The 72,089-nt window shown below is 41.4% G+C and overlaps 2 pseudogenes; both read left to right on the plus strand.

Annotated features, from left to right (window-relative positions):
• The first annotated feature begins 23,852 nt into the window (after window positions 1-23,852).
• Window positions 23,853-26,142, plus strand: LOC113890930 (annotated as a pseudogene).
• Window positions 26,143-45,762: 19,620 nt separating this feature from the next.
• Window positions 45,763-48,671, plus strand: LOC113890932 (annotated as a pseudogene).
• The last annotated feature ends 23,418 nt before the right edge of the window (window positions 48,672-72,089 follow it).

The following is a 72,089-nucleotide window of genomic DNA, read 5'->3' on the forward strand; positions in this document are numbered from 1 at the left end:
TGGTTAGGACTCCATGCTTTTGCTGCTGAGGGAGCGGGTTCAATACCTGGCTAGGGAACTAAGATCCCTCAAACAATGCATTATAGCCAAAAAAATAGTGTAAAAATTAAAAAAAAAGTAGTTAAGATGGTAAATAATATTTTATTTTACTGCAATTAAAAACAAAATCAAATGGCTTTCTCCTTCACTTCAATTTATATATTGATTTATCCATTATTCAACTTCAACAATTAACAAGTCATGATAAGATTAGCAGTTTATTCCTATTTACTCTTTATTTCTACCTACTTCTGCATTACTTTATTATTTTGATGTAATATAATTTCAGACATAAATCTGAGTATGTATGTCCGAAAGGTAAGAATTACTAAAACTTAATAATTTTTAAATTTATCTGTTCAGTTCAGTTTAGTCGCTCAGGCATATCTGACTCTCTGTGACCCCATGAACTGCAGCACGCCAGGCCTCCCTGTCCATCACCAGCTCCCGGAGTTCACTCAACTCACGTCCGTTGAATTGGTGATGCCATCCAACCATCTCATCCTCTGTTGACCCTTTCTCCTCCTGCCCTCAATCTTTTCCCAGCATGAGGGTCTTTTTCAATGAGTTAGCTCTTTGCATGAGGTGGCCAAAGTATTGGAGTTTCAGCTTTAACATCAGTCCTTCCAATGAACATTCAGGACTGATTTCATTTAGGATGGACTGGTGTATCTCCTTGGAGTCCAAGGGACTCTCAAGACTCTTCTCCAACACCACAGTTCAAAAGCATCAATTCTTCAGCACTCAGCTTTCCTTATAGTCCAACGCTCACATCCATACATGACTACTGGAAAAACCATAGCCTTGACTAGACAGACCTTTGTTGGCAAAGTAATGTCTCTGCTTTTGAATATGCTGTCTAGGTTGGTCATAACTTTCCTTCCAAGGAGTAAGCGTCTTTTAATTTCATGGCTGCAGTCACAATCTGCAGGGATTTTGGAGCCCAGAAAAATAAAGTCAGCCACTGTTTCCACATCTATTTGCCATGAAGTGATGGGACCAGATGCCATGATCTTTGTGTTCTGAATGTTGAGCTTTAAGCCAACTTTTTCACTCTCCTCTTTCACTTTCATCAAGAGGCTCTTTAGTTCTTCTTCTCTTTCTGCCATCAGGGTGGTGTCATCTTCCTGTCTGAGGTTATTGATATTTCTCCCAGCAATCTTGATGCCAGCTTGTGCTTCATCCAGCCCAGTGTTTCTCATGATGTACTCTGCGTATAAATTAAATAAGCAGGGTGGCAATATACAGCCTTAACATATTCCTTTTCCTATTTGGAACGACTCTGTTGTTCCTTGTCCAGTTCTAACTGTTGCTGACCTGCATACAGATTTTTCAAGAGGCAGGTCAGGTGGTCTGGTATTCCCATCTCTTTCAAATTCTCCACAGTTTATTGTGATCCACACAGTCAAAGGCTTTGGCATAGTCAATAAAGCAGAAATAGATGTTTTTCTGGAGCTCTCTTGCTTTTTTGATAACCCAGTGGATGTTGGCAATTTGATCTCTGGTTCCTCTGCCTTTTCTAAAAGGAGCTTGAACGTTTGGAAGTTCAAGGTTCACATATTGCTGAAGCCTGGCTTGGAGAATTTTGAGCATTACTTTACTAGCATGTGAGATGAGTACAATTGTGTGGTAGTTTGAGCATTCTTTGGCATTGCCTTTCTTTGGGATTGGAATGAACACTGACCTTTTCCAGTCCTGGGACCACTGCTGATTTTTCCAAATTTGCTGGCATATTGAATGCAGCTCTTTAAGAGCATCATCTTTTAGGATTTGAAATAGCTCAACTGGAATTCCATCACCTCCACTAGCTTTTTCCGTAGTGATGCTTCCTAAGGCCCACTTGACTTCACATTCCAGGATGTCTGGCTCTAGGTGAGTGATCACACCATCGTGATTATCTGGGTCATGAAGATCTTTTTTGTACAGTTCTGTGTATTTCTGTCACCTGTTCTTAATATCTGCTGCTTCTGTTAGGTCCATACTATTTCTGTCCTTTATTGAACCCATCTTTGCATGAAATGTTCCCTTGGTACCTCTAATTTTCTTGACGAGGTTTCTAGTCTTTCCCATTCTATTATTTCCCTCTATTTCTTTGCGTTGATCACTGAGGAAGGCTTTCTTATCTCTCCCTGCCATTCTTTGGAACTCTGCATTCAAATGGGTATATTTTTCCTTTTCTCCTTTGCCTTTCACTTCTCTTCCTTTCACAGCTATTTGTAAGGCCTCCTCAGACAGCCATTTTCCTTTTTTGCATTTCTTTTTCTTGGGGATGGTCTTGCTCCTTGTCTGCTGTACAATGTCACAAACCTCCATCCATAGTTCATCAGGCACTCTGTCTATCAGATTTAGTCCCTTAAATCTATTTCTCACTTCCACTGTATAATCATAAGGGATTTGATTTAGGTCATACCTGAATGGTCTAGTGGCTTTCCCTACTTTCTTCAATTTAAGTCTGAAATTGGCAATAAGGAGTTCATGATCTGAGCCACAGTCAGCTCCCGGTCTTGTTTTTGCTGACTGTGTAGAGCTTCTCCATCTTTGGCTGCAAGGAATATAATCAGTCTGATTTCAGTGTTGGTCGTCTGGTGATGTCCATATGTAGAGTCTTCTCTTGTGTTGTTGGAAGAGGGTGTTTGCTATGATCAGTGCGTTCTCTTGGCAAAACTCTGTTAGTCTTTGCCCTGCTTCATTCCATATTCCAAGGCCAAATTTGCCTGTTACTCCAGGTGTTTCTTGACTTGCTACTTTTGCATTCCAGTCCCCTATAATGAAAAGGACATCTTTTTTGGGTGTTAATTCTAAAAGGTCTTATAGGTCTTCATAGAACCGTTCAACTTCAGCTTCTTCAGCATTACTGGTCTGGGCATAGACTTGGATTACTGTAATATTGAGTGGTTTGCCTTGGAAACGAACAGAGATCAGTCTGTCGTTTTTGAGACTGCATCCAGTTTATCTATTGAATTTATCTATTGAATCCTCTCAAAACCATCGTACGTAAGAAATTAGTGATTTCTGGTTGATGTGCCTAAGTGTAGTCATATTTTTCTTATCCTGCTTAGAATTCATGGCGTTCTTAATTCTATATCTTGATGTATTTTTCAGTCTGGAAAATAATCAGACATTATCTCTTCAGACTTTTTTTCTGCCCTGTTCATTCTCTCCTTCTGCTCTTGGATTCCGGTTATATGGATGTTAGACCTTATCACTGTGTCACTTATGTCTCCATCTTGGTTTATAGTCGACTTATCATAAAAAAAAAACCCCACAGAAAAACCTGTTTTGGAGTTCCTCTGAAATATATTTGGCAGGATAATTTATTGACGTAATTTAAAATTTTTTCCACAATCCCCAGAAGTTGGTATGTACTGATTCTGGGCTTCTTAGCTTCAGGATGTTGTAAACAGCCCTTAGTATAGAAGGTCTGAAAAGAAGAACATGGGTAAAGATAGGAGTTTCTTGATACCTAGAATAAAACCCCACTACCCAAGTTTTTGTTTTGGGAATAGAGACGTAGGAAGAGAGTACAATGGGAACATGAAGTCTGAGTGTTTGCTAAGGAGAACTAGGGGTACAGAACTGGCAAGAGTGGGATTCACTTTTAGAGACTGGGGTGGGGTGCCCATCTAGGTGACAGCTTTATGAGTAGATGGAGCCTGTGTACTTTACACTTGAAGTGAGATCTTCTGATGGGAAGTTGAGGTGGGACTTGTTGATGCTGTGGACAGGGAGCACTTAAAATGGTCTCTGAAGCTGACTTAATAGATCCTGACACAGTGAATGGTGTGGCCTGTCTTTGGACAGGTGGGCTTAAGCGTTGACCATCATGTGTGACCATGATGAACTGAGGGTCAGAAGAAGAGATTTACCCTGTCCTCAGGGTTGCATTGGGGGTGTTGAGGGGGTGAAGGCAGTCTCTCAAATGTGAATTGGAATATCTTGATACCTTTGACTGCTAGAAGGCTAAGCTAGATTTTTTTTCCTACATCCAACATATCCATTTATTGTTATCTAGCTTGCGCTTGAATGTTGTAGAACACATTCATACCTTGTTTTGTCCCCCAGATCTACTGTTATCATCCAGGTGTACTTTTGTCTTTCTCAGGTTAGTCTGAGTTAACAACAATGAAAAAGATGTGGAAAGTAAATTCAGGAGAGCTCTTTTATTTCCCAACTTCCTTTGTTAACAGCTATAACCATCTTTAGGAAACTTCAAAAGGACACACAGGAACAAAGGAGAAAAGCTGAGACTGCTATTTCATGGTGCAGTAGACTTAGGTGGGTGGAGAAGGCAATGGCACCCCACTCCAGCACTCTTGCCTGGAAAATCCCATGGATGGAGGAGCCTGGTGGGCTGCAGTCCATGAGGTCGCCCGGAGTCGGACACGACTGAGCGACTTCACTTTCACTTTTCACTTTCCTGCATTGGAGAAGGAAATGGCAATCTACTCCAGTGTTCTTGCCTGGAGAATCCCAGGGACGGGGGAGCCTGGTGGGCTGCCGTCTATGGGGTCGCACAGAGTTGGACACGACTGAAGTGAATTAGCAGCAGCAGCAGTAGCAGCAGCAGCAGACTTAGGTGGAAGAGAGAAACCTTGATAGAAGCAACAGGTAATAGCAATTGAAGGTGAATCAGACAGAGTAATTCTCAGAAAGAAAAGCATGATGGTTCACAAGTTAGATCAGGAGAGTGGCCTGAAGTGTATGCTGGCGAGAGACTTCTGTCTAGCCTTAATTAGACACTGTCCTACACCTTCACCCCTCAATCCGAGTCTCTGACTTCACCTACCTGTGTGATCCTTCTACCGTGGTGGCTCCAAACAATAGTGGCCAACGTTGTTGTTGTGGTTCAGTCTCTAAGTGGTGTCCGACTCTTTGCGACCCCACAGACTGCAGCACGCCAGGCTTCCCTGTCCCGCACTATCTCCTGGAGTTTGCTCAAGCTCTTGTCCATGGAGTCAGTGGTGCTATCCAACCATCTCCTCCTCTGTTGCCCCCTTCTCCTGCCCTCAGTCTTTCCCGGCCAACATTGGTGTCTTGTATTCAGGGCAAGGAAGTCCAACTCCTATTGCTCAATAGGGAGTGAGTCTGCCAGAAGAACTGAAGAGGGTATTACAAGACGCTGTGTCACAGGCATAAAAACTTGGAGCTCTCAATGAATTTTCTTTTTTAAAAATTTTGTTGTTTATTTATTTATGTTTGGCATCGCTGAGTCATCTTTGCTTGCATAGGCCTTCGCTATTTGTGGTGAGCCAGGGCTACTCTTTCTCGCCTTGTAGGGCTTCTCATTGCAGTTGCTTCTCTTGTTGCGGAGCACAGGTTCAGTAGTTGTGGTACACAGACTTAGTTGCTCTGTGGCATGTGGGATCTTTCCAGACCAGGGATCGAACTCATGTCCCCTGCATTAGCAGGCGGGTTCCTACTTAGACTGCACTACCAGGGCAGTCCCAATGAAATTTCTCATAAAAACTCTGTGCACAGTTGTATGGTATTATTTAGCACAGGTGCATTTGGTACTATTAAACTATTAGCACAGCTATGTCGGGTTATACAGGATTCCTAAGAGACCTGACCAGCGAGTATAACATTGTTTCTATAGTAAAATGACCGACAAAAGAACCTTTGGATACAGTCTGTAAATTGGATTGGCCTGACTAGGTTATAAGGCCCATCCTGCTCCCCAGCTTTAACGTCTGCCCCTGTGCAAAGAAGGTAAGGTCTTTTATACTGACAGATAAGCCACACTCCCTGATTTTAAATAAAGATAAATATTGGCTCCTTGTCAGAGAGCTTGTCTGATTTAGGCCATACTTAATGAAATATGGCATTAAATGGACCTTTTAAACAAGGCAGTTTGTACCAAGTTCTCTACCGTTATCAGAGCATCTGTGTTTACTTTTGTGTGAAAGTAAAAGTTTCAATCTTATTTTTGATCAAAAATGGCATTGCTCATTGTGATAATGAGTGTGAATATCACTCAGTAAAAAGTAAATAAAAATGGGGGTTTTATTTTTTTATTGGTTGCCATTTTCCATGGAGAATGAGTTAAATATGTGGAGTTGAAAGAAAGGTAAAGAGAGGTGGTTGACCAGTTTAGTCATGTTTTATGTAATACTTGTTTTTCTTTTACATGAACGCATTTTACCATCCATAAGGACAAATTAATATGTCTTGGGCCTTTAAAAACTGTAAAAAAATAATTTTAATGGTTCCAATAACAGCTCCAGATGAATGCTGGAAAACAGATATTCCAGACTGTCAAATAGCGTATGTATTGCTTGGCTCTGTTGTAACTGCAAGTAAATGCTGCTTTTGTACGAGGTCTCCTTGACTGCCAGTGGAAGAACTGTAGCACATTTATTGCAAACAAAATTGGAATGGGAATGTGACATGTTACAACAGAATGGTACCTAATCCTTTCTCACCAATTGGATTGAATTAAAATAATAAATCATTAGGACAATAAAGCATTCTTGGTTATAGGATGGTATAATTTAATTAAAGAGCTTTTTAAAAATGGCAGGTTCAGGGACTTCCCTGATGGTTCAGTGGCTAAGACTCCACATTCTCAATGCAGAGACCCTGAGTTCGATCCCTGGTTGGGAAACTGGATCCACAGACCACAACTTAAGATCCTGCATGCTGCCACTAACATCTGGTGCAGCCAAAAAAAAAAAAAAAAAAAAAGTGGCAGGTTCATACTTGCATTGCTTATGATACAGAGATTTTATTTAAAAATATGGTTTCTTATCATCTGGAGAAATAGACTTAGATCCCATGTAGTTATTTGTGTTAAATGGGAAAAATATCAGGCAAGCTTCAGAGGTGAATTGAACTGTGGAATGAAAAGTGTTTACAACAAAGGCCAGTTCCTACTCTGTTTACTGCAAGTAAGGAGCTTCAGGATGTTGTCCTGTGTTTGAAAGGGGTGACTCATGCCATCATTTATTGAGGTTAATTGCTTGTGTTTGTGAAGATCACGGTATGTTGCAAAGCAGGGCTGAGTAATCCACGGTGACCTTTTGTGCTATCAAAGCTTTATCAATTAGAAGCCCCTTATTGTAAATTCAGAGAACACCCATTGAGTGCCATCAAAGAAAGATCTTGGCTACTTAAGCAATCCAGTTTTTTTTTTTTTTTCCTTTTTGGGCTCTTTTCCTTCCAACTGAATCCTCTCTAGGGTAGTGTTTCCATATCTGCAAAATTAAGCATATTGAAAATGTTTTCTGACTTTCAAGAAGTGTTGTGTTTTTCCTAAGCAATAGCAGGAATTTCAGAAAACTAAAAAAAAAATTCAGAATTTTTTTTCCTTGCTACATGCCTTTCTTCTTGAGGCCCCCAAACTGGCTGGCTGGCTAACTTCTGGTCACTTTCTTTTCCATCTGCTTCACTCTGTTGATACTTGGCCTGAGAGACGTTTTGCAAACTTTGTTAAATGTTTCAAAATTGTAAATTAAAACCGTTATTATTACTATAATTTGCTTTTGAATCAGTCTTAAAATATTTGTTTATTCTCATTCACTTATCTCAAGATATGATTTTTCATTTCTTATTTTCTTTCATGTTGTTGCAGTTTCTGACATTGTTTAGTGCCCTGCACCCCCAGCTTTTGACATTGTTGAATTCTGTCTTCTCATCCCTTCTTGAAATTCTCTGCTCTAATGTATTTTATGACACTGCATTGTCCTGGATCTTCTTTTATAAACTTCGCCTTCTTCTGTTTCTTTTCTTTCTCCTTCCTCCTCTTTCTCTTCCTCTTCTAAAATTGCGCTGCTACTGCTGCTGCTAAGTTGCTTCAGTCGTGTCTGACGCTGTGCAACCCATAGACGGCAGCCCACCAGGCTTCCCGTCCCTGGGATTCTCCAGGCAAGAATACTGGAGTGGGTTGCCATTTCCTTCTCCAATGCGTGAAAGTGAAAAGTGAAAGTGAAGTCACTCAGTCGTGTCCGACTCCTAGCGACCCCATGGACTGCAGCCCACCAGGCTCCTCTGTCTCTTTTCTATGTTCTTTAGTTTGGTTATTAACCAAGGCTTAGCTTCCCCCCCGCCCCCACCTTCTACTCTCTTGGCACGCTCATATACTCTATTTCTCAAGTTCCAGGTCTACATTTCCAACTGCTGTGGAACGTTGCTACCATTTCCATCAAGAACAAACTCCAAAAATCAAACTCAAAATCTCCTTCTGCCCAGATTCAGGATTCCTAATGACTAACATAGTATCTGACACATATTAGAGACTCAAATATCTGTTGAATTATGCAGTAACTTGAGAGAGACATACTGGGTTAGGGGACTAAACTGTTTCTGGGCACGGTCAGAGCTGAAGGTCAGACTTAAAAACCCAAAACTTGTGGCCAAAAGTCAAAATATAGTATCCAAAAGAGAGTAATTGACTCAGGTCCAGTCTCGACTGTTGTCTAAGGGGTTTGCTCTGATAAATAAAGAAAAGGCAGTAGAAGTCTGTGGGACAGTGGGATAATGCTGTCACTTTTACTCATAAGGGATACTAATAGGGGATATGCAATTGGTAACATCCTCAGTGACCTACTTGAAAATGCTTTAAGTTGTTACTGGCCCTCAGTCAGTGTCTGGGGGAATGGACTGTGATATAAAAGAAAAATAGATAAATTGGACCACATCAAAATTGAAATCTTTTGCTTTTCAAAAGATGCTATTAAAAAAATGAAAAGGAAAGCCTTGGACTGGGAAAAAATATTTTCAAAACATATTTAATAAAGGACTTGTATCAGAATATATAGAGAAACTTACAACTCATTAATAAGATGTTAAGGAACCCAATACAAAATGGGCAAAAGAAATCAATAGGTACTTTACTAAAGAAGATATATAATGGCAAGGAAATTACACTCAACATCCTCAGTCATTAGAGAAATGCAAATCAAAACCACTTGAATTTCAAAGTGGCAGTAGAGTTTCAAAACCATGTGAAACCACTGTATACCTGCTTGCGAGGCTAAAATTTAAATGACTGATGATTCAAAGTGTTGACAAGAAGATAGAGCAACTAGGACTGTCAATATACTGGTGGAAATGCAAACTGAAAAACCACTTTGGAAAGCAATTTGACAGTTTCTTATAAAGTTAAACATATACTTATTGTATGATCCAGCAAGCCTACTTGGAGGTCTTTGCCTTGGGAAAATGAAAATAAATGTCCAGACAAAGGCTTGTAGGTAAATATTAATAGCAGCTTTATTTCTAATAACTCCAAACTGGAAACAAGCATTTTGGAAAAAACAAGTGAATGGATAACCAAACTGGTGCAATCATGTAATGGAATGCTATATGGCAACTTGAATAAAAAAAACATGAGTGTGGAGAGGTAGACTGGGCAAGATAAGGACTTTTAAAGTCATATTAAGTTTAGACTTCATCCTAAGAGTGACTGACAGGTTTTAAGCCCTTTTTAATCATGTGATATTGAGAGCTGACTCATTGGAAAAGACCCTGGTGCTGGGAAGGATTGAAGGCAAAAGGAGAAGAGGGCAGCAGAGGATGAGATGGTTGGATGGCATCACTGCCTCAGTGGACATGAGTTTGAGCAAACTCTGGGAAATAGTGGAGGACAGGGAAGCCCAGTGTGCTGCAGTCCATGGGGTTGCAAGGAGTCACATATGACTTAGTGACTGAACAGCAGCAGCAAATCATGTGATGTGATTTCTAATGTATGTCTGTGGCTGCTGTGTGGAGAATGGGTTGAATGGAAAGATCTTTACCAAGAGGGCGTCAGACGATAGTGCTATGAGTTGGGAGAGTTGCTGGAGGAAATAGAGAGAGATGGGTGGATTTCAGAGATATTTGGGAAAAGTAGAATTTCTTGTGGGAATTGATAAGGAAGGAGAAATTGAGAATAGTTTCTGAGTTTCTGGTTTGGGTAACTGGGTGTATGGTGGCACTTTTCACAGAGATAAAGAATAAAGAATGAAAGCTTATGGACAAGGTGATGACTTTAGTTTTATACATGCTGCTTTTGAGGTGCCTGAGAGGCATTCATATTGTGTTTAGAGACAGTTGGATATATCAGTCTGTTGCTTGAAAACAGGCCTAGGCTGCAGAAACATGTCAGTTCCATGTAGGTAGTAGTTGAAACCGTGCAATTGATCACTGATGAGTAGGATGAGGAAAGAAGAGGCTTATAGCAAAACCCTGAGAAACTCTTATGCTCTATGGAGAGGTAGGAGGAAAATTAGAAGAGTACTGTATTATGGAAGCCACTAGAAATGGTGAATGATCAATAGTATCAAGTGGAATTATGTCATTGAAGAATATGATTTTTATTCTTAGTTAATACATGTTGTAGGATATTTGAGAGGTGCTCTTACAGTAGAAGATGAATCACTGTTACACAATTAAAAAGAAAAGTCAACTGTTTGATATCTTGTAAAAAAGCCAGCACTTTTTTTTTTTTTTTAACATTTTTAATATAGATGGAAGAACTCAGAGTTTTCTGTTATTTTGTTTTGTTTTTTCCCCTCCTTGGGCTTTCCTCCTTCATTAGAGACTTTAGAAGCACTAAACATTAAAGAACTTACAGAAATCCACTTACATACATTGTGGGTGGAGAAGCTTGTACTAGATATTCCCTTATTTACAAACCTCTGAGCAAGAACATACTTTTTGCAATGTTTGTTTAATAAATGCTATTCACCTTAATTCCCCCTTTCCCTTTGGTCTCTTTCATGCCTGAATGGGTGTGACTAGCTTGAAGAGATCAATGGCAAAAGGTTTTTGATCCCCCTACTTTAAGCAAGAAGTGTTTGTCGAGTGGGCAAGAGGATCTGTCAGTGATGGATAGAGAAGTTTTTAACTGAAATACCAGTTGTTTTCAAATTGATCTTATTGCCATGGTCAGCTTTGGTTGTTTGTGGCAGGATGCTGAAATGAATGTCTACACCCCCCCACCCAAGATGCCATCTTTCCCTTTCCTTTTTTCTAATTGCCTTCTCCCAAAAATGGAAGAAAAAGAAAGCTTTTAAAGAGCTAGAATTTTACTTTAGAGTGATAAGTAGGAGAGTATTTTTAAGGAATTGAAGATGACAGTTACAAGAACGCAGCCTGGAAAATGGCTGTAGGCGCTTACTAAACCATAGTTCCAGTCAGTGGCAGTTTTCTACTCTGGGAGGCGAGGAGGCTCCCAAGCTCTGTGTCCCAGTCATCAATTGATGCCTTTCAGCTCCGCATACCTGTCTGGGGTAACGGACTGGGCTCTGAGCATTTCTCGGTCACAGCGAGCACAGTTTTAAGCTTTGTCAGTAGAGGTTGCTGGAGGGATGCTGCCTGAAGGGGAGGGCTTCTCTCCCTGTTCCGTCTGCTACATTTTGCTTTTCCTTGCTCCTGCTTTGGGGTCTGTCAGTGGTGTGTGTGTGTGTGTGTGTATAGTGGGGGGCATCTACTGGTGCTCTACCTGACATGTGCTCCAGAATGGGCAGTCCATTGGTGACGTCACAGATCTGTTCTGAATCTTGCTTCAGCCCTCCCAGGGTGACATTGGTATACCTCAAGTCTCATGCTGGCAGTGGCACCCTTATTTCTTCTTCGGGTGTGCCCACCAGTCTTGCTTGCGTGTGCTCAGAAGGTTCCCTATAATGGTCCTGCCATGGACGCCTGTGCCCCAGGCTTCATGCCAGTGGTAGTGCTCTGCTTCCTTCTGTGTGCTCACTCAAGAGCCTCTGTTCGCCTACTCCCTGGAGGGTTATCTCTTGCTCTCCTGTTACTGTGGACCAACTCTGGCCGTCAGACCAGGAAACATCCCCACTATCCAGTGGGCTGCAACCATAGCTTCTTCAATGAGATCTTTACGCATGCCTTGAGGAGGAGACCATCCATCCAGATTTCTTCTTCCTTGTGTACTGTTCAAGGCATGTGCCTTCCTCTATCACAGGTTAAATAATTTTCTAATGCTTAGCTTCTGCAAATTACTGTGTGGTTTCTGTCTCCTGAGTGCACCCAGAATGATGCACTCTCTTGCCTTTAATCTATTATGTATACATCTGCCAGATTACTCTTCTTGCAGCTCACCTCTGATTTAAAACACAAACCAAAAAACGACACCCCCGCCCCAGCCCAAAACAACAGTGATCCTTGAGTGATTTGGCATTGAGACCATTTGAGACCCTCCATGATCTGGTCCTTGCTTTCCTTTTCAGTCTTATTTTCTACTCTACCTAAAATGACCAAGGCAAGCAGCACTGCTCAGTATTAAAAGTCCAGTCCCAGGTTTGACTTCTAGCTTTATCACTTATCACTAAGCACACAAGGCCTTGTCCTTTGGCTCCTCTGAATTTCAGTTTGCTCATCTGGAAAACGGGGATACTAACAGCTTGTCTGCTCACACCACAGGGTTGTTGTGAGGTTCAATTAAATAATGTATGTGAAAACGAAGAATTCTAAGACTCTGTCTACCTGTAATGTGTGGCCGTACATGTCGTGTTCTTTTTTTTTGTTTTTTGTTTTGCTTTTTAAGGAAGGTGCTCCCATGTGAAAAATAATTGCTGCCAATCATTTGTCTAGTATTTATGGAAGGGATCAAGGGGATATCTCTTTTTAGAACTCAAAATTATGTCTTATTTTTCTATTTCATGATTTAGCTTGTTTCAAGATGGGTGAAGTAAGACATTAAAAGTATCTTGATTGTTTCTCTTTTCTTTGCCATCAAAAACACAAAATACAATGGCTTTAAAATTTGGGGGTAAGGTAGAACATTTATGTCTTTTGTTACTTGGTCCTGAGGCTATCCATTGATTACTTGGGCAGACAGATCATTTCATACATATGTGTGAATTCATTAAAGTAGTACTCCTCTACCATATACTTTGGTTGTACATGTGCTAAATAAAATATACAGAAAAGTGAAAGTGTGAAAATGTTAGTCACTCAGTTGTGTCCGACTCTTTGCAACCACATGGACTGTAGCCCACGAGGCTCTTCTGTCCATGACACTTTCCAGGCAAGAATACTGGGTTGACATTCTCTTCTCCAGGGGATCTTCCCCACCCAGGGATCGAAATCTGTGTCTCCTGTATTGCAGGCAGATGCTTTACTATCTGAGCCACCAGGGCTTTTTGTAAACTGTAAAAGAGAAATAAATGAATTATTTTTAGAAAATAAACCAGAAATGGAGAAGCTCCTAAGTTGGTGAGAAATTCAGCCTATTCAAAATTCAAATCCCTTGGGAGAGGTATTCCTCTTCCATGAGAATGTGATAAAGTGTTTTTGGGCCTTAAGCCTGTGCTACAAGATGAGAGACCCAGCTGTTCGTGTAGAAAGAGGAAGGTTTCTCTAGTTGCTTATGGATTGGATTCATCTTTGTTGGGCATCAGGCCAGCCTATGAATGTTTTCATAAGCAGGTGGTTCTTCTGAATTCTTCATTATCTTGGTTGGATATATAATGCTGGAGGAAAAAAGCCTATTCCCGTAGAACTGAAAACATGAATATAAAAGGCATTTAAAAACTGTTAAAAAAAAAACAAAAAACAAAACTTCCTTAGGGAGGAAATACAAGATTCCTTCTTTTGTAGCCTGACAAAAAGGTGAGTTCAACAGAGGGTAAAAATGAAGAGAAGTAGCCATTCCAGTCTTGCTTAGACAAAACCTGTATTATCTAACCTTTCTATAGTTCTTTGTATTTTCCAAAGACCTTTACAAATGCATTTTTCTCTCATGTAACAATCCTCCGATCAAAGCAGGTTAGCATTCATGTTTCCATTTTCTAGATGGGAAAAAAGAGTTCCAGAGAAGTGAAGTCACCTTCATAGGTCCTAGGGTGAGTCAAAGGTAGAATGGGCTTTTGTACCTTTGACACATAGTTTTTGGCTTAATTACTCTGCAACATGTTGTTTCCTGTCTTGACTAAAGCTCTACAAATTGGTTGAAAAGAATCCCTAATCTAAGAAGCCATGTCTGGAATTCTAAGTAGAGGATACTCTGTGGGAAGGCTTTTGGTTTTATTAAAACGGAGATCCCTTTGGGCTACCTTGCTTAGAGGGTTGTGGAGAAGAGCTGATGTGGTTCATAGACTTGGAGAAGGAAGTCCTAGACTTCAGAGGATGTGCTCCTGCAGGTCTCCTGGGGATTGTGGTTATACCTCTTTATAAAAGAAATCTGAAAATGATGTTTGTAGGATTGGCATCTGAGAAAGTGGTTTAGCTCAGCCACTGAGATTTGTGTTCAGCTCTTATGCACCCAGTGAGCTTTCCATGTATTTGAATTATTTTTTTCCCAGAGGAGAACCCAGTCAGTCTCCAATTCTTGAAACTCTAATTTAAAATATGTATTTCTTTGCAGTGTGAATCTATTTGAGGTTTGATGTCTGATCAAATAACTAGATCACTGACTAGTACGTTGCCAAATACCCAATAGGCACCTCAATAAATATTTATTAATGTTAATCATGAGAACGATCTTTTTCAACATCAATGTTTGAAATATGTGCTTTACCAATACTGCAACAGGGAAAACTTACAGGATAATTACATTTTGCACTTATATTCAGTGATTTATTTCCTAGAACCTCAATATATGATTATTATATTTTTCTCACTCTTAAAGATATTGGCAAATGTTAGTTATTGGCAAATGTTAGTCCTATACTATGGAGAAGGCAATGGCACCCCACTCCAGTACTCTTGCCTGGGAAATCCCACGGATGGAGGAGCCTGGTAGGCTGCAGTCCATGGGGTCGCTAAGAGTCGGACAGAGCTGAGCGACTTCACTTGCACTTTTCACCTTCATGCATTGGGGAAGGAAATGGCAACCCACTCCAGTGTTCTTGCCTGGAGAATCCCAGGGACGGGGGAGCCTGGTGGGCTGCCATCTATGGGGTTGCACAGGGTTGGACACGACTGAAGTGACTTAGCAGTCCTATACTATAGATGAGGAATGTAAAAAGGAAATAGAAATGATTTGCTAAAACACAGAGGATTGAAATGAAGTAGGGAATGAAAATTTAGGTCTTTGTCCCCAAATTTTGCTAAAAATAGTCTATTAGTACTCCTGGGAACTAAACTAATGGTCAAGAAATTGTAGTGGAGCATGGTAAGTTTGGGCTTCCCTGGTAGCTCAGCTGGTAAAGATTCTGCCTGCAATGCAGGAGACCCCTGTTCAATTCCTGGGTTGGGAAGATCCCCTGGAGAAGGGCATGGCAGCCCACTCCAGTATTCTTGCCTGGAGAAGCCCATGGACAGAGGAGTCTGGAGGGCTACATTCTATGGCATCGAAAAGAGTTGGACACGACTGAGTGACTAAGCACAGCACAGCACATGGTGAATTCACATATGTGGAACTGTTCTTCCAACTACAATATAATGTTGAAAAATGAATTTTTGTTTTGGCTCTCACTGTGGGATTACAGTATCTACTGGCAGTTGAAGGCAGTTGTTTTTCCTTTTGAATTTAAACTGTGATTATTTATTCCTGATGATTCAGGTAGTAATATGACCTATTTATTACTACTGTCTATTTTTTTCAAATCAGCCTGAATAATATAAAAGTTGATCCAATATATTTATGTATGCTGCTAAGTCACTTCAGTCGTGTCCGACTCTGTGTGACCCAGTAGATGGCAGCCCACCAGGCTCCACCATCCCTGGGATTCTCCAGGCAAGAACACTGGAGTGGGTTGCCATTTCCTTCTCCAATGCATGAAAGTGAAAAGTGAAAGGGAAGTCGCTCAGTCGTGTCCGACTCTTGGCGACCCCATGGACTGCAGCCCACCAGGCTCCTCTGCCCATGGGATTTTCCAGGCAAGAGTACTGGAGTGGGGTTCCATTGCCTTATATCGGTTCAAAATTTTTAAAAATTGCAATTGAAGTTAGAATAGTTAATACTTTTCATAATTAAAGTGAAAAGTGACTTAGCTGTTTAGTTATTTTAGATTTCAGTAGCTATTTTAGAAATATACTCTCTAGTTATTTTTATAACTTAATATGAAGTAACTTTTATATCTTTAAAGGTATTAAAATTCCTTTTGTAGCATTATTATTAAAATTTTGTGAAACATCTCAGTGTTAATGACTTTTATCATCTGTTTGAAATAGGGTTTCTCAACATGTGATTTATAATTCACCTGCATTGGAGTCACCTGGGATATTTATTAAAATTCAGAGCCCAGGGTCTTAACCCAAATCTGCTGAAGGTGACTCTGAAGACTAGTGTTCAGAAATCTGCACTTTACATCTGGTTTCCAGCTGACTGTGCAAGCTGCAGGTTATGCAGCATTGTTTCAGTGTGGGAGGACGGGGCCGAGGTTACTGTGTCCAGGGAGATGAGCAAGGACGTAAAGGGCACGGCACACTGTGACATTTGGCTCTCCTGGAGCTAACAGAGGTTGAAGGTGGGCAGCATCATGAGTTAACTGCATTCTTTTGAGTTACTTTTATAAAATCTTTTAGAGAGTTAATCCCGCTGTCAAGAAAGATAGTGTGTGTTAGTTGCTCAGGGTGTCCAACTCTTTGCGACCCCACGGACTGTATAGCCCACCAGGCTCCTCCATCCATGGGATTACCCAGGCAGGAACATTGGAGTGGGTTGCCATTCCCTTCTCCAGTCAAGAAAGACAGGTGAGGCTAAATGCATATAAGACTGCATTCTTATATAAGATTATGTGGAAGGGTATTTATTCCTCACTATTCTGGAATTACTGAGGAAAACTCAGCAGTGGCCGCCACAGGACTGGAAAAGGTTAGTTTTCATTCCAATCCCAAAGAAAGGCAATGCCAAAGAATGCTCAAACTACCGCACAATTGCACTCATCTCACACACTAGTAATGCTCAAAATTCTCCAAGCCAGGCTTCAGCAATACGTGAACCGTGAACTTCCAGATGTTCAAGCTGGTTTTAGAAAAGGCAGAGGAACCAGAGATCAAATTGCCAACATCTGCTGGATCATCGAAGAAGCAAGAGAGTTCCAGAAAAACATCTATTTCTGCTTTATTGACTATGCCAAAAGCCGTTGACTGTGTGGATCACAAAAAACTGTGGAAAATTCTTAAAGAGATGGGAATACCAGATCACCTGACCTGCCTCTTGAGAAATGTGTATGCAGGTCAGGAAGCAACAGTTAGAACTGGACATGGAACAACAGACTGGTTCCAAATAGGAAAAGGGTATGTCAAGGCTGTATATTGTCACCCTGCTTATTTAACTTATATGCAGAGTACATCATGAGAAACTCTAGGCTGGATGAAGCACAAGCTGGAATCAAGATTGCCGGGAGAAATATCAATAACCTCAGATATGCAGATGACACCACCCTTATGGCAGAAAGTGAAGAGGAACTCAAAAGCCTCTGGATGAAAGTGAAAGTGGAGAGTGAAAAAGTTGGCTTAAAGCTCAACATTCAGAACACGAAGATCATGGCATCTGTTCCCATCACTTCATGGGAAATAGACGGGGAAACAGTGGAAACAGTGTCAGACTTTATTTTTTTGGGCTCCAAAAATCATTGCAGATGGTGACTGCAGCCATGAAATTAAAAGATGTTTACTCCTTGGAAGGAAAGTTGTGACCAACCTAGATAGCATATTAAAAAGCAGAGACATTACTTTGTCAACAAAGGTCCCTCTAGTCAAGGCTATGGTTTTTCCTGTGGTCATGTATGGATGTGAGAGTTGGACTATAAAGAAAGCTGAGCGCCGAAGAATTGATGCTTTTGAACTGTGGTGTTGGAGAAGGCTCTTGAGAGTCCCTTGGACTGCAAGGAGGTCCAACCAATCCATTCTAAAGGAGATCAGTCCTGGGTGTTCTTTGGACAGACTGATGGTAAAGCTGAAACTTCAATACTTTGGCCACCTCATGCAAAGAGTTGATTCAGTGGAAAAGCCTCTGATGCTGGGAGGGATTGAGGGCAGGAGGAGAAGGGGACAACAGAGGATGAGATGGCTGGATGGCATCACCAACTCGATGGACAAGAATTTGGGTGAACTCCGGGAGTTGGTGATGGACAGGGAGGCCCGGTGTGCTGCCGTTCATGGGGTCGCAAAGAGTCGGACACGACTGAGTGACTGACCTGAACTGATTCTGGAATTAACAATTCCAAACTTTTTGTTTATAAATGACAATATACAAACAATCACTATTTTCCTATTATGATTCATATGACAATTAGCATATACAGAAAGAACCTCAATTGCAAATCCATTGGTAACTGTAAATGCCATCAGTGTCCTAATATAATAGAAAACATTCTTGAAGCAGTTAGTTCAAGGCCAGTGCACTCTTACAGAGTCCATTTTGTAGCAGTTTATACTGACTTGAGTATATTTGCAATTCTTAGTTATTTGCTTTCTGTATAAATAAAAATAGAATCATGGTAGTCAGGTTAGTTAAATAACCCAAAATGTGGCTCAACACAAAAAAGATATTTTTCATGCATGTTACAGCCAATGCGGTTTGTCAGAGATAGATTGGAGCTTTGCATCATGCAGGAATCCAAGCCTTTTTTGGTGGGTTGTTCTGATGTCTTTTAAGGTCTTTCAGCCTTCTAACCAAGTGGTGAGAGAGTGTGAAGTTCCCCAGGCTCTTTTTTTGTAATTAAATTAATTTGACTGCACCAGATTTTAGTTGTGGCACTCAGTATCTTTAGTTGAAGGATGTGGGATCTAGTTCCCTGACCAGGGGTTAAACCCAGGCCCCCTGCCTTGGGAGTGCAAGTCTTAGCTACTGGATCATCAGGGAAGTCTCTACCCATGCTCTTAATTATCTCACTGGAGGTGATGCAAAGTCATCTCCTTCCCTACATTCCACTAGTGAGAACTAGTCACACAATCCTACGGAGCTGCAAAAGCTGCAAAGCATCTGAGAACTGTGGTCTGATACTTTATCAAGAAAGAAAAGAATACAGCCAGACTATTCTAGATCATGCATATCAAAGATATATCCTAGGGAGTAGGAGATGCTTAGATAGATAGACTCACATACTATAGATATTAATATTTCCCAACTTATATTTATCTCTTACAGTCACTGAGGGCAGCTGCCTTTGTGTTTGATGGCATTTCAATAAGAAATGTATTTTACATAATGACATGATACCAGCACATATATACCAATGTGAAAATTTCATACTTGTTGTTAAGGATACAATAATTACTTTTACTATATATGGTGCTTTGGCTCCATCCCTTCATTCTTTCTGGAATTATTTCTCCACTGATCTCCAGTAGCATATTGGGCACCTACTGACCTGGGGAGTTTCTCTTTCAGTATCCTATCATTTTGCCTTTTCATACTGTTCATGGGGTTCTCAAGGCAAGAATACTGAAGTGGTTTGCCATTCCCTTCTCCAGTGGGCCACATTCTGTCAGATCTCTCCACCATGACCCGCCCATCTTGGGTTGCCCCACGGGCATGGCTTAGTTTCACTGAGTTAGACAAGGTTATGGTCCTAGTGTGATTAGATTGACTAGTTTTCTGTGAGTATGGTTTCAGTGTGTCTGCCCTCTGATGCCCTCTTGCAACACCTACTGTCTTACTTGGGTTTCTCTTACCTTGGGCGTGGGTATCTCTTCACGGCTGCTCCAGCAAAGCGAAGCCGATGCTCCTTACCTTGGAAGAGGGGTATCTCCTTATCACTGCCCTTCCTGACCTTCAACATGGGATAGCTCCTCTAGGCCCTCCTGTGCCTGCTCAGCCACGGTGTGGGGTTGGTCCTCCCGGCCGCCGCCCCTGGCCTCTGGCTTAAGGGCGTGGGGTATCTCCTCCTGGCTGCTGCCCTTGACTTCGGACATGGGGTAACTCCTCTCGTCGCTGCCCCTGACCTTGGATGCTGGGGATCTCCTCTCGGCTGCCCCCCCTGGCCTCGGGCGTGGGGTTGCTCCTCCTGGCCAACACCCCTGGCCTCAGGCGGGGGGTGTGGGGTTGCTCCTCCCACCCACCGCCCCTGGCCTCGGGCTTAAGGGCGTGGGGTATCTCCTCTCGGCCACCGCCCCTGACCTCGGACGTGGGGTAGCTCCTCTTGGCCATTCCTGCGCCGTCGCAGTCTGGCACTCTCGGCCGCTGCCCCTGACCTCGAACGCGGGGTAACTCCTCTCGTCACTGTCCCTGACCTCGGACGCTGGGGATCTCCTCTCGGCTGCCCCCCCTGGTCTTGGGCGTGGGGGCGTGGGGTAGCTCCTCCCGCCCGCTGCCCCTGGCCTTGGGCTTAAGGGCGTGGGGTATCTCCTCTCGGCCGCCCCCCCCCCACACCCCTCCCCATCCCACCGACCTTGGACGTGGGGTAGCTCCTCTTGGCCATTCCTGCGCCGTCGCAGTTTGGGACTCTTGGCAGCTGCCCCTGACCTCAGACCTGGGGTAATCGTGACTTGTGATAGAAGCAAGGTCCGATGCTGTAAAGAGCAATATTGCATAGGAACCTGGAATGTCAGGTCCATGAATCAAGGCAAATTGGAAGTGGTCAAACAAGAGATGGCAAGAATGAATGTCAACATTCTAGGAATCAGCGAACTAAAATGGACTGAAATGGGTGAATTTAACTCAGATGACCATTATATCTACTACTGCGGGCAGGAATCCCTCAGAAGAAATGGAGTAGCCATCATGGTCAACAAAAGAGTCTGAAATGCAGTACTTGGATGCAGTCTCAAAAATGACAGAATGATCTCTGTTCATTTCCAAGGCAAACCATTCAATATCACGGTAATCCAAGTCTATGCCCCAACCAGTAACGCTGAAGAAGCTGAAGTTGAACGGTTCTATGAAGACCTATAAGACCTTTTAGAACTAACACCCCAAAAAGATGTCCTTTTCATTATAGGGGACTGGAATGCAAAAGTAGGAAGTCAAGAAACACCTGGAGTAACAAGCAAATTTGGCCTTGGAATACAGAATGAAGCAGGGAAAGACTAATAGAGTTTTGCCAAGAAAATGCACTGGTCATAGCAAACACCTTGTTCCAACAACACAAGAGAAGACTCTATACATGGACATCACCAGATGGTCAACACCGAAATCAGATTGATTATATTCTTTGCAGCCAAAGATGGAGAAGCTCTATACAGTCAACAAAAACAAGACCAGGAGCTGACTGTGGCTCAGACCATGAACTTCTTATTGCCAAATTCAGACTTAAATTGAAGAAAGTAGGGAAAACCACTAGACCATTCAGGTATGATCTAAATCAAATCCCTTATGATTATACAGTGGAAGTGAGAAATAGTTTTAAAGGCCTAGATCTGATAGATAGAGTGCCTGATGAGCTATGAAATGAGGTTCATGACATTGTACAGGAGACAGGGATCAAGACCATCCCCATGGAAAAGAAATGCAAAAAAGCAAAATGGCTGCCTGGGGAGGCCTTACAAATAGCTGTGAAGAGATGAGAGGCGAAAAGCAAAGGAGAAAAGGAAAGATATAAACATCTGAATGCAGATTTCCAAAGAATAGCAAGAAGAGATAAGAAAGCCTTCTTCAGTGATCAATGCAAAGAAATAGAGGAAAACAACAGAATGGGAAAGACTAGAGATCTCTTCAAGAAAATCAGAGATACCAAAGGAACACTTCATGCAAAGATGGGCTCGATAAAGGACAGAAATGGTATGGACCTAACAGAACAGAAGATATTAAGAAGAGATGGCAAGAATACACAGAAGAACTGTACAAAAAAGATCTTCACGACCAAGATAATCACGATGGTGTGATCACTGACCTAGAGCCAGACATCCTGGAATGTGAAGTCAAGTGGGCCTTAGAAAGCATCACTATGAACAAAGCTAGTGGAGGTGATGGAATTCCAGTTGAACTATTTCAAATGGTGAAAGATGATGCTGTGAAAGTGCTGCATTCAATATGCCAGCAAATTTGGAAAACTTAGCAGTGGCCACAAGACTGGAAAATCTCAGTTTTCATTCCAATCCCAAAGAAAGGCAATGCCAAAGAATGCTCAAACTACCGCACAATTGCACTCATCTCACACGCTAGTAAAGTAATGCTTAAAATTCTCCAAGCCAGGCTTCAGCAATATGTGAACCGTGAACTTCCTGATGTTCAAGCTGGTTTTAGAAAAGGCAGAGGAACCAGAGATCAAATTGCCAACATCTGCTGGATCATGGAAAAAGCAAGAGAGTTCCAGAAAAACATCTATCTCTGCTTTATTGACTATGCCAAAGCCTTTGACTGTGTGGATCACAATAAACGGTGGAAAATTCTGAAAGAGATGGGGATACCAGACCACCTGATCTGCCTCTTGAGAAATTTGTATGCTGGTCAGGAAGCAACAGTTAGAACTGGACATGGAACAACAGAGTGGTTCCAAATAGGAAAAGGAATTCGTCTAAGGCTGTATATTGTCACCCTGCTTATCTAACTTATATGCAGAGTACATCATGAGAAATGCTGGACTGGAAGAAACACAAACTGGAATCAAGGTTGCCGGGAGAAATATCAATAACCTCAGATATGCAGATGACACCACTCTTATGGCAGAAAGTGAAAAGGGACTAAAAAGCCTCTGGATGAAAGTGAAAGTGGAGAGTGAAAAAGTTGGCTTAAAGCTCAACATTCAGAACACGAAGATCATGGCCTCTGGTCCCATCACTTTATGGGAAATAGATGGGGAAACAGTGGAAACAGTGTCAGACTTTATTTTTCTGGGCTCCAAAATCACTACAGATGGTACTGCAGCTATGAAATTAAAAGATGTTTACTCCTTGGAAGGAAAGTTATGACCAACCTAGATAGCATATTCAAAAGCAGAGACATTACTTTGTCAACAAATGTTCGTCTAGTCAAGGCTATGGTTTTTCCAGTGGTCATGTATGGATGTGAGAGTTGGACTGTGAAGAAGGCTGAGCGCTGAAGAATTGATGCTTTTGAACTGTGGTGTTGGAGAAGACTCTTGAGAGTCCCTTGGACTGCAAGGAGATCCAACCAGTCCATTCTGAAGGAGATCAGCCCTGGGATTTCTTTGGAAGGAATGATGCTGAAGCTGAAACTCCAGTACTTTGGCCACCTCATGCGAAGGGTTGACTCATTGGAAAAGACTCTGATGCTGGGAGGGATTGGGGGCATGAGGGGAAGGGGACGGCAGAGGATGAGATGGCTGGATGGCATCACTGACTCGATGGACATGAGTCTGAGAGAACTCCGGGAGTTGGTGATGGACAGGGAGGCCTGGCATGCTGCGGTTCATGGGGTCGCAAAGAGTCGGACACGACTGAGCGACTCATCTGATCTGATATATGGTGCACTCTGGTATTTTCTGTACTGTTTTCTACTCTGTTCTATTTTGTTTCTGTAGTCTTGCCTGCCTAAACCCAAGGCTCATCTGTAGTCTTGCTGCTGCTGCTGCTGCTGCTGCGTCATTTCAGTTGTGTCCGACTTTGTGTGACCCCGTAGATGGCAGCCCACCAGGCTCCCCTGTCCCTGGGATTCTCCGGGTAAGAACACTGGAGTGGGTTGCCATTTCCTTCTCTAATTCAGGAAAGTGAAAAGTGAAAGTGAAGTCACTCAGTCATGTCTGACTCCTAGCGACCCCATGGACTGCAGCCCACCAGGCTCCTCCATCCATGGGGTTTTCCAGGCAAGAGTACTGGAGTGGGGTGCCGTTGTGTTCTCTGTCTGTAGTCTTAGGAGGCTCCATTCCATCTCAGCAGTCTCTGCTCCTGAGGGGAGACTTCCAAGGGGAGTTTGTGTCTGTGTTTCCTGTTGTTGAGTTGTTCAGTCACTCAGTCATGTCCGACTCTTTGTGACCCCATGGACTGCAGCGTGCCAGGCCTCCCTGTCCCTCACCATCTCTCAGAGTTTGCCCAAGTTCATGACTGTTGAATCAGTGATACCATCCAACCATCTCATCCTCTGTCATCTTCTCTTCCTGCCTTCAGTCTTTCCCAGCATCAGGGTCTTTTCCTGGCATGTAGGTTATTCTTGCTGCGGTCCTTTGGGCACGCAAAGGCTTGGCATCATCACTTGTGTGCTTTCTTCCTCTCCTATAGTGAGAGTTGTCAAATACAGGCATACATTATTCTGTTGCTCTTCACTGTATTGTCCTTGGAAGTTATTTTGTTTTTTAACAAAATGAAGGTTTGTGGTAACCCTACATTGAGCAAGTCTATCAGTGTTGTTTTTCCAATAGCATTTGTTCGCTTCATGTCTCCATGTCTTGTTTTGGTAAGATTTTAGTATTTCAAAGTTTTTCACCATTATTGTATTTGTTATAGTGATCTGTGATCAGTGATCTTTGATGTTCTATTGTAGTTGTTCTTGGGTGCTGTGAACCATGCCCATATTAGGCAATGAACTTAATTGATAAATGTGTGTTTTTACTTCTCCATTGACCAGCTGATTCCTTTTCTGTTTCTCTCTCCCTGATCCTCCCTATTCCCTGAGACACAACAATACTGAAATTAGGCCAATTAATAATATTACAATGGCTTCTAAGTATTCAAGTGAAAGGAGTCACATGTCTCTTCACTTTAAGTCAAAAGCTAGAAATGATTAAGCTTAGTGAGGAAGGCATGTGGAAAACTGAGATAGACTAAAAACTAGGTCTCTTGTGTCAAACAGCCAAGCTGTTAATGTGAAGGAAAGGTTCTTGAAAGCAATTAAATTTGCTATTCCAGTGAACACACAAAGGATGTTGATATGGAGAAAGTTTTAATGTTCTGGATAGCAGATCAAACCAGGCACAACATTCCCTTAAGCCAAAGCCTAATCCAGAGCAAGGCCCTAACTCTCAATTCTATGAAGGCTGAAAGAGGTGAGGAAGCTTCAGAAAAAAAGTTGGAAGTTAGCAAGGGTTGGTTCATAAGGTTTAAGGAAAAAAGCCACCTTCATAACATAAAAATACAAAGTGAAGCAGCAAGAGCTGATGTAGAAGCTGCAGCAAGTTATCCAGAAGATTTAGCTGAGATAATTAATGATGGTGACTGCACTAAACAACAGATATTCGATGTGGATGGAACAGCCTTCTGTTGGGAGAAGATGCATTCTAGCACTTACATAGCTGGAGAGGAGAAGTCAATGTCTGGCACCAGAGCTTCAAAGGATAGGCTGGCTCTCTTGTTTAGGGGATCATGCAGGTAATGACTTGAGGTTGAAGCTCATTTCTCATTCCAAAGATCCTATGGCTGTTCAGGATTATGCTCCATCTACCCTGCCTGTGCTCTCATAAATGCAACAGTGAAGCTTAGTTGACAGTGTATCTGTTTACAACATGATCTACTGAATATTTTAAGCCCACTGTTGAGACAAAATACTTAGGAAATAAGATTCCTTTCAAAATATCACTGCTCATTGATAATGCACCTGGTCTCCCATGAGCCCTGACAGAGATGCACAGGAGATTAATGTTGTTTTCTTGCCTGCTAACACAACATCCATTCTGCAGCCCATGGGTCAAGGAGTAATTTCAACAGAGTCTTTTTACTAGGAAACACATCTTATAAGGTTATAGCTGTCATAGAGAGTGATTCCTCTAATGGATCTGGGCAAAGTAAATCAAAAAGCTTTTGGAAATGACTCACTATTCTAAATGTCATTAAGAAGCTTTGTGATTCAAGGGAAGAGGTAAAATTTCAACATTAACAGTTGTTTGCCAGAAGTTGAATCCAACCCTCATGGATGACTTTGCGGGGGGCGGAGGGGAGGGGGGTTCAAGACGGTGGAGGAAGAAACTGCAGATGTGGTGGAAATAGGAAGAGAACTAGAATTTAAAGTGAAGCCTGAAGATATGACTGAGTTGCTAAAATCTCATAATAAAACTTTAATGGATGAGAAGTTGTTTCTTATGAATGTGTAAAGCAGTTGGCTTCTTGAAATGGAATCTACTGGTGATGATACTGTGAAAGCTGTTGAAATAACAAGAAAAGCTTTGAAATATTATATAAACTTAGTTGATAAAGTGGCAGCAGGGCTGAAGCTGATTGACTCCAATTTTGAAAGAAGTCCTATTGTGGGTAAAGTGCTGTCAAACAGCATCACATGCTACAGAGGACAATCATTCATGAAAGGGAGAACCTTATTTTAAGAAGTTTCCAGAGTCACCCCAACCTTTAGCAACCACCACTCTGATCAGTTAGTAGCCATCAACATCCAGGCAAGACTCCCCCACCAGGAAGAAGATATGACTCACTGAAGTTTCACATGATAATTAGCATTTTTAAGCAATAAATTATTTTAAATTAAGGTGTGTACAGTATTATTTTAGACATGATACTGCTGCTGCTGCTGCTAAGTCGCTCAGTTGTGTCCAACTCTGTGCGACCCCAAAGACGGCAGCCCACCAGGCTCTGCCGTCCCTGGGATTCTCCAGGCAAGAACACTGGAGTGGGTTGCCATTTCCTTCTCCAATGCATGAAAGTGAAAAGTGCAAGGGAAGTCGCTCAGTCGTGTCCGACTCTTTGCAACCCCATGGACTGCAGCCTTACCAGGCTCCTCCATCCATGGGATTTTCCAGGCAAGAGTACTGGAGTGGGGTGCCATTGCCTTCTCCGAGACATGATACTATTATACCCTTAATAGACTACTATATAACTTTCATATACACTGGGAATCTGTGTGACTCACTTTATTGCGGTGGTCTGTAACTGGTACTGTAAAGCATGTTATAAATTTAGTTACAATTTAAGTTTTCTGAGGGTCTTTTATCTATTTTTAAAAATGAGTGTTTTCAGGTTTCATCTTATATATTTACCAAAGGACTTTCTGAACAGAGCCCCTTCCCAAACTAGAGCCTTGGCTAATTCAAGTGCCATCTAGTGGCCAAACTAGTAAAAACTAGTTAAAATGCTAGAGAAATTGACTTTCATCTTACCAGCTTAAAAGGACTAGGTCTAGGACATAAATATTACAAGTTACTGTAAATTTTGCTGGGACTGATCCAAGCTATGCTGAAGTTACTGCGGGATCAATATTTCTGATTTCTCCATCTCTGAAGCAGACAGCTGGGATAGAACTTGAACCACAAAGTCACTGTGCTATGTAGAAGGTATTTTCCTGAGGGCACTTATCAAGGGGTCATAGAGTATTTGATATTCATTTATTTATTTTTCAGTCATTCATTCAGCATCAAATATTATATATACACACACACACAGAGCTAGGTTTAAGGTACTGTGTTAGGGAATAAAAGATGAACCAGACTGGGTGTTATATTTTTTTAAAGGCTTGTTGTTCAATAGGGAAAATATACATCCATGACTTCAATGAAGCTAGTTTTATAAGATTTAGAAAGGTGAATCTGACATGATCCTAAGCTTAAAGAACACATGGACAGCAGAGGATGTAGGAAACTCCCAGCACTGCTCTAGGCTCAGTCTTGGGGGAGATAAGACATGCACTCCAGAACAGAAAGTGGTATCAGATGGCAGCTGAACTAAGTGGGTCTATCTGCAAGTGCTACCAGGAGACAGAAGGCTGCTCTCTCAGCTCATCGCTCCCTGTCTTCCCTACGGAGCTCTTGCACGTTTTGGAACCGGTAAACAATGGTTAGTACAGAAACTAAAAATGAAAGTGGAAGTTGCTCAGTTGTGTCCAACTCTTTGTGACCCTGTGGACTCTCTTCTCCAGGCCACAATACTGGAGTGGGTAGCTGTTCCCTTCTCCAGGGGATCTTCCCAACCCAGTGGTCGAAAACAGGTCTCCCACATTGCAGATGGATTCTATACCAGCTGAGCCACCAGGGAGGTGTTTTTCACATCTATGGTTATCAACTGCAAAATAGCTTTACAAAAATAAATAAATTGGTTGAGCCTATCGCTGTAGTTGGCATTAAGTCAGCTAATTTGTCTTAAAACTTTTATATAGATTTAAGCTAGCTTATGTAATTAATACATCCCAATGAGAATTTTCTAGTGGCTATTCTGTGGTTAATTTTGATGACTGAAAAAAAAGAGACCACAAAAAAAATCACACAAAGAAAAGTTGTATTTGAATTTAGCTTTGGTGTAATCTCTAGTAGTCTCCCAAGTCCCATCTCTTCAGCAGCATTGAATTCTGTAGTGTTTTCCAGCTCCCTCCTCCATCATTTTCCTCCTTCAGGGTCATGAGTGATTAATTTACTGACTAAATCTCAAACTGATATTTAACATTCAGAGACAGATTTCACTTGAATGGTTTAAATTTGAGGAGTTTTTCAGTGCTCAGCTGGATTGTTGTTCTGAGTGCTGAGATGGGAGAGGGAACTTAAAAAGTAATTTATAAAGCAGGTGATATACATGACTTTCGTATTACCTACTTAAAGTCTGCAAGGTGAAAATTGATCTTCAGAAAAATTCCCAAATCACTACTTAGTTAAAATTTCTAACTCAGCACCCCAGATTGTAATGTATTGGTATACATCTACGTGATTTAATTCTGTCTTTAAAAATAGATAATGAGAAAACACTTTTGAGTGATTTGTGCTACAATAAAATTTGGTTTAATATATATTGATAAAATATTAATTAAAATTAATAAAATATTAATATCAATAAAATAATACTTTTGTATTGCTTAGACATGCCAATAACTTTTGACATGGAGGCAACCTTTAGTTAGTTAAGATGCATTTTTGTAGTGAGATGAGTAGTATTAGTTAATGTGAACAGGCCTTATGCAAATCTCATGGGCCTAATATAATTTTTGTGAGTCTTATGATTAGAGAAGAAGAAGCTTTGAGTTACGAGTCATTATTTCTGAGATAACTGCTGAGAAAGAACTATGACGCTGCTAAGTTGCTTCAGTTGTGTCCGACTCTGTGCGACCCCATAGATGGCAGCCCACCAGGCTCCACCGTCCCTGGGATTACTCCAGGTAAGAACACTGGAGTGGGTTGCCATTTCCTTCTCCAACGCATGAAAGTGAAAAGTGAAAGAGAAGTCGCTCAGTCGTGTCCGACTCTTGGCGACCCCATGGACTTCAGCCCACCAGGCTCCTCCGTCCATGGGATTTTCCAGGCAAGAGTACTGGAGTGGGGTGCCATTGCCTTCTCCGAGAAAGAACTGTAGCCACTCCTTTTTGTTTTGGGCAAAGGAGACTGCTCACAGATGCTCCTGCTAGACACAGCATTGGTCACAGCAACTCTACTCTGGCAGTGAATATTATTTTCATGATTCTCTGACTTCTTTTTTGCCAATCAAATATAAACTTGGATATAAGTGTTCTTTGTTAATGATTACAGAGGCAACAACCTGACATAGACTAGCAAGCCAATAAGGTAAGGTTTAGACTTAACTTCCTTTAGTGAAGATGCTCCATTCATTCATTCACTCATTTACTCATTCATTTTTCCAACAAATATTTATTAAGTACCCACTATGAGGTGGTGCCTTTGAACCCAGGTGCTGGAGGCACCACATCGAAAGAATTGATGTCTACAAACTCTAGTGTTAGGGAAGACTCCTGAAAGTCCCTTGGACAGCAAGGAGATCAAACCAGTCAATCTTAAGGGAAATCAACCCTGAGTACTCGTTAGACTGGCTGATGCTGAAGCTGACGCTCCAGTATTTTGGTCATCTGATGTGAGCAACCGACTCTTTGGAAAAGCCCCTGATACTGGGAAAGATTGAGGGCAGGAGAAGGGAGTGACAGAGGATAAGACAGTTGGATGGTATCACTGATGTAATGAATATGAACTTGGGCAAACTCTGGGAGATGAGAGACAGGGAAGCCTGTCGTGCTGCAGCCCATGGGGTTGCAGAGTCAGACATGACTGGGCGACTAAACAACAACAACAGTATGAGATTGTGAAGGACAGGGAAGCCTGGCCATGGGGTTGCAAAGAACTGGACACGACTTAGCGACTGAACAATAACAACGATGTACCAGGTACTGTTTAGGGGCTGGGGTTTCAGCAGTGCACAAGACAGGCCACCATCTTGGCCCATAGGCTCAAACTTACATTCTAGTGAATGGATATAGACAAAGAACGAAACAAATAATTAAAACATAGTATGCAAATGATAATAACTTGTATGGAGAAAAATGAAACATGAATGGGGTAAGGGAGTTCCTGGATGAAGAAAGGGAATTCCACTCTAAATCAGATGGTCAGAGAAGACTTCACTGAGAAGAAAGACGAAGCAAAGGAGTGAGCCATGTAAATATATCCGAGAGAAGAACATTCTAGGCAGAAGAAACAACAAATGCTGTGGCCCTGAGGTAGGAGAGTGCTTGATTGTATCAGCTGAACAGCAAGGAGGCTGATGAGGCAGGAACAGTAATGGAGGGGAGAAGATACGGCTGAAGTCAGAGAGGTAGTGGGGCCAGATCATGCAGGGCTTTGTGAGCCACTGTGAGGGGGAAGGGGAAGCACTGGAGGGTGTTGAGCAGAGAGCACTGTTTGATTTGTTTTAAAAGAATCGTTATGACTGATTCTCATTGTTGCACGGCAGAAACCAATACAACTTTATTGTAATTATTACCCAATTAGAAAATAAAAAAAGAACCACTATGACTCCTTCACTGAAATAGGAAGCAAGGTCATCAGCTGAGAGTGTGGAGAAAGGAGAGGGAGCTGGTAGAGATGATGATGCAGTCGCCTAGGAGAGTGGGACAATGATTTAATGGGGGAAATTATGTGAGTACCAGGCAGCACAGAAGGCCCACTTAGAACTAGTGGCCATAATTTAAAGTGAGACCAGTCAGCTGTGTGGAGCAGGTAGAGTAGGATTTAATGAGGGCTGAGGCTTTGCCAAGTGACTTAGAGAAGGAAGGGTGGCAAAAGAGAGTCGAGTGTCACTCAGGGGAATGATTTAGTGATTGGCTCTGGAGTTGATGCTGAGTAAGTAGAGAAGTGGGACTTCCCTAGTGACTGAGACGGTAAAGTGTCTGTCTACAATGTGGGAGACCTGGGCTTCGATCCCTGGGTCGGAAAGATTCCCTGGAGAAAGAAACGGCAACCCACTCCAGTACTCTTGCCTAGAAAATCCCATGGATGGAGGAGCTTGGTGCAGGCTACCGTCCACGGGGTCGCAAAGAGTTGGGCACAACTGAGTGACTTCACTTCAAGTGAGTACATGAGGGGCAGGGACAGTGAAGAGGTAGGTGTCATGTTGGATGTGTGACAGAGTGAGCTGGTCAGAGAGTGATACGCTTGAAGTTAAGATCATGGGACAAAACTGGTTTCAAATAGGGTGTGGTAAGAAAATTATCTTTCTCAAATGAAGTATAAAAATGCCACAGACGAATGTTCATTATATTTGAATCCCTTTGAATCATGCCATTCTTTCTAGATCCCCCTCTCCTCCCTCAATATTTGAGTTTTTAGAATACCAGCAGAAGATAGTATAGCAGAAGTCCAGTGGCTGACTTAGAGGATTAGGTACTCAGTTTGTAGATTTCGTTAAGAAAGAAAAATTATGATCTAACAGAATCAATTTTCCCAAGATTATTTGTTTTATTCTAGCTTAAAGCTAAAAGAAACACTGATCTCACTATTTCTGAACACTGAGATCAAGAACAAAATATTCCTTGTTCAGTTGGAAATATTCAGCAAACAGATGAAATCACATTTACATTATCCATTGTCCCAAGCACTAGCTGTAGAGTAGGAAAAAACTTGTGAATGCTAGCACAGTCATGGTTACAGTAAAATAGAAACTGAAGGATTACCCAATACATACTTATCGTTGGAATGCACATCTTATTTACAAAAGCATGCTGTTTTTGTGTTGACTTTTGAAGAGAGGCTATTAGACTCTAAGCACATAAAACTTGAAAGAAGTATAAATGTAAGTTATTTAGAGCTTCTTAAGTACAGATTAAAATGCCAACATTTGGAATTTCATAACTTACAAGTGATAGTTAGGCTGCTTGATTCGAAATTGCATCAGGATGTGTAAGGATCCCTTAAATTAAATTGGAGTGAGGATTTGAAAACATCTGCTTTTTACGTTGTTGTTACTTTCCATAAGCCTTTCTAGGTATCAGTTCAGTTCAGTTCAGTTGCTCAGTCATGTCCGACTCTTTTCGACCCCATGAACTGCAGCATGCCAAGCCTCCCTGTCCATCACTAGCTCCTGGAGTTCACTCAGACTCACATCCATCGAGTCAGTGATGCCATCCAGCCATCTCATCATCTGTTGTCCCCTTCTCCTCCTGCCCCCAAGCCTTCCCAGCATCAGAGTCTTTTCCAATGAGTCAACTCTTCACATGAGGTGGCCAAAGTACTGGAGTTTCAGCTTCAGCATCATTCCTTCCAAAGAAATCCCAGGGCTGATCTCCTTCAGAATGGACTGGTTGGATCTCCTTGCAGTCCAAGGGACTCTCAAGAGTCTTCTCCAACACCACAGTTCAAAAGCATCAATTCTTCAGTGCTCAGCCTTCTTCACAGTCCAACTCTCACATCCATACATGACCACTGGAAAAACCATAGCCTTGACTAGACGGACCTTTGTTGGCAAAGTAATGTCTCTGCTTTTGAATATGCTATCTAGGTTGGTCATAACTTTCCTTCCAAGGAGTAAGCGTCTTTTAATTTCATGGCTGCAGTCACCATCTGCAGTGATTTTGGAGCCTCCCAAAATAAAGTCTAACACTGTTTCCACTGTTTCCCCATCTGTTTCCCTAGGTATATGCTGCTGCTGCTGCCAAGTCACTTCAGTCGTGTCCAACTCTGTGCGACCCCAGAAACAGCAGCCCACCAGGCTCCCCACTCCCTGGGATTCTCCAGGCAAGAACACTGGAGTGGGTTGCCATTTCCTTCTCCAATGCATGAAAGTGAAAAGTGAAAGTGAAGTCGCTCAATCGAGTCCGACTCTTAGCGACCCCGTGGACTGCAGCCCACCAGGCTCCTCCATCCATGGGACTCTCCAGGCAAGAGTACTGGAGTGGGGTACCATTGCCTTCTCCACCCTAGGTATATAGATAATGTTAAAAAAAAAAAAAGGGACACTTTAAGCTCTGTGGGTGATTAAATATCTAGGGTAATTAGCTATGCAATTATTTTGAAGAAGTAAATTGAAAGTGACTTAAATACAAACTTTTAAAAAGGAAGGGTAAGCCCACAAGAAATACAGGTGGTGTTGTTTTATCTTTATGCCCTGTTGCTTTGCCTCAATGCAGTATTAAGTATTACTATTAGCAGTGAAGTATCAGAGAGGCAATGGCAACCCACTCCAGTACTCTTGCCTGGAAAATGCAATGGACAGAGGAGCCTGGTAGGCTACAGTCCATGCAGTCGCTAAGAGTCGGATACGACTGAGCGACTTCACTTTCACTTTTCACTTTTATGCATTGGAGAAGGAAATGGCAACCCACTCCAGTGTTCTTGCCTGGAGAATCCCAGGGATGGTGGAGCCTGGTGGGCTGCTCTCTATGGGGTTGCATGAGTCAGACACGACTGAAGTGACTTAGCAACATGTTATTTTTAAGATAAATTAAGGTCATATAAAAACACTGGGAAATAGATGGGGAAACAGTGGAAACAGTGTCAGACTTTATTTTTTGGGCTCCAAAATCACTGCAGATGGTGACTGCAGCCATGAAATTAAAAGACGCTTACTCCTTGGAAGGAAAGTTATGACCAAGCTAGATAGCATATTCAAAAGCAGAGACATTACTTTGCCAACAAAGGTTCGTCTAGTCGAGGCTATGGTTTTTCCAGTGGTCATGTATGGATGTGAGAGTTGGACTGTGAAGAAGGCTGAATGCTGAAGAATTGATGCTTTTAAACTGTGGTGTTGGAGAAGACTCTTGGGAGTCCCTTGGACTGCAAGGAGATCCAACCAGTCCATTCTGAAGGAGATCAGCCCTGGGATTTCTTTGGAAGGAATGATGCTGAAGCTGAAACTCCAATACTTTGGCCACCTCATGTGAAGGACTTATTGGAAAAGACTCTGATACTGGGAGGGATTGGAGGCAGGAGGAGAAGGGGACAACAGAGGATGAGATGGCTGGATGGCATCACTCACTCGATGGACGTGAGTTTGGGTGAACTCCGGGAGTTGGTGATGGACAGGGAGGCCTGGCGTGCTGCGATTCATGGGATCGCAGAGTTGGACACGACTGAGGGACTGAACTGCACTGAACTGAACTGAAAAACACATTTGGATATTGTAAAAATTACAGATCTTGGTGTCCTGGGTTCCCCCTCACCTTTGCTTAAATGCTGGAGGGGTTTACATGACTTTCATTTTCAATTAGTCAGACACGACTGAAGCGACTTAGCAGCAGCAGAGCTTTAATCAAGTTAAGAGTACAAGATGCTTTGTAAAGAGCTGAAGTAGGTCCTAACAAAGTAGGGTAATCAACCCATTAATTGAAAATATTTGTCTAAGCAAAAGTCAGAAGGAGAGTAGTTTGTTACTAAAATGCCAATCTTAGCTACATTTGGAAACAAGAATAGGAAATGGCAATCCACTCCAGTATTCTTAATTCTGTGGACAGAGAGCCTGGTGCCTGCAGTCCATGGAGGTGCAGAGTCAGACGTGACTGAGTGACTGAGCAGCGCAAGCACAGTAAACCAGTCATCCAGTGACATGAGAGCCCCTCAATGTAAAAGCTCCAAAATCTTTCAGTTACTGCATAGTTTTAAAAGCTGGATAAAAATCATCCTAGACTTAAAATAGTAAAACCCACAGTTGCGAACGTGTATGATATCACAACTCGGTTAATCAACTACTGACCGTTTGGGACTTGCGATTTGGTTGAGACCTGCAGGTAGCTCTCAGTGATCTTACAGTTTCTTAGAGGAGATAAGAATAATATATACCCATGACAGGAGAGTACAACATGTGCTGAATGAGCTTAGGAAAGGGCACTATCAGCGCTTTTCCTCTCAAAAAACTTTTCTCCTCCTGGGAGACTTCATTCCTTTTGCACTTGGTTTTACTTATTACACTTTCAACTCACAGTACTTATTATACACTTAACCACCTTAGAAAATATTTGTCCAGATTTTGAGTCTGACTAGGACCTGAGTTATCCTTCTAGATTTGGAGCATTCTTTACCATATGAGTTTTGGTAGGAGGAAGATGAAAAAAGCCAGATAGTCACTTTCCCACACTTCTTTGCAGCTAAGGTGTAGGCATCTGACCAAGTCAACCAATCAATTAAAAAACATGACAGCTTTATTGAGGTATAATCCACAAACCGTTCAGTTCACTCAAAGTGTACAATTCAGTTGTCATAAGTGTATTCACAGTTGCAGAACCATCCACAACTGATTTTAAAACATTTCTATCATCTCAAAAAGAAACCTCATATCCATTAGCAGCCATTTCCCATTCCCCTAACCTCCTCAGCCCTAGGCAACTGTGTTCTACTTTTGGTCTGTCTAGATTTACATATTCTGGATATTTTATTTGAATGGAATTATATAATAATTCTTATGTAATTGCCTTCTTTCACTTAGTATAATGTCTTCAAGTTTCATCCATGTTGTAGCAAGCATTAGAGCTTCATATATTGTTGAATAATATTCTATTGTATGAATATACCACATTTTGTCTACTCATCAGTTGATGGACATTTGAGTTATTTTTGTGTATGATGTGAGTTAGGATAGCATGTGAATATCAAGGTATCTCACCCAGCATCACTTTTTGGAAAAGGTTTTTCTTGCCACATTAAATTGTCTTGGCACCCTTGCCAAAAATCAATTGACTGTAAATGTGAGGGTTTATTTCTAGACTCTCAATTCTATTCTATTGATCTATGTATCTATTCTTAGGCTAGTACCTACTATTTTAATAACGATAGTTTTGAAGAAAAGTCTGAAATCAGGAATGTTTTCTACTTTTTCAAGATTTTTTGGCTATTCTGAGTTTCTTGAGTTTCTGTATGAATTTTAGCATCAGCTTGTCAATTTCTGCAGAGATACCAGCTGGTATTTAGGTAGAGATTTTGATGAATCTGTAGATCATTGTGGGTACTAATGCCATCTTAATAATTTTGTCTCTACTCCATGAACACTGATATATTTCCATTTATTTAGGCCTTCTTTAATTTCTTTCAGTTATATTTTATAGTTTCTAGAGTAGAAGTTTTGCACTCCTTTTGTTAAATTTATTAAGTATTTTATCTTTTGCTAATATTGTAAGTGAAATTGTTTCTTTAATTTCACTTTCAATTTTCTTATTTCTCATTACTAATTAAGTACAATTGTGTTTTGTATATTGATCTTGTATTATGGCACCTTACCAAACTTGTTTATTAGTTTCAATAATTTTTTTAAGTGGATCTCTTAGGATTTTCTATATACAAGGTCATGTGATTTGCAAATAGGTATAATCTTATTTTTTGCTTTCCAATATGGATACCTTTTACTTTATTTTCTTCCCTAATTGCCATGTCTAGAACCTTTATTACAATGTTGAATAGAAGTAGTGAGAATGGATGTTTTTATCTTATCCCTCTCATAAGACTGAACCATTCAGTCTTTCACCATTAAGTTCAATCCATCAGATTTTAGATGCAGAGAAGTAGTCCCCCTTGCAGAATCCATTCTGATTTCCCTTTCCTGCTGTATTTATTGTCCTTATCACATTCAGATATACCATATGTTTTAAGCTGTTTTTTTGTTTGTTTTATAGTCTGTTCTCTGCTCCTGCTCCCGACTGCCTCCTGCCTAATGTAAGTGCCATTAGCACAAGCACTTTGGTTAGTTTTGGTCACTGTTTCATCAAAAACTGTGAGCATGCTGCACATATAGTAGCACTCAGTACATATCTGTTGGTTGAAACAATAATACCGTGGTCTGTTTTCTGTTGCTTGGTTTGTAAACTCTTTTGTGAAAGGAACCATGGTTTTGGATTTGAAAACGATTTTGTTTTATCTGTACATGAGTGTGCTTACTCATTCATTTGTGTCCAACTCTTTGCAACCCCATGGATTGTAGCCCTCCAGGCTCTTCTGTCCATGGGATTTCCCAGGCATGAATACTGGAGTGGGTTGCCCTTTCCTACTTCAGAGGATCTTCCCAACCCGGGAATCAAACCTGTATCTCTTGTGACTCCTGCAGGAAACTCCCCCAAGAAACCAGTAGGCAGATTCTTTGCCACTGGGAAGCATAAAATATATTGAATATGGTAGGTGCTCAGTGAATGGTGGTGAAATAGAATCAAACATTCCATTGATGACAAAAGGCTTCATGGAAATGAGAGCTGAGCTAGAACTGAAGGATGAGTAGGAATGAGATGAACAGAAGTAGGGACATCTTCAGTCAGTTCAGTTTAGTTGCTCAGTTGTGTCCGACTCTTTGTGAACCCATGAATCACAGCACGCCAAGCCTCCCTGTCCATCACCAACTCCCGGAGTCCACCCAAACCCATGTCCATCGAGTCAGTGATGCCATCCAGCCATCTCATCCTCTGGCGTCTCCTTCTCCTCCTGCCCCCAATCCCTCCCAGCATCAGAGTCTTTTCCAATGAGTCAACTCTTGGCATGAGGTGGCCAAAGTACTGGAGTTTCAGCTTTAGCATCATTCCTTCCAAAGAAATCCCAGGACTGATCTCCTTCAGAATGGACTGGTTGGATCTCCTTGCAGTCCATCTTAGAGGTATTAAATGTAAATTTTGTTATTTTGGTTTAAGTACAATCAGCTGTACAGAAATTTATTCTCTCTCAGTTCAGTTCAGTCGCTTAGTAGTGTCTGATTCTTTGCGACTCCATGGACAGCAGCACGCCAGGCTTCCCTGTCCATCACCAACTCCTGGAGCTTGCTCAAACTCATGTCCACTCAGTCAGTGATGCCATCCAACCATCTCATCCTGTTGTCCCCTTCTACCTCCTGCCCTCAGTCTTTCCCAGCATCAGGGTCTTTTCCAACGAGTCAGTTCTTCACATCAGGTGGCCAAAGTATTGAAGTTTCAGCTTCAGCATCAGTCCTTCCAATGAATATTGAGGGCTGATCTCCTTTAGGATGGACTGGTTGGATCTCCTTGCAGTCCAAGGGACTCTCAAGAGTCTTTTCCAACACCACAGTTCAAAAGCGTCAGTTCTTCGGCGCTCAGCCTTCTTCACAGTCCAACTCTCACATCCATACATGACCACTGGAAAAACCATAGCCTTGACTAGATGGACCTTTTTTGGCAAAGTAACGCCTCTACTTTTTAATATGCTGTCTAGGTTGGTCATAACTTTTCTTCCAAGAGGCAAGCATCTTTCAACTTCATTGCTGCAGTCATCATCTGCAGTTATTTTGGAGCCCCAGAAAATAAAGTCTGTCACTGTTCCCATTGTTTCCCCATCTATTTGCCATGAAATGATGGGACTGGATCTTTGTTTTTTGGATGTTGAGTTTTAAGCCAGCTTTCTCTCTCAGTAAAATTCTCTCAGTCCTGGAGGCTAAAGGCTTGAAATCAAGGTGTTGGTAAGGTCATCGTCTGGGTGAGGGTACTTCCTGGCCTTTTCTTCTAGTAACCTCAGGCATGCCTTGGCTTGCAGCTGCCGTGCTTCTGTATCTGATTCCATTGTCATGGAGTGTTCTCCCCGAGTGTGTCTGCCTTCTCGTGGAATTTTTCTCTTCTTTGTTTTTTCATTCTGTAAAATGGAATTATAGTTGATGTACAATGTTTTGTTAATTACTACTATACAGCAAAGTGATTCAGTTATTTATATATATAGGCTTCCCTGGGGACTGAGTGGTAAAGAATCCATCTGCAATGCAGAGGACGTGGGAGATGTGGGTTTGATCCCTGGGTGGGGAAGATCCCCTGAAGTAGGGCATGGCAACCCACTCCAGTATTCTTACTGGGAAAATCCTATGAACAGAGGAGCCTGTGGGCTACGGTCCATGGGATCACAAAGAGTTAGAAATGACCAAAGCGACTGAGCATGCAGGCATTTATGTATACATACATTCTTTTTTAATATTCTTTTCCACCATGGCTTATCATAGGATTTTTGAATATAGTTCTCTGTACTATATAGTAGGACCTTGTTGTTTATCAATTCTACATATTTTATATAAAAAGTACTGTCTGTGGTGTCGCACAGAGTCGGACACGGCTGAAGTGACTTAGCAGCAGCTCATATCTGCTAACCCCACCCTTACACTCTATCCCTCCCCAACCTCTCCCTTGGGCAAACGCCAGCCTGTCTTCTATGCCTGTGAATTTTTCTCTTCTATAAGTACATCAGTCATCTTGGATTAGGGCTCATCCCAATGATCCCATCTTCGCTTGATTACATGTGCCAAGACCCTATTTGTCACATTTACAAGTACCAGGGGCTAGGAGGACTTTAACAGATCTTTCTGAAGTACCCAATTCAGCCTATAATGCCGTGACTCTATGTTTAGTGTGACCCCTTTCCACTTTCTCAGTCTCCCCTCTTGCTTGTCACTCCCTGTGCTCATCCTGAACAGGTTACTCTTGTCCTGTCTGGAATGCCCCAGTCTGGTGGGTGAGCACAATGTGCTATTTTACAGCTCAGCTCAAGAGTCACCATCTTTGGGAAGACTTCCCTGAGTCCAAGTCAGGTTAAGGGCTTCTCTTTTAGGCCCAATATACTGTTTGTCCTGCTGCACGGTAATTATTGGTTTACCTGTCTCTTTCTTACACTAACTCTGAAGTTTTGAAGGCAGAGACTTTTTGTCGTACTTAATCGTTGTGTTGTCCTGGCTTAGCACAGTGCTCAGCAGCTGGAAGACACCCAGTAAATGTTTACTGTTGAGTTTGAGGGCTTCTCCCATGGCACTAGTAGTAAAGAACCCGCCTGTGAGCTCCATCTCTGGATCCAGAAGATTCCCTGGAGGACAGCATGGCAACCCACTCCAATATTCTTGCCTGGAGAATCCCATGAACAGAGGAGCCTGGCAGGCTATAGGCCATAGTGCCACAAAGAGTCAGACAAAACTGAAGTGACATAGCATACAACATGAGTAATATTACAAAGGAAGTTTGATAGAACTTAGAAACCAGTAGGGTGTAAAGGAAGAAGAAATAAAGGATTACTTTAGAACTTTGTATATAAGTAGAATTTTGAGGTATGTATGGAAAGGAAAAGCGAAATTCAAAGAGGAGATGATTTGGGGAAAGTATTATAATCCCAATTTAAAAGGGATATGGGATAAATATCTGATAGAGTAAGTAGAGTGGGAGGACAAGGATTGGGCCTTATGGTTGTGTTTCTAGTACTTAGAAATCTGCCTGGCATAAAAGAGACCATCAGTTCATATTTACCACATGAAATGTGCTTCCCTGGTGGCTCAAATGGTAAAGAATATGTCTGCAGTGAAGGAGACCTGGGTTCAGTTCCTGGGTCAGGAAGATCCCCTGGAGAAGGAAATGGCAACCCACTCCAGTGCTCTTGCCTGGAGAATTCTGTGGGCAGAGGAGCCTGGTGGGCTACAGTCCATGGGATTGCAAAGATTCGGACATGGCTGAGCGACTAACTTTCACTTTTTCACGTGAAATGTAAAGCAAATGTTCAGGTCTCCAAATTGGCGTTTCTACTGACCAAATAGAGACGTTGTGGACAGTGAGCTGCTTTGGGAGCTGTGAAGATAAAGCCTTCACCTTTGGGTATTTTGATTTAAAAGTTAGAACAGAATGATTAAAGGGGAAATTTCCAGTAGGTAAATCTAAAGAGCCATGAAAAGAGCTATGGACTTGAAAGTCATAAAAGTCTATTCGGAGATTATCAATATAGAGATGATAATTGAAGATGGAGGTAGATGAAGTTTTAGAGGGATTGGGCATGGAGTGAAAGATTGAAGAACAGAGGTCAGGACTTTGGGAAAACACACATTTGGGTACCAGGAGGTGGAAGTTAAACCAAAGGAGATGGAGACGGCAGCCACAGAATGGATCACTTGGATACGACAGCATCATAGAATCCAGGAGGGAACATAATTTGAATAATAGGAGGTCATTAGCTGTGCCAAATGCTGGAAAAAGATAGAAAATAATGAGGACTGAGAAAAGCTCATCAGCCTTAGCCTAATTCAGTCATTTTTGACCTTCAAGAGACATGCATCAGTGGAGTATTGATAGTTATCTAATCTTAGGTATTTAAAAAGGGGTTTGGTGACAGTAGCAGAGGTGATGTTCGGTAGACCACATAATTAAATTTGTCAAGAAAAGGAGAGAAAATGGATAATAACTTGGAAGGTCAGAGTGATCAACAAAGGCTTCTTGCTGTCCTTTTGAAAGATGATGTACTTTCGACAAACTTAGTGTTCTATATCTTGAGTGTTTCATTCCCAAATCAGGCTAGAGCTAAAAGAGTGAGTTACAAAGGCGGAGAAATTATGGGGCTTTTGGCCTGACAAACCAGAGAGTGTCCTGCTGGTACTCTGGGGACTCGTGCTTTGTCGTGTGGTCACCACTGGAAAAGAGAAGTGGGGCAGGAAAGGCCACGCGAACTTTTTATGGTGGAACAGAAATTGTTAGGTCACAGAGCAGAATCAGCACATTGGAACAGAAGAGACCAAGCAAACATCTCTGTTTATAGATAAAGCACCTGAGGTTCAGAAAGAAACCCTGGGACCTCTGGGTTTTCATGAAAAAGCATCCAAGTTGTCTGATAGGGTGATGGATTTGTTTGCCCTTCTCCTCAGACTGAGGGGAATTCCATGACACCGTTGCTGCTCCCTAAGAGAGTACTGGATTGTAGACAAAGCAATAATTGCTGTCTCTGCTTTTTATTGAGGATGTTGCTGATCAGACAGTATTAGCCTCTTTGGGGACACAGCCTCCTTCTCAGACAACTTCTAGAACCAGTTTGGCTGTGGTTTGCAAATAGAAATGGGGAAATAGAGGCCATCTTGTTGGCTCCCCAGGGTCATCATTAACCAAGCCAGCCGGCTGACAAGCCTGTGGCTATGGAAACCAACCTTACTGAGGAAGAGGGGTTATAAAAAGAAGCCTCTTTTCTTTTCGATGGAATGATGTCTGTCAATTAGATCTTGTGGAAATATTAGGTTGGATCATTTAATGTTCTCAGTTAATGCTTTATCAGTTTTTTTTTTTTAATATCCTCTCTTATTTGACCTTTTCTGTTCTGTTGAAGACAGTGATGAATACTGCATTTTTCTTCTCACAAGGTTTTTACATGTGAACTCAGGATATCCTTTGTTTTCACATATGCAAACTCATAATTTCTACTATGGAGAAAAAATAGTGTGTGGTCCTGGGCATACCTTTGCTGCAGGGGTTCAAAATGATGAAAGAAATAGGAAGCAGGGAGTTGGCTGTATCAGTATCTATCTATATGCAAATTATCAGTTTTCTTCTCAGAAATATATTTTTCATCTTCATTGGAGTCTGGAGTACATATGATATGCCTTATGTGCTACCAACTCTTCCATCTGTTATGTGTATATGCAAATGCTACAGGCATACACACACATATACACACATTCATACACGTGGATGCCGAAATTCCTCACCTACTTGGAAGCTCCTTATGCAGGGATAATAGATACTAAGATGGAAGCACAGGAGGAGAGTGTGTGTGACAGAAACACAGAAGTGTTTATTAAAGAATTCTTTGGGGTGTGTGCGTGCTCGCTCAGTCACTCCAGTCATGTCCGACTCTGCAGCCCCATAGACTGTAGCCCTGCCAGGCTCCTCTGTCCATGGGATTCTCCAGGCAAGAACACTGGAGTGGGTTTTCTTTGGGGACTTGAGCTGTTTTCCTCTAAACTTATCTTTTATTTCCCACACTGTTGTACAGTTTTTACATCATTATTCTAGATATCACTGAAAAGCCTGAGGCAGCCTATTTAGAAATGTCTCTAAACATATTAAACTGAATAGCAAGTAAATAATTTCAATCATAACTTGCAGCCAATAAAACCCTTCCAGTAACTGGCAAAATCTCAAAACCTTTGAAGGCTTCCTCTCCAATGACAGAATTCTATACGTTCAGAATTTAGAAGGAAATTCTGTGGGTGGCATAAATGAGAAAACATCTCAAGGTTTCAAAACCAGAAATTAGGCATAGTGTTATGTTTCAGTTATGGATGGAGAATATGTCTTCACTTTTCATTCTAAACTGAGACAGTGTCGGAAGCTAACCAGAAACTCTGCCGTGCTTAGGATGTTGAGAAACAGGAGGTATCAATACCCAAGATAAAAGAGATTAGAGGAAAGGTCACCAATAGGAGACACAAAGAAACTAGAGTAGGAGAATCAGCAATGGCCATACACACAAAAGATTCACAGTATGTTAGAGATCACGTTCTATTTTAGAGCAAGACTTCTGCTAGGCTATCTTAAAGAGAAGATTTCCTGTTTTTAAAAATAACTCCAAAGAAGGACCCATGGCTTCTATTGGTAACCCATTAAAATATTTAATAACCCTTTCTCTCAGGATTTAGGTTCATTTGTTCTGTTATAGCCAAGTGAAACTTGTTATGAGTTTAGATAGATGAACTAGCCTGACACTCTCCCCCAGAGTAGTGTAGACAAGAATGTAGACATTTTTGTAAGTGAGGATTACGGTTAGATACTTACTTTCAAGAAACCAAAATTCCTTTATCCTTAATTTTTATCCTGAATAAAGGTATCCTTAGTCATCTTGATTGCTTCCCACTAAACCCTTCAAAGTGCCCTGAATACGGAAATTATGAACTTGGTTCTTGTCGATGATTATCTCTGGGTCAGACTTCTCATTTTGGGCTGTATAAGAGATGTGAAAATGTTGAAGCAATTTTCAATGTTTTTCCCTTGTAAAATATCTGGTGGGTAATGTTCAGACACACTGAAACCATACGCACAGAAAACTAGTCAATCTAATCACACTAGGACCACAACCTTGTCTAACTCAATGAAACTAAGCCATGCCCATGGGGCAACCCAAGACGGGCGGGTCATGGTGGAGAGATCTGACAGAATGTGGTCCACTGGAGAAGGGAATGGCAAACCACTTCAGTATTCTTGCCTTGAGAACCCCATGAATAGTATGAAAAGGCAAAATGGTAGGATACTGAAAGAGGAACTCCCCAGGTCAGTAGATGCCCAATATGCTACTGGAGATCAGTGGAGAAATAACTCCAGAAAGAATGAAAGGATGGAGCCAAAGCAAAAACAATACCCAGCTGTGGATGTGACTGGTGATAGAAGCAAGGTCCGATGCTGTAAAGAGCAATATTGTATAGGAACCTGGAATGTCAGGTCCATGAACCAAGGCAAATTGGAAGTGGTCAAACAGGAGATGGCAAGAGTGAATGTCGACATTCTAGGAATCAGAAAACTAAAATGGACTGGAATGGGTGAATTTAACTCAGATGACCATTATATCTACTACTGTGGGCAGGAATCCCTCAGAAGAAATGGAGTAGCCATCATGGTCAACAAAAGAGTCTGAAATGCAGTACTTGGATGCAATCTCAAAAACAACAGAATGATCTCTGTTCGTTTCCAAGGCAAACCATTCAATATCACGGTAATCCAAGTCTATGCCCCAACCAGTAACGCTGAAGAAGCTGAAGTTGAACGGTTCTATGAAGACCTACATTTTATTTATTTACTTTTTAAAAAGCCAACCTTCCTATTTTTATTTATTTTTTTAAAATTTTATTTTATTTTTAAACTTTACAATATTGTATTGGTTTTGCCAAATATCGAAATGAATCCGCCACAGGTATACATGTGTTCCCCATCCTGAACCCTCCTCCCTCCTCCCTCCCCATACCATCCCTCTGGGTCATCCCAGAGCACCAGCCCCAAGCATCCAGTATCATGCATTGAACCTGGACTGGCGACTCGTTCCATATATGATATTATACGTATTTCAATGCCATTCTCCCAAATCATCCCACCCTCTCCCTCTCCCACAGAGTCCAAAAGACTGTTCTATACATCAGTGTCTCTTTTGCTGTCTCGTATACAGGGTTATTGTTACCATCTTTCTAAATTCCATATATATGCGTTAGTATACTGTATTGGTGTTTTTCTTTCTGGCTTACTTCACTCTGTATAATAGGCTCCAGTTTCATCCACCTCATTAGAACTGATTCAAATGTATTCTTTTTAATGGCTGAGTAATACTCCATTGTGTATATGTACCACAGCTTTCTTATCCATTCATCTGCTGATGGGCATCTAGGTTGCTTCCATGTCCTGGCTATTATAAACAGTGCTGCGATGAACATTGGGGTACACGTGTCTCTTTCAATTCTGGTTTCCTCGGTGTGTATGCCCAGCAGTGGGATTGCTGGGTCATAAAAACACATTTAGATTTACATAAAAATTATGAAGATACTAAAGAAAGTTTCCATATACCCTACCCACACCCAGTTTGCATGATTATTAGCATCTTAGATTAATATGATGCTTTTGTTATAATTAATGAACCAATTGGTATATTATTATTATTAGATTTGTGTCTTTAACATTTGCTTTTCAAAATTGATATTATATAAGGATTTTCGTGCAATAAAGCAGCATTTAAATAAGCCTAAAGTTAAAGAAAGGAAAAGTCATAGTATGATCATATGATCATAATCATATCATAGTCACAGCTGCCTCTTGACAAGACCATAAAAGTGGTCCTTGCTCTTATTTCAACTTAAAAGAATCACTGTGGAAGGTGCCAAGGGAGGGGGAGGGTAAAGGGGGGACGTGGTGTAAACGGCATGGCTGCCACGTTGTTCTTGGCATGGTTTCTGGCGCTCTCTGTTCTGGTTCCTTATGATGCGCGCTCCCCCTCCCCCGCCGTACCCGCCCGGGTTCTCGCTCTCCGTTCTCGGTTCTCGGTGACCCATGCTCCCCTCTCCCCCGCCATAGTGCCCAGCCATCTGCCCCGCTCTCTGCCCTGCCCCGCTCTCTGCCCCGCCCCGCTGCCCAAGTGCTGAGGCGGCTCCTGCTGGTCCCTGGACTTCCCAGTCGAGGCGTTTGTCAGAATGTCCCCAGGAGGGGGATTTGGTGGTGCTAGCAGCAGTGGTGCCCAGCAAACTCTGCATTCCTTCTGGCCTCGTGTCACGGGAGAAATCTGGAATTTAACAGTGAAAGATTTCTGAGTACAGAAACTCCCACTGGCTCGTATTAAGAAGATTATGAAACTGGCTGGCGATGTGAAGATGGTCAGTGCAGAAGCCCCTGTGTTGTTTGCCAAGGAAGCCCAGATTTTTATCACAGAGTTGACTCTTGGGGCCTGGATCCACACAGAGGAGAACCAGCACCAGACTCTTCAGAGGCATGACATTGCCATGGCAATTACAAGATGTGATGAGTTTGACTTTCTCACTGATGTTCCGAGAGATGAGTGGAAACCAGCAAAGCATCAGGAGAAGCTGCGCTGGTATGTGACTCTTGCTGAACCTGTCCAGGACTGCTGCAGGTTGGCTCAGCAGCCCACTGCCGATCAAGTCCCGGGGCAGCAGCAAGGCCAGCAGACCCCCAGCTCCACAAGCACCATCAAGCCTGGGCAGATCATTGTTGCACAGCCTCAGAAGGGCCAGACCACACCCGTGACCATGCAGGTGAAGAAGGTCAGCAGGTCCAGGCCCATCCACACGGTCAAGCCCAGCAGGCCCAGAGCGGCACTGAATGGACCGTGCAGGTGATGCATCCCGAACACAGGCAAGATCCAGCAGATCCCGGTGCCCCCGCATGGCGGCCAGCTGCAGTGTACTCGCTTAGCCCAGCCTGTAAGGGGGCCCTTAAGCACCCCACGTGGTGCCGGGACAGACTCAGACGCGTGCCACCAGTGCTCACAGATCACGCAGAGGGAGAGCCAGCAAGAGCAGCAGTTCAGCCAGTTCACGGACGGAGGGAGGAACAGCATGCAGCAAGCTCAAGAGCTCAGAGCCAACTGGAGAGACAGCCTCCAGAGAAGTGGAAGCCAGGAAGTTCCAGAGACCTGGAAATGCAACTCCCCCGCACCTCTTCCCCGCTCACCACACACACCCTCTCCCCACATACAGGGCAGTTGCCTCCTGTGTTGGTTGCTCCCAGCCCCTGCAGAGCTCCACTTCCCCTCCTCCCTCCGTTGCCTTGCAGTAGCTGTTGGGTTATCTGGGGCCCCAACCAACTCCAAGGCCTCTAGGAAGCTGCATGCCTCTCTCCCCAGGGTGACCTCACCCTCTCCTCCCCACCCCTCGAAACAGCTCTACCAGATCCAGCGAGTCACCATGCCTCCCGGCCAGGAACTCCCCTAGCTGGTGTTTATCCAGTCAGCTGTCCAGTGCTCTGACAGGCAGAGCCCCCAGGTGAGCCGTGACGTGATGGCGGGCCTGAGCTGGCAAGGCCAAGGACACCCAACACAATTTTGTGCCATTCCGCCCTAGGTGGTGGGCACTGCCTCCCTCCACACAGGACCCTGTGGACCTCAGTGCCTCCTGCAGGCTAGGTCTCTGGTGTAGTAGGTCCCATGCTTGAGGGCCGAGATTTTCCAACAGAAGGATGGAAGATGTAATATTTTTTTATTTCCTTTTTTCCCTTTTTTTTTCCTCCAGGCAATCAATATTTCACTGTGTTGAGCTGTGTGTCCAATGCTATGATATGAAAATATTGAATAGCATATTTATGACATTTTCTCAAAGAGTGTGGCTGAAGAAATATTTCTTTTATTTTTCTTTTTTTGGTTCTTACCACCACTTCTTTTAGGAGTAGATCCCTTTGGGGCTGTGTGTAATCTCCTGACTCTTAGATCAGCTGTTGCCTCAGGATTCGCCACCTTGTTCTGCCCTCAGGTAAAGTTAGGTGATGTGTGTAGCTTCCTTTCCTCTACTGCTCCTCTCCCCAGGTCCCTGCTCCTGCCCCAGAGCTCCTTGGGTTTGCATTCAGAGGCGGTGGGAACATTCCTTGCATTTAAGAGACTCATTTGTCATGGAGAGTGGATGGTTTCATTCCCAAACCCTTCTCTTCCAGGGACCCAAGGAGACTAGAACTTTGTGCATTTTCCCTCTCCCTCACTCCCCTCATTTTTAACTTTATTTTATTTTTAAATGCATTGAAATTTGTGACAGTCTCCTTTGCTGCTTGGACTTCAAACTGCATGAAATGCAATAAATCTCATTTTAGATTAAAAAGAGTCAATGTGGAGGATAACGTACAAGATGACAGAATTTGGAAGCATTCTATTTTTAGGAAATGCCCATTAGCAATTACTTAACATTTTTCACTGTTACTGCTGAGAATTGACCAGTCTGTTTTCCAAAATATGTTGTCCTTTTCTTCTTATATTTTTGTTCCAATTCTGCTAAAAGTCTTTTTCTAATTTCGAATTAAAATACTTTAAAATAACTTATCTTAATTTTTTCCCCCCCTGCTATAATCTTTAGAAGTTATTGCCAAACCGACTTGCAGTCCTCCTTGGATTGCCCTTTTCTACCTCTTGACTAGTTTCCTAATCAGCTCTCCTGGGAGCAGTTTACTGGCTGAGGGATACTGTTTAGGACTGCTGTCCTAAAAAAGTTGAGAAGATGAAGATTACCCTTTCAGTTTTTCTTTTTTCCTTCTTTGGTTTCTTCAATTCCCAAGTGTGGTCCATTTGTCTCTATGATGGACTCCAGTGATCCTTGCTTCCAGGTATTTCTCTCCCTTTGTTTCTAAACCATAGAATATGGCAGTTTTGAGGGGATGTTATTTCTGTGATTAAGCTAGAAAAGATTGTGAATTCCTGGCAGACTTTCTCTCTCTTGGCAGCTTTGATGAAATAAATTGCAGCGGTGAAGAGGCCCACGTGGCCAGGAACTGGGGGTTGCTTCTGGTCAATAGTCAGAAAGGAACTGAGGCCCTCAGTACTGCAACAATTATTCCTGCCAATAACCATGTAAATAAGCTTGAAATTGAATCCTTCCCCCATTGAGCTTCTGGTTGAGACCCTAGCCCTAAGCAACGTCTTGGTTATAGTCACATGAGGGATCATGAAGCAGAGGACCAAGCTAATACACATCTGTATTTCTGACCCACAGAAACTATATTGTTTCAAGTTGCTAAATTTTGGGCCAGTTTTTAAACACAGGAATAGATAACTAGCATACTAAGGGTTCCTTCACTTTGAAGAATGTGATGAGTCACAAACAAGTCACTCTTTTCTCAAGATAATAAGAATAACATATAATTATAAAAATTCAGACTTCATGACCCCTAAATAGAAGAGATGTTTTTAGTCTTTTTTAAAGTGTTAAAGCGAAAAAGAACTAAAGAGCCTCTTGCTAAAAGTAAAAAAGGAGAGTGAAAAAGTTGGCTTAAAAGTCAACATTCAGAAAACTAAGATCATGGCATCTGGTCCCATCACTTCATGGGAAATAGATGGGGAAACAAACAGTGTCAGACTTTATTTTTTTGGGCTCCAAAATCACTGCAGATGGTGATTGCAGCCATGAAATTAAAAGATGTTGCTCCTTGGAAGAAAAGTTATGACCAACCTAGACAGCATATTAAAAGGCAGTGACATTACTTTGCCAACAAAGGTCTATCTAGTCAAAGCTATGGTTTTTCCAGTAGTTATGTATGGATGTGAGAGTTGGACTATAAAGAAAGCTGAGCACCAAAGAATGGATGCGTTTGAACTGTGGTGTTGGAGAAGACTCTTGAGAGTCCCTTGGACAGCAAGGAGATTCAACCAGTCCATCCTAAAGGAAATCAGCCCTGAATATTCATTGGAAGGACTGATGCTGAAGCTGAGACTCCAATACTTTGGCCACCTGATGTGAAGAACTGACTCATTTGAAAAGCCCCTGATGCTGGGAAAAATTGAGGGTGGGAGGAGAAGGGGACGACAGAGGATGAGATGGTTGGATGGCATCACCAACACAATGGACGTGAGTTTGAGTAAGCTCTGGAAGTTGGTGATGGACAGGGAGGCCTGGCCGGTCTGTCGGACATGACTGAGTGACTGAATTGAACTGAAAGTGTTAACAGTAAGAGATCTCAGAGGTGATCTGGTTAATGTTTCTCTAGTATTACATAGAAAACGGAACTATTGATTTTTCCTCTAAAATTGGCTTTAGTCCCAATATTCTTTATTTTTTGAAAGCCCCTGGCACTCAGCCTGTAAGCCTGAAAGATCAGAAATTTAGGAGTTAGCCTCGATTCCCTCCTCTTGTGTGTGTCTGCAGTTCCCTCCTCTTATGCATGCATGCTCAGTCATTCAGTCATGTCTGACTCTTTGTGACCGCTTGGACTATAGCCTGCCAGGCTCCTCTGTGCATGGTATTTCCCAGGCAAGATATTGGAGTAGGTTGTCATTTCCTACTTCAGCAGATCTTCCCAACCTAGGGATTGAACCCAATGTAGGAGTTTTGGCAGGCAGATTCTTTATCACTGAGTCGTTCTCCTTTACTACTGAGTTCAGTTCAGTTCAGTTCAGTTCAGTCACTCAGTCGTGTCCGACTCTTTGTGACCCCATGAATCGCAGCACGCCAGGCCTCCCTGCCCATCACCAACTCCCAGAGTTCACTCAGACTCATGTCCATCGAGTCAGTGATGCCATCCAGCCATCTCATCCTCTGTCATCCCCTTCTCTTCCTTTTTGTTCATGGGGTTCTCAAGGCAAGAATACTGAAGTGGTCTGCCATTCCCTTCTCCAGTGGACCACATTCTGTCAGATCTCTCCACCATGACCCGCCCATCTTGGGTTTCCCCACGGGCATGGCTTAGTTTCATTGAGTTAGATAAGGCTGTGGTCCTAGTATGATTAGATTGACTAGTTTTCTGTGAGTATGGTTTCAGTGTGTCTGCCCTCTGATGCCCTCTTGCAACACCTACCGTCTTACTTGGGTTTCTCTTACCTTGGGCGTGGGGTACCTCCACCTAAATAACACATCACCACCAAGTCTACTAATTCTGACTCTAAAATATGCCTTAAATCTGTCTACCTTTTCCCATTGCCACCACGCTGATCTAATTTATCTTGTTTCTCACTTGGAACTGCTACCAAGTGAGAGCAGTTTGTGGTAGGCTGTATAATACTTCTCCTCCTATGTCCCCAAAGATGTGCCGTGTTAATGCCCAGAATCTGTGAATATATTACCACACGTGGCAAAAGGGACTTTGCCGATGTAATTAAGGTTACAGATCTTCACATTATCCTGGATTATCTGGATGGGCCCAACCTAATTACATGTGTCCTTAAAGGCAAAGAATATTTCTTGGCTGAGTCAGAGAGATGTAATGGAACAAAAAGGAGGAGAGATTTGAAGAATGAGAAAGACTCAACCCACCATTGCTGGCTTTGAAGATAGAGGAAGGAGGCCACAAACCAAGGAATGTGGGTGGCTTCTAGAAGCTGAGAATGTCTGAGCTTACAGGGACAAGAAAACAGGGAGCTCAGCTCTACAGCCATAGGGAACTGAATTCTGCCAACAACCTGAATGAGCCAGAAATTGATTCTCCCTTTGAGCCTCCAGAAAAGAATGCAGTCCTGACGAGTGTAGCTTAGTGAGACATGTCAGACATCAGACCTGCAGAACTGTAGGATAGTAAATTTGTATTGTTTCACCTAATAGGTCCGTGATAGTTTATTCTAGCAGCAATTGAAAACCAATGCAATTTCTCTGAATTCTTCCTAAGTATTCTTCTAGCTCTTAAAACTCTTCTTCACAGGATAGCCAGAATGAACTTAGAAAACAAAAAACAAACAAATTTTGGGACTTCTCTGGTGGTCCAGTGGCTAAGATTCTGTGCTCCCAATGCAGGGGACCCAGGTTTGATCCCTGGTTAGGGAACTAGATCCCACATTGCCACAATGAAAAGATCCTGCGTGCTGTAACTGAAGATCCCATGTGTTGCAACCAAGTTGAAGATCCTGAGTGCTGCAACTAAGACCTGGTGCAGCCAAAGAAATTAAAAAAAATTATATATATATATATATATACTAACAAACAAAACAAAACAACATATATATATATATATATATATATATATATATGTTGTTTTGTTTTGTTTGTTAGTTGCTCAGTTGTGTTCGACTCTTTGTGATCCCACGAACTGTATATGGTCCGATAGGCTTCTCTGTCCATGGAATTCTCCAGGCAAGAATACTGGAGTGGATCACCATTCCCTTCTCCAGGGGATCTTCCTCACCCAGGGATTGAACCCTGATCTCCTGCATCGCAGGCAGATTTTTTCATATTTTAAAAAACAAAACAAAATTTTGTCAGGTGACTTCCCAGTTGAAACTCCTTTCCATTGTGTTTAGAATAAAGTCCAAGCTCTTTTCTGTGACCCGGAAGCCCTGCATGCCCAGTCTCTCCAGTCCTGAAGTCAGGCTTCCTCTTCCATCTCACTGGCCTTTTGATTCTCTGAACTTGTTAAGCAGTTTCACACCCTGGGGTTTTCACAGATGCTTAGTGCTCTTCACATGCAGTCTCCTTCTCATTCTTCAATTATCTTCTTAAATGGTGCTAATAATATTTAATGATGTTAGAGAGGCCAAAGTGGCTTTTTCTCACTATCCCATTTAAATATGCTCCATTTTTCTTTATTTTACATTTAAAAAACTATTTCCTTCATAGTACTCTTCTTAACACAAAATCATGTTTGTTTATTTTTTGCATATTTATTGTCTATTCTTTCAACTAAACTCTAGACTCAGGGAAACCGGGATGATGTTTATTTTGTATTCTCAATACCCAGTGTGCTGTCTAGCACATAGTAGATGCTCAATAAATAGTTTTTTGAGTAAATAAATGGATACTGCTTCAATGGGATGTTTGTAGGCACTTTTCCAGGGAAATGGTTTTAGAGTCAAACAGGTTTGGGAAATTCAAAATTAAGCACAGTTAAATAGATCTTTTTACTGCTAGACTTTGCTGAGGCTTTAATTTGCAAGCAGATTATTCACTGCTAATGGGTCATCAGTCTCTAAATGGGAGCAACTGTTTGTAGCTTTTCTCCTGTTTATTTGACCTGGAATTTCTTTTGCTTGGGGCACCTCTTAGGACAAGTGTTCTGTGATATGTCATTTGGCAAATGCCAGTGTATTTCAAGATCCCCACTTTGTTTTTTGGGTGTGCACCTTGCAGCATGTGGGATCTTAGTTCCCCGACCAGGGATCAAACCTGCGCCCCCTGCATTGGAAGTGTGGCATCTTAACCACTGGACCAGGGAAGTCCCAAGATCGTCACTTTCTAGACAGGGAAACTGTGGCCTGGGAAGATTCTCTGACTTGCCTCGGTCTATTCTGTGAGTTTTTGTAGCAGTCAGGGCTTTCATCAAAGTCTACATTTTAAAGAATGTCTATAGCATCTTTAAACGATTAGCTGAATCAATAAGAAAAGTATTGGTTTAGAGTGAAAATTATAGATGAGAGTTAGAGCAGACTATATCAAGAAATTTGGCCTTCTTTGGAAATTGACATTTTTTGATAAAATACCACAACAGAGAAAAAGTTATTCAGATCCCATAATTTAAAATTTAAAAATGCTACCACACCCCTTAACCCCTGCCCAGATCAAAACAAAAATTCATACAATCTAGATTGCTCTAGCTGCCCAGGAGAGGAAGAAATCAGGCAAGGTCTGACTTTTATTTACTTCCCTGATTGCTATGTTCTTGTGGAAATTTTTGTGTGGGAATTCTGAGAGTGTCTGAGAGTAGAATCCAGATGTTCACTTTCAACATAGGGAATGAGTTGAGTGTTTAAGTGCCTGGCTTTGGAATCCTACAGCTGTGGGTGAGAGACCTCCCTCCATGTCTTACCACCTGTCACATGTAGTACATTATACCAAACCACTCCAAGCGTCTCTTTTCTGCAAACAGAAATAATATAAATTCCATCTTGTGCAATTGTGCAGATGAGATGATGCATGTAAAGAGCTCAGCACATTGCCTGGCCCCAACAAACACTTGTAAATGTGAATTAGTATTTTTAGGAGAAAGCTGTTGATGAGCATTTGTGGGATTTTTGAAAATACTGAGATAGGTTTCACAATTGCTCATTGTTGTCCATTGATTGATTCAAGGTCTCTTTGTAAAAGACTGTGGAATTTGCAAACCATGGCCTCTGCCTTGGTTTTGAAAAATACTAGCTAAGAAAGAATAGAGTCCACATAAAGTTTCCATCTAGTTCACTTCCTGATCACTTAGTATTTTGCCTGTAAATGTTGAGTAAGATTCTTGGATCTAACGCAGCATAAACACACACTGGTCATGATTTAATGATAAGCAGCATAGTTAACACCTTGTATCACTAAGGGGTTGTTTCTCAGCTTTGATAGGGCAGATTCAGAGTGCCTTTATTAGGACTTAGAGTAGTCTTCTTCCTAAGGCATGGTCTTTCTAGGGTCTGTCAAATGCTCAGAGTGTCTAGTGAGCTCTCTCTACTTTGGCAGATTGAAACTTGAACATTTCCAGATCTTGTGTGAACTGTGGTAGTTGTTCAGCCCGTAGGTCCCTATAGTTGTTCTTTCCCTGGCTTTGTGGAGTCTTGTTCTGTGCATCTGTTGCCTAGTATTCAGCCAAAGACTCAAGAGGGCCCCTGTGCAGGTTTCTGGAACTCCTTTTATTTCTTTATAGCACTTTTTTCAGGTTGGAATTGTGTGTTTGTACACACAAATTACCCAGCCCTTTTCTGTCTAGTACCGTGCCCCATGAATTCCAGCTGCCTCAGTGGCCTTGAATTCTGATCTGTTTCCTCCCACTCCACACTGAGATCTGCAAAGTACTTCCAGGCTCACCTTGTTCATTTCCCATCTTTCAGGGATCATATTTTGCCTGTTGTCCAACATCTGAAAACAGTTATTTCATATGTCTTGTCAGGTTTAATAATTTTAAGAGGAAAATTTCTCTGTGGTGACCAGAAGCATTAGTCGCTCTGTTGTGTCTGACTCTTTGTGACTCCATAGACTGTAGCCCACCTCTGTCCATGGGATTTTTCCAGGCAAGAATACTGGAGTGGGTTGTCATTTTCTTCTCCAGGTGGCCAGAAGTGGAAGTCCTTTTCCATTTTTAGTCCTCATTACTTTACCGCAGGATCTCTACAATGAAGAATCTCACCTCAGTGCTGTAGTGGTGAGAAATTTGCTTTCACACCATACACAAGTTTCTCTTATGACTAAGGGTCTGAGCAGGACAGGTGTAGGGTATGGATCAGAGAATCAGTCTATCATCAAGAACAGAACGAAATTAACTCATCAATAACTGAAGGAGTACATGTAGCTGTGTGCTTGATATATTTAAGATTCCAGATCATATAGATGATAGCCTATGTGATGGGTTCATTTCTGAACTCTTTTCTAATAAACCTTTATTAGAAACAACTTACTGATTATATTGGTGGTAATTGGAATCATTGTAATCTATGCTTATTTTCATGCTCTACAGCTAGAAAGGCTTGAATCTATCAGAAAAGGACAGGGCTTTCCTATGAGCAAAAACCTTCAAGGTACAGAGTCATGCAAGAAGGCATATTTTCTTTAGTCATCATAAGCACATTAATTATAATGAAATAAGCTAATAATATGGGGCTTCCCTGGCAGCTCAGTTGGTCAAGAATCCCCCCGCAATGCAGGAAAGCAGGAGACCAGGGTTTGATCCCTGGGTCAGGAAGATCCCCTGGAGGAGGAAGTGGCAACCTACTCCAGTATTCTTGCCTAGAAAATTCCATGGACAGAGGAGCCTAGTGGGCTACATTCCGTAGGGTCACAAGACTCAGACACAACTTAGTGACTAAACCAACCAATCAACAAAGCTAATAATATATTTCTATGCCAGTTTCTTCATATATTAACTTGAGTGAGACAATCACATATCGATATCTTTCATAAAGACGTATCAACAAGAATGGGCTATTTCATCCCATAGTATGACTAGGTAAAGAAAAATGCAATAAAATATGATTTAAAGGGCCTAAAGGCTTTCAGTCATAAAAATTGAAAAAAACTCAAGAAAAATAATTAGTTTGTTTTTCTTCTTGGTAGGTGGTAGGGACCCACTGGTGAGAAGATGTTCATTAGTAGGTTTTTGCTGCTAAGAATGTTTGCTGGCATCAGTGTAGAATGTTTATCTTTGCTTGCAAGTGATATTGCCTGTATCATGAATAACTATGAGGAAAACACAAAAGGAAAATTCCTAAATTTAAATTTGTGTATATATATTGCAGTTCTGTGTTTCAAGTGTCTAATGCCTATTAATTCAAATGCCATGATTTTCTTTTCTTCTCCACGATCATTTTGACTTGGATGAGTTTGGAAAAGCATTTGCAAGAAGATAAAACATCTTTGTTTTATGACTGGTCTGTGGGTCTACTGACTCTAGCCTTCTTAGGGCACTGAACTTTGAGAATTTCCTATTTGTAACTTCAAATAATCTTTAAAAAGGAAACTGCTTTGATGTTTGCCTTTTCATTCTTTTGAGCGTGTAACTTTCTTATGCTAATTGTCTATATAATAATGTGCAATCATCTAATGAAGACGATGGAGTAGTTGGTATCATCCTCCTTTTACAGAGGAGGAATCAGAGGTTGGATGGAAGGATTTGGGAATTTGCCCATCATCACCCACAGACAATTAAGTGTCCTGATCAGAACTGGGACTAAAGAGTAGGTCTAGTAGAATGAGCACTGGTTGAATAGGAGGAAAAGACTTAATTGTAGTTCTTCCCCTGTCCTCAATTTAGGCTAATTTCTTATCTGAGCCTTATTTTCCTCATTTACAAAATACTGGGATAGGATAGGCAAGCTTCCAGGGCCTTTCAGCTGACATGTTATGGTCATTTGACTCCCTTTGACTTTTCTCCCAGAGTACATTACTTCCTTGGCCTTTTATCTGTAAATACCTGGGTCACGTTTGATTTGCATTTCTCCACTCTGCCTGTGCCCCAGTGATACATTTTTTTTTTTACTGTAAGTGGTTTTGCTGACCCCACTCCAGTACTCTTGCCTGGAAAACCCCATGGATGGAGGAGCCTGGTGGGCTGCAGTCCATGGGGTTGCGAAGAGTCGGAGACGACTGAGCGACTTCACTTTCACTTTTCACTTTCATGCACTGGAGAAGGAAATGGCAACCCACTCCAGTGTTCTTGCCTGGAGAATCCCAGGGACGGGGGAGCCTGGTGGACTGCTGTCTATGGGGTTGCACAGAGTCGGACACGACTGAAGCGACTTAGCAGCAGCAGCAGCAGTTTTTCTGAAAAGCTTAAAAGAAAAAAACATTTAATCACATAGCCTGTGTTAACTGTGTGATTTAGAAGCTGTCTGGTTGACTTTCTCATTACTCTTTTAATATTTTACTATTGTAATAAATGGTATTTTTATTATAAATTTACCTAAGCTTATGTAGTTCAGCTAAAGTATGGGAAAAGCCATCACTGTATTTTCAGATTCGGTCACCTGCAAATCCCTAAGTATTCACCATTGTTTTCATTACTAATCACTTTTGTGATCATGGCTCTCATACTACCCTTATTACAATATGACAAGGGAAGGTAATCAATAACTTACCTTCCTTACAAAGATGGGGCTAGAAAAGAAAACTAAAGAATGGTTATTTCCATGCTGTTTTTTATACTCCTGAACTTAAGGACATTATGTTGAAGTATTTCAAGATAAAATATGTGCTTCAAAGTCTTCAAAATAATTAAAAAATATAATTGTAAAATAATGAAGAACTGCTAAGACTATTGGACCTTTCAACTAGGTTCTGAAATGCATACCAAAGTTTCGTGTTTTTGGAGCCCATTTCCGGACTTTTCTGTGACTGATAAGTCTCTACTTTGCTATTAAAATTGTGATTTCAGTTTCAGACAGTTGAGCCATAAATTGCTGAGATCTGGGATAAATGGCCAATTATATTAGAACAAATGTCTATTGTTTTATTTGGGGAAGGGGAGAGTTCACTGTACTACTTACTTAGAGTGATTATTTCAAATTTTCCTCCTGAAGAAAAAGTCCATGCCGTATTTGTGGAAATGGTTAAGTGACCACAAGAGCGAAGAATTCGGGGATGATTTAGTGCAGATCATCTTGCAGGTTTCCCGGCATGAGCATTTTAAACAGTCCTATGTTGTGTCCAAGTTTGCCAAAGTGTAATCTGTGAGCAATTGAGGCAAAATGAAAATCAGAAACCTAGGAGGGTAATATTGTTTTGGAATTGTTAAGCAAAAGACCTTGGTTTGGGTTGTTACGTCTGGAACCAAAATGTCACATGTGGCATACATCACTTGAAGTTTATTATTTTAACCTTTAGGCCTCCTTGTTGAAAATGTATGCTATTCTGTGCCTTGCATCCCGGTATAAGCATTTCTATTCTATTGTATGTGAGTCTGTGCCAGCTACATGGTGAGCATGGTGAAACCATAGCTTGGATGGCTAGAAGGGCCCCTCTGTGGTTCCGCCCTTTTACTGGAACTGCCAAACCCAATAGGTTCGAGGGGGTGCTTAAAAATGAAAGCATGGCACCAGGTAATTGAAACCATTCCCTACACATCTGGGGAAAAACCCAATCTAGTCACACTCTCTGCTGAAAAAGAAATCATCAGGAGTTGCAGGAAAGTAAAAGTGGTGTCATTTTACGTTTACAGAAGCATTTAGCATTTTCTCGGACAGACTCAAAAGCTTGTGGTTACAAAGTGTGAAATTCTTATTAAAATTCCTCATGAAATCAACAGGACCCATGTCTGGCAATTGTTCCAAGGCCTCCTTTCTTTCCATTTGTACATTGTGGGAGTTATCCTACTGATCCATTCTCTTCTCCATAGCAAACAAACCTACCCTACTTTCCCATTCATTTGCTAATTTGTCCTAGTCAGGAAAATTTTAATTTGTCATTCATGGTAAGTTTACCCTCAATGCCATGGCCTCCTTCATGCTGGCAAGAGGCAGATTGCCCTCTGGGATTAATCAATGGTTTTGACCCCAACAGAAGAGCTAGGTATGATGACAGGGAGTGTGTGTTTTGCTTTTAAATCTAAATAAAGATTTATGGATTCAGAATTTGATATCCTTGTGCAGAATTGTGAACCTTCCACATGCAGTCCAAAGTTACTTGCCAGCAATGGATTTGTATGTCCTCCAACGTTTCATGTTGCTTTCAGTGATAATAGTAATACGACACTCTATTTCTGAGCTTCTTTCACTATCGTGGTTATTCTTACAGTAATAGCTTTTGGGACAGATCGGGTAGGAATTATTTCTTCCACTTTGAAAATGAAGATCTTGAGGCTCAGAAAAGTTAATAGCTTACTCAAGGTTGCACAGCTTGTGAAAGTTGGACTTAGCTGTCAGACAGGTCTTCTCACCTTGAATCCTATATTTTTTCCATTAGCATGTGGTACCTCTTAGGTTTGTTACATCTTCTCACCAAAGAAAATTTTATTTTGGACAAGTTTTCAAAGCAGTTTTGATGGAATGTGTTCAAATGCTGTTTACATGGAACCGACAGCATGGAAATGTGCGATTTCTCAATTAGGATGGTGCTTTTTATCTTGGAATCCTGGAACTGTCGAGGATCAGTGTGAAATGGTTTCATCCTTCTCTGTTTGTCTAAGCGGAATAATTTGCCCGTTCTTTTGCTCTTGTACATTCTTCTATTTATAATATAGGTAGTCATGTATCTGTATATTTCTACATCTCAAATGTAAGCTCCTGATGCCCAGTTATTATCGTATTCATCTCTGTATGCTTCATTGAACTTTTTTCCAGTGTCTTGCATGATGTAAATACTCAGTGAATATTTAGTAAAAAGAATCAAAGATGAGATAGCAGGGTTTCAAGAGTCCAGATGTACTTCTGTGTACCATTTGTATCAGTCCTGCCCCGTATAACTTTCTGCAGTGATGGAAGTGCTTCATATTTGAGCTGTCCAACACAAGAGCCATTAGTGGCTAATGTGATTTGGGAACATAATTCTTTAATTAATATAAAGTAATTTAAATTTAAATAGCTGCATGTGGCTGATGGTTACTGTATTAGACAGTGTAGTTCAAAATTTTCATGTATTTGAATGTTGTTGGATCTCTCAAATCTGACTGTATTTAGGTCCCTCCCTATATACAGGTGATTTTCACTATGTTTTTGGTGGGGTTGCAGAGCCAGTAAGGTGATGAGGGGTGCACAGAGACTTTCCCTTGCACCTGAGGTGGAGGTCCTCCCTGCCCTTTGAGCCCCTCCGCCCGCCTCTCCCCCCCCCCCCCCCCCCCGTGCTGTCTTGGAGTGTTTTCTGGAAAGCGGGAGTGACTTGTCTCTTGGAGTTGCAAAGTGTTGGAATGGGCTCAAGGAGATGACGGTGGGGATTTCTCGGTTCTTGAGGGTCAATGTTATTCTGTCTGGATCTGTAGGAGAGAAAATGTCCATCATTTCCACAAAAAAAAAAGCAAGTCTGCAGTCAGAAGGAAGAGGAGGGTAGGCAGCTAACATTTGTCGAACAGATTTCCTCATATACAGTCTGGGTGCTGGTCCACTGGGGCTGAGAATCTTTAGGCTTTGCCTCTCTCCTTAACACAGAAGGCAGTATACATCACCTGTAACCATTAATTTCTGCATTTCTTCTTGTTGTGAAACTTTTAAATTCCTGCTCTGAAGATGTCAGCTAGGAATTAATAGAAAAATCTCCCCCCATCGCCCTTCCCCAGCAGTAGCAGAGACTGCCCAGGAAGGGAGAGATGCTGTTCATGCAGGGTGGACCCTTTTGATCTCCCCGGCTTCTAAGAACCCCCATTCCTCATCCTATGGCTTCAGCTAACTGCTCTGGAGGAGGCAAAAGGTTAAACACAGAGAGAGGCAGGAGTGAAATGGCAGCCAAATGGGAGAGCCCAAGTAGGTCATTGAATAGGTATCTATGTGTTATGATGTGATTCCGGTGATGAGTTCTTTCTCAGGATGTAAACAGGGTTATAAAAACAGAGTTTTGAGATCTTTGTGCTCTGTTAGAAGTAAAACAAATATTTAGGAAATGGCAGTAGGTGCATTGTTAGTAGCTACTATCAGTGAATCCTAAATTTCAGAATTAAAACTTGAAATTTAAGGACTGGCATCATTATTTGTGAAAGGACTTGAGAGTAGCTACTGAGATTCAAAATGCAGGATCTGCCCTGAAGTGCTTACTAGCTCAGGCTGACAAAACCAGTAGATATTAATATTCTGTATTGTATATGAAACTGGCACTGAAAATTGTTTTTCCTTTTAAAAAATATGTTCAGATTAACATTTTAACTTTTTTTCCTTTTTCTGGTGGAGGTGGGAGGTAAGCATTATCTGTCCCTTTAGGCATAAGACAAAAGCAAATCACAGACAGGGAAGTGACCTGGCTAAGCTCTCAGAGTAGTCATGTCTCTATCTACACTGGCATTTGAACAGGGAACTTCAAACCCAGCAGCCACCAAGCTGGCCTTCTCCTCAGGAGTAAGATGACAGCTCCAATCTCTTAGCAGATGTAAAGGATCTTGTGTATATAGAATACATAAGTAAATGTGCGCAGGAGGGAAAGAGACTCAGTCTGGTAAAACTGATGGAGAGAAGACAAATTACCTGGACTCAGTTCTGGTTCACTGAACTTTTTTTTAAATAAGCTTTTGGTTTTGAAATAATTTTAAATGTATAGAAAAGCTCCAAAGATAATACAGATGGTTCCCATATAAATGTCATCGTTTCCCCTGATATTAGCATTTTATATTTGATTTCTTTAATTTTGCAGTCATTTTGAATGCATGCATGCATGCCTGTATGCTCAGTCTCTCAGTTGTGTCTGACTCTTTGCAACCCAATGGACCTGCCAGCCTCCTCTGCCCATAGACTCCTCCAGGCAAGAATACTGGAGTGGTTTGCCAGTGTCCAGGGGATCTTCCCTACCCAGGAATCAAACCTGTTCTCCCTAAATGCATGATTATCCCTTAAATAGAGCCTTGTCTACAAGTGGGTTTGTTTCTATCACTTTCCTATAACATTTTCCAAAAATTTACTGCCAAGAGAGACTAACCTATATGTCTGATGAAGATTCAATAAGTGAACACTAAAATTGCTATTATAAAGTCACTGGAGAGTTTTACCTACAGCTGCCATTGCTACAAAAGGGGAAGGAAGAGAAGAAAGAAGAATATTTGATAGCATAACAGAAGAAATAACTTTCAACTAAAAGGAGAGCCTTTTCTGGTAACTTTCAGTTCAGAAGGCTCTTCTTCCAACAGGAACCATTGAGGCTATATCGCAATGTGGCAATGACAGACAGTTTTTCAAATAGCATTTTACTAAATAAACATCAAAGAAGATATGCATTTCCCCAAATCCTTCTATTTGTTGAACTATAAATAGAAACAGAATTAACTAGGACTAGAAAAATGTTGATGGTGAAGGTTCAGGAGGGAGGAGCCATGGGTGTACCTATGGCTGATTCTTGTTGATGTGTGACAGAAAACCACAAACTTCTGTAAAGCAATTATCCTTCAATTAGAAAATAGTGGCAAAAAAAGTCTAAAAAAATTGGTTGATAGTGATGCTCAACTTTGAAGTTGGGACTCTGAGCAATTGCATTCTGAGTGGGGAATTTCTACAATGCTTGCAAGGAGGTGAATCACAGATCAGTGGAGGATATGGAAGTGTGTGGGACCCAAGAAGATCAGAATGCCACAGAGAAGTGCCACTGATGAAGAGTACACAGGAAGGACCCAGCCTGGGTTTCCTGTCATTCGGTGAGGGGCAACCAACACCACGTACTGGACTAATACAACAATTATATTTGTTTGTTTTTTGAGTTCCTTAAATTTGCATTTCTGCTTAAGCAAAAAACTATGGAAGAAAGGATATGACATTTCTAACATTCGACCATTTTTACCCCTCAAACTGGGGCTTCCACATTGTTTCCCCTCAGTTCAGTTCAGGCGCTCAGTTGTGTCCAACTCTTTGCTACCCCATGAACCACAGCACGCCAGGCCTCCCTGTCCATCACCAACTCCCGGAGTTTACTCAAACCCATGTCCATCGAGTCGGTGATGCCATCCAACCATCTCATCCTCTGTCTTCCCCTTCTCCTCTTGCCTTCAGTCTTTCCCAGCATCAGGGTCTTTTCAGATGAGTCAGCTCTTTGCATCAGGTGGCCAAAGTATTGGAGTTTCAGCTTCAGCATGAATCCTTCCAATGAACACCCAGGACTGATCTCCTTTAGGATGGGCTGGTTGGATCTCCTTGCAGTCCAAGGGACTCTGAAGAGTCTTCTCCAACACCACAGTTCAAAATCATCAGTTCTTTGGCACTCAGCTTTCTTTATAGTCCAACTCTCACATCCATACGTGACCACTGGAAAAACCATAGCCTTGACTAGACGGACCTTTGTTGACAAAGTAATGCCTCTGCTTTTGAATATGCTATCTAGGTTGGTCATAACTTTCCTTCCAAGGAGTAAGCGTCTTTTAATTTCATGGCTGCAATCACCATCTGCAGTGATTTTGGAGCCCCCCAAAATAAAGTCTGACACTGTTTCCACTGTTTCCCCATGTATTTGCCATGAAGTGATGGGACCAGATGCCATAATCTTAGTTTTCTGAATGTTGAGCTTTAAAAAGCCAACTTTTTTCACTCTCCTCTTTCACTTTCATCAAGAGGCTCGTTAGTTCTTCTTCACTTTCTGCCATCAGGGTGGTGTCATCTGCATATCTGAGGTGATTGATATTTCTCCCGGCAATCTTGATTCCAGCTTGTGCTTCTTCCAGTCCGGTGTTTCTCATGATGTACTCTGCATATAAGTTAGATAAGCAGGGTGACAATATACAGCCTTGACATACTCCTTTTCCTATTTGGAACCAGCCTGTTGTTCCATGTCCAGTTCGAACTGTTGCTTCCTGACCTGCATATAGGTTTCTCAAGAGGCAGGTCAGGTGGTCTGGTATTCCCATCTCTTTCAGAATTTTCCACAGTTTATTGTGATCCACACAGTCAACAGCTTTGGCATAGTCAATAAAGCAGAAATAGATGTTTTTCTGGAACTCTCTTGCTTTTTCGATGATCCAGAGGATGTTGGCAATTTGATCTCTGGTTCGTCTGCCTTTTCTAAAAGGAGCTTGAACATCTGGAAGTTCACGGTTCACGTACTGATGAAGACTGGCTTGGAGAATTTTGAGCATTACTTTACTAGCGTGTGAGATGAGTGCAATTGTGTGGTAGTTTGAACATTCTTTGGCATTGCCTTTCTTTGGAATTGGAATGGAAACTGACCTTTTCCAGTCCTGTGGCCACTGCTGAATTTTCCAAATTTGCTGGCATATTGAGTGCAGCACTTTCACAGCATCATCTTTTAGGATTTGAAATAGCTCAACTGGAATTCCATCACCTCCACTAGCTTTGTTCTTAGTGATGCTTCCTAAGGCCCACTTGACTTCACATTCCAGAATGTCTGGTTCTATCACACCATGGTGATTATCTGGGTCATGAAGATCTTTTTTGTATAGTTCTTCTGTGTATTCTTGTCACCTCTTCTTAATATCTTCTGCTTCTGTTAGGTCCACACCATCTCTGTCCTTTATTGAGCCCTTCTTTGCATGAAATGTTCCCTTGGTATCTCTAATTTTCTTGAAGAGATCTCTAGTCTTTCCCATTCTATTGTTTTCCTCTATTTCTTTGCATTGATTGGTGAGGAGGGCGTTCTTATATCTCCTTGCTATTCTTTGGAACTCTGCATTCAAGTGGATATATCTTTCCTTTTCTCCTTTGCTTTTTGCTTCTCTTCTTTTCACAGTTATTTGTAAGGCCTGCTCAGACAGCCATTTTGCTTTTTTGTATTTCTTTTTCTTGGGGATGGTCATGTTCCTCCTAATGCCTAGTAAATTAAAACTGGTTAATTAAAAGATTTTTCAATTGTTTTCACTTTATGTTTTTGTTGTTGTTTTTTTTTTAACTTGAAAGTAAAGAACAGTTATTTGAGCTAGAAAAATCCAACTGACATTTTCTATGAGAATACCTAGAATAGGCAGACAGATGAGCAGACCCTTTGACAAAATGCAGTCTTCCTGTGTGTCAGACCATTGATATTAGTTCTATATTTTCTTCCCAGGATTAAATTGGTTGTGTGTATTTAGATTTTTGAATTTTACAGATTTAGTAGTATGTAGCATTTCCCCCACCCCCAGGGATCTAAGAAAGCGTATCTGAAAAAATGATTACTTATCATTACATTTAATTCTCAACCATAAGGTGGCATCACATCACTTGTTATGTCAAACAAGCCGACTTTTTCTGCTCACTTAAATGACTAATACTCTGCACATGCCTTCAAGTTATAGGTGTAACATATGGTTGAATTTTGAAGTTTAGAAGCAAACATTGGAAACTGGCATCTTCATATAGGTGTTTAGCATTTTTGTCCTTATATTTGATCTTTTTATATTATGTCTGAGAAGTTAGTAATAGAATAAGCTATTACTATATTAGCTAATACTATGTTTTGTCTCATTAAAATATGTAAGGCAGTTTCTTGCATATATAGAAGCTTCTCAAAAATATTCACTGCATGATTAAATTAAAATATTCCTTTAATAGGCCTTACCCTCAGGAATTCGTTTTCTCATTTGTCAAGTTGAATTTACAGCATACTTTTATTGCTATGACCCATTTCTTACCAGAATAAGAAGCTTATTTTCATGAAGAAGTTAAACCCAACTGAACACATTTAATTTCCCTACTACCCTTTAAAAACACATTACTTTTTCAAAAACATACCACTTTTTTTTGCTTAATTAGAAATGTCCAGAACTTGCAAATTACGTAAATATGCTGGTTTACTTTCTCTAGTTGGTTCATTGAAAATTATAGTTTAGTTTTGAAAAACTGAATAGAAGTTTTGCTTCATTTTCCTCTGTAAAACATCTTGTACCTTTGTAGAAAACATTATAAACACTTTCTGTATAAAACCTCTCTTTCTTCAGATGGAGTGATTTTGTTCTTGGAACTCGTGTGTGTGTGTGTGTGTGTGTGTGTGTGTGTATGACAGAAGTTTTATTACAGTGAAAAAGGACAGAGGAACCTTCTGACACAATCATCAGAAGAGGGATGGAGAGTGCCCCCCACCATGGTAGTCTTGTCAGTTCAGTTCAGTTCAGTCGCTCAGTTGTGTCTGACTCTTTGCGACCCCATGGACTGCAGCACATTTCCCTGTCCATCAGGTTTCCCCGACCATCACCAAGTCCCGGAGCTTGCTCATACTCATGTCCATCGAGTTGGTGATGCCATCCAACCATCTCACCCTCTGTTGTCTCCTTCTCCCCCTGCCTTCAATCTTTTCCAGCATCAGGGTCTTTTCCAATGAGTCAGTTCTTTGCATCAAGTGGCCAAAGTATTGGAGTTTCAGCTTCAGCATCAGCCCTTCCAATGAATATTCAGGACTGATCTCCTTTAGGATGGGCTGGTTGGATCTCCTTGCAGTCCAAGGAACTCTCAAGAATCTTCTGCAACACCACAGTTCAAAAGCATCAATTCTTCAGTGCTCAGCTTTCTTAATAGTCAAATTCTCACATCCATACATGAGTACTGGAAAAACGATAGCATTGACTAGATGGACGTTTGTTGGGAAAGTAATATCTCTGCTTTTGAATACACTGTCTTCGTTGGTCATAGCTTTTCTTCCGAGGAGTAAGCGTCTTTTAATTTCATGACTGCAATCACCATCTAAGTGATTTTGGAGCCCCCAAAATAAAGTCTTTATTCCCATGGCTAAAGTTGGTAGTCTTATCAAGGCCTTATATACTTTTACCAGATCCACTCCCACAACATACATCTTAAGAAAGCAAGATTAGTCAGAAGGTTCTTGTTAAGAAGGAGAAAGGTCCTCAAGCAAGTTACATTGTTGTTATATAATCATTAGTACAGAGCTTAAGGAGAAACACCCTTGAGCAAGATGAATTGTTTTTTTGTCTGATCATTAGCTCTGGGCTTAAAGAAAAAGTGTCTTTTGTGACTAAGACAAAGGAATGTAGAAAGAAAAGTTTGTCCTTTACTTCTCCTCCAGAATGCTGGACCCCCTTCTCCTCCTTGAGAACCCTGTACCCATTCCTCCTTCAGGGCCCCAGACTCCTTATCAGCCTACTTAAGAATTGTTCTTGGAACTCTTTGTTTAAGGTTTTGTGGGAGGTTAGTGCCACTTGGTTTGCAGGGAATACTCCCACAAGGTGTGTTGTAAGGCACCTTAAAAGTTTAGTTAGGAATTTGGAGGTTGCAGTAAGGAGACATCTCTCTAAATGAGTGAGAACAGTGTTTCTATTACATTGATTGAACTGATTCCATGAATTGAGGTTTGACTGTAACCGCTCCAGGTGGCCCTAGTGGTAAAGAATTCACCTGCCAATGCAGGAGACGCAAGAGATGTGGGTTCGTTTCTGAGGTTGAGAAGATCCTCTGGAAAAGGAAATGGCAACCCTCTCCAGTATTCTTGCCTGGAAAATTCCATGGACAGAGGAGCCTGGTGGACCATACTCCATGGGGCTGCAAAGAATCAGAGACAAGTGAGCACACACTGGATATTAAATCTCCCTTTCCCCCCATCATTGGAGCTACGATTTAAAAATAACTGTTTCTCTCTTCTGCAAATAAAAGGCATTATATCCTTACTATTTTTTGCTCAGAGCTTAAGTGAAAAGTCAAAGTGAAACAAACAGGGTAGTGTAAAATAGAGTGAGGAGGTATTTGTAGGAAGAGGTTAAGGTTAAGGAAGGCACATTTGAAAAGATGACCTTGTTATAAGCTGAGTTAGAGCCAGCCCTGTATTTGGTCTTGATTTGGTTGGGTGGAGAACGCAATGGTTGTGGTCAAGGAGAACATTCCAGAAAGTGACTAGCCTGTGTGAAGGCTGTGTGTTGGGAAAGAGCTTAGTCTGTAACAGAGAAGAAACAGAAATAAGGACTGTGTGGCTAGAGCCATGGAATTATAGAAGCTGGGACTGTGGGAAGGTAAGTGGGCGGGGTGGGTTAGTACCGTGGTAAGAACTTCAGTTCAGTTCAGTTCAGTTCAGTTGCTTAGTCGTGTCTGACTCTTTGCGACCCCATGAACTGCAGCACGCCAGGCCTCCCTGTCTGTCACCAACTCCTGGAGTTCAGTCAAACTCATGTCCATCGAGTCGGTGATGCCATCCAGCCATCTCATCCTCTGTTGTCCCCTTCTCCTCCTGCCCCCAATCCCTCCCAGCATCAGTCTTTTCCAATGAGTCAACTCTTCACATGAGGTGGCCAGAGTACTGGAGTTTCAGCTTTAGCATCATTCCTTCCAAAGAACACCCAGGGCTGATCTCCTTTAGAATGGACTGGTTGGATCTCCTTGCAGTCCAAGGGACTCTCAAGAGTCTTCTCTAACACCACAGTTCAAAAGCATCAATTCTTTGGTGCTCATCCTTCTTCACAGTCCAACTGTCACATCTATACATGACCACTGGAAAAACCATAGCCTTGACTAGATGGACCTTTGTTGGCAAAGTAATGTCTCTGCTTTTGAATATGGTATCTAGGTTGGTCATAACTTTTCTTCCAAGGAGTAAGTGTCTTTTAATTTCATGGCCGCAATCACCATCTGCAATTTTGGAGCCCCCCAAAATAAAGTCTGACACTGTTTCCATTGTTTCCTCATCTATTTCCCATGAAGTGATGGGACCAGATGCCATGATCTTAGTTTTCTAAATGTTGAGCTTTAAGCCAAGAACTTAGGATCTTTTAAATGCAATAGAAAGCAGGTGAAGAGTTTTGCTTAGGGAAGTTACCTGATCTTATCTACATTTTTAAAAGCTCGCTCTGGTTCATCAAACAGTGGAATAGATAAATAAGTTGAGAGATACTCATACAATGATATACTCTCTGATGTACTCATAGCAAGGAGAATGAACAGTCACTGCTACACACAATGGCATGAAGCAACAAGCCAACCCAAGTGCATTGTTGAGTGAAAAAATCAAATACAGTAAGGAGTGCACTGTATGGCAGCATCAGGTCTTTTCCAAAGAGTCAGTTCTCTGCTTGTTACTGTTTCTCTATTAAAAATGCTAACTCTTGATTTTATATATCTTTTCCTTATGATATTAATAGTAAAAACTTGAGATTTTACCTGGGGACAGATACTTAATCCTTTCTATTCAAATAACCACATTACTTTTTCTATGATGAGTTATATTATGTTTTTTTTTTTTTTTTCCATTTTACCTATTCTAGGATTCATGTCAAAACTGGGAGTAGTAGGAGTATCTGACTATTTAATTAACATAATAGCATTATATTCTACTATGCTGTAAAGATGGTGAAAACAGGTAAAAAAAAAGTTGTTTAAAAATCTGCAATGCTTCCAAAGTCAAGAGCTAAGTCTTTGTGTCATCATATAAAGTGTAAATTGCATTTGATCATTTGGATGTTAAATAGCAAGTTTCTCAGTCCCCCTCACTGCCCTGCTTAAGAAATAAGGTAAGTTTTATGTCTTTTTTGGTCATTGCATGGCCTGTCAGATTTCTGAAGAGAGGCATGGGATGGAGAGGCCCCTGACGGGTGCAGCAGGGGCTCTTTAAGTTGTGAGCACTGAAGTGTCTCAGCTGGGCTGCTGAGATGTGGAGGCGGTACACAGTGAATTCTGACCCTGTAACCTTTTCTATTGAAATTGAATCTTCAGATTCATATCCATCAAATTGACATGTGCTAGTCTGAGGAAAAAACAATGTTGGAAATGGTCTACTGAAAGTAATTTACTCCCTCATCTATCATGTTCTCAAATAGTCTGCATTTGAGCAAAGCAGTGGGTGTATAATACCCATATTCTAAAAGCTGAGAAGCCCTGGGGAAGGGGACTTTCATTTTATTCTTTCTTTCTCTGTCTCTCTCTATATATATATATTCACACAAACATATAAAGTAAAAGTAGAAGAGGTAAATGACATTTAAAATTCATATTTAAGTTTATATATAGTGTATATATGTATGTATATATAAGTATACACACACACACACACACACACACATATATGTTTTAGCTAGACTTGAATTCACTTCCACATATCAGAAAAGGAGAAAATTATTCCTCCTGGTCAGTATTAGGTTTTCAGAATGTACACATGGAAAATCGTTAATGGAAACCACCCCAATTAGATTTATTTTGCATCGTGCTTCACTGAGTACAGAAGTCATTTAGAACACTTTAATTTTTTTCCTTTGAGACTATCACAAAACATAACCCCCAAAGCAGGGGTGGGGTGGATGGGGGGAAAATGATCTGCAAATATTTGCTTGATGCAAATGCACTTTCTTGCTTAGTTAGAGTGAAATCAATACCAACCTCCAGATTTGTTGACCTGTTCATGAGATGGAAACTAAAATGTGAGAGAAAATGGAAGTTCTCCCCAATGATAGATTTTTTCCTCTTCCACATACAGCTAGCGTGAACAGTCTAATGACTGGCAAGATCCGCAGACCTCTGTATAGTGCTGAGGAATGTCGTGGAGAGAGGGCATGCTTTACCTTTATCACTGTGCCTTAATCTTCTTAGATTTTTCTACAAAGAAATCATATTAATCAAATCGTCTTTCTGCTGTATGAAAGGTGAAGACTGACTAATACTTGACTTTGGGTGAAATTGAATATAGAAGAAAATCCTGACTTGAAATAATACCAGACTTTTTATAATCCTGTGTTGTTGGAGTCTTAGTTCAGGATTGCGATTTTCACCTCAGGTTTTGTGAAATTTCAGAGTCCTGCCAGCGAGCCAGATAGGTACTGCACACTTTTTAGAGGCAAAGCAAAACAAGACAAAACAATAACAAAACTCAAAACAAAAAGAACAAAAACAAAACACTAAATGTATTGAAACATAAAAAGAAATATTTGTTTGAAAATGTTTAGGTTTCATTATGTATCTTCAAATCAAATAAAGAACAGCAATTGTATGCTGTCAGTACAAAAAGGCAGAAACTGCTGTTCATCTGGTTCATAAAGTTTACTGTTTACAACTGAGATACAAAATGTCTAAATTCTGAGTTTTGAAAAACTTAATTCATAATCTACATATGTAAAATATGGTTACTTCAAAGTGCTTTTCCTGGGGAAAATATCTACTTATTTCAATAATTCACTTATTATTTTTGGAAGGCTGTGAAATTTTTTTTAAATCTGTTAGCATATCTGAATAACTTTTGAGGGGAGGCTGACTTTTTGGAAAAGCATGAAGTCATTAAGAATTGAGAGCCCAGTATTACTGAAAGTGAAGTAAGTCAGAAAGAGAAAAAAACAAACATTGCATATTAAAGCATATACATGGAATCTAGAAAAATGGTCCTGATGAACCTATTTGCAGGGCAGGAATAGAGACGCAGACATAGAAAACAGGTTTGGGACACGGTGGGGCATGGAGTGAAGAGAAGTGAAGTCGCTCAGTCATGTCCGACTCTTAGCAACCCCATGGACTGCAGCCTACCAGGCTCCTCCGTCCATGGGATTTTCCAGGCAAGAGTACTGGAGTGGGGTGCCATTGCCTTCTCCGCATGGAGAGGGTGGGACAAATTGAAAAAGTAGTGTTAAACATATACGTTACCGTAGATTACACAGATAGCTAGTAGGAAGTTACTGTATAACACAGGGAGCTCAACCTAGTATGCTGCGACAACCTAGAGGAGTGGGAAGGGGTGGGGAGTGGAGGGGGATTCAAAAGGGAAAGGACATATGTGTACTTACGGCTGATTCACTTTGTTGTATGGCAGAAGCCAACACAGCCTTGTAAAGCAGTTATCCTCCAAATAAAAATAAGAATTAAAAAATAAAGAATTGAGAGCCCAGGAATAAACCCAGGCGTATATTATCAACTTATCTTAGATAAGGGTGCCAAGAATACACAATGGGAAAAGGAGAGTCTCTTCAATAAATGGTGTTAGGAAAATTGGACATCCACATGCAGAAAATGGAATCGAATCCTTATTTTACAAAATACACAAACATTAACTCAAGGTGAATTAAAGACATAAACATAAGCCTCAAAAGCATAAAACTAGAAGATAACATAGGTGAAAGTGTTTCTTGACATTGGTCTTGGTAATGAGTTCTTGGATATGACACAAAAAATATTGGCAACAAAAACAAAAGTAGACAGTTTGGACTACATCAAACTAAAAAACTTCTGCACAGCAAAAGAAACAATCAAAAAATAAAATAGATAAAAATGTAACCATTTGAGTGGGAAAAAGTATTTGCAAACTATCTATCTGATAAGGAGTTACTATCCAAAAAATATAAGGAACTCACACAATTCAATACCAAAAAACCAAATAAACAATTAAAAATTGGGCATAGGAACTGAATAGACATTTTCCCAAGTGGCTTGCAGGTAAAAAAGTGTTCAATATTGCTGATCAGG

Source organism: Bos indicus x Bos taurus, chromosome 4, assembly GCF_003369695.1.
Source record: "Bos indicus x Bos taurus breed Angus x Brahman F1 hybrid chromosome 4, Bos_hybrid_MaternalHap_v2.0, whole genome shotgun sequence".
NCBI lineage: Eukaryota > Metazoa > Chordata > Mammalia > Artiodactyla > Bovidae > Bos > Bos indicus x Bos taurus.